Source organism: Oncorhynchus gorbuscha, linkage group LG12, assembly GCF_021184085.1.
Source record: "Oncorhynchus gorbuscha isolate QuinsamMale2020 ecotype Even-year linkage group LG12, OgorEven_v1.0, whole genome shotgun sequence".
Classification (NCBI taxonomy): Eukaryota; Metazoa; Chordata; class Actinopteri; order Salmoniformes; family Salmonidae; genus Oncorhynchus; species Oncorhynchus gorbuscha.
In genome coordinates this window covers 41080370-41141317 of record NC_060184.1, presented here as the reverse complement: position 1 = coordinate 41141317, position 60948 = coordinate 41080370, and the positions used below count along the sequence as shown (strand labels likewise).

General features: G+C 42.6%; 3 protein-coding genes across 8 annotated transcripts in view; 2 read left to right on the top strand and 1 right to left on the bottom strand.

Moving 5' to 3' along the window:
• The first annotated feature begins 737 nt into the window (after positions 1–737).
• LOC123991018 (Golgi resident protein GCP60-like) lies at positions 738–27162 on the top strand. Of its 4 annotated transcripts, none has more exons than XM_046292128.1 (8): positions 738–1040; positions 20588–20729; positions 21029–21169; positions 21294–21452; positions 21593–21767; positions 23796–23994; positions 24501–24785; positions 25090–27162. In XM_046292128.1, exons 1-8 carry the CDS (start codon positions 791–793, stop codon positions 25302–25304), a joined length of 1566 nt encoding a protein of 521 aa, XP_046148084.1. In that variant the 5' UTR covers positions 738–790; the 3' UTR covers positions 25305–27162. The 4 variants fall into 4 exon arrangements, with proteins under 4 accessions (XP_046148084.1, XP_046148083.1, XP_046148081.1 ...); XM_046292127.1 differs by having other exon boundaries at positions 24498–24785; XM_046292125.1 differs by having other exon boundaries at positions 739–1040; positions 23796–24015.
• Positions 27163–44118: 16956 nt separating this feature from the next.
• LOC123991015 (pre-mRNA-splicing regulator WTAP-like) lies at positions 44119–52068 on the bottom strand. Of its 3 annotated transcripts, none has more exons than XM_046292122.1 (8): positions 51945–52068; positions 50514–50551; positions 50358–50413; positions 50200–50258; positions 49814–49941; positions 48484–48662; positions 45675–45829; positions 44119–45302 (listed from the first exon to the last, which is right to left on the bottom strand). In XM_046292122.1, exons 2-8 carry the CDS (start codon positions 50541–50543, stop codon positions 44662–44664), a joined length of 1248 nt encoding a protein of 415 aa, XP_046148078.1. In that variant the 5' UTR covers positions 50544–50551; positions 51945–52068; the 3' UTR covers positions 44119–44661. The 3 variants fall into 3 exon arrangements, with proteins under 3 accessions (XP_046148078.1, XP_046148076.1, XP_046148077.1); XM_046292120.1 differs by lacking the exon at positions 51945–52068 and adding an exon at positions 51555–51757; XM_046292121.1 differs by lacking the exon at positions 51945–52068 and adding an exon at positions 51413–51750.
• A 311-nt stretch (positions 52069–52379) lies between these two features.
• Positions 52380–60948, top strand: part of sod2 (superoxide dismutase 2, mitochondrial) — a 10631-nt gene continuing 2062 nt past the window's right edge. The window contains exons 1-4 of the mRNA XM_046292123.1: positions 52380–52484; positions 53212–53414; positions 53605–53721; positions 54395–54574. Coding sequence (XP_046148079.1) covers positions 52450–52484; positions 53212–53414; positions 53605–53721; positions 54395–54574 — 535 coding nt within the window. The 5' untranslated portion in view covers positions 52380–52449. The remainder of the gene's footprint in view (positions 52485–53211; positions 53415–53604; positions 53722–54394; positions 54575–60948) is intronic.

Here is a 60948-nt window from a genome sequence, read left to right as displayed (position 1 = left end):
TCGAACACAATTTTTTCCAAAACTTTACTACGGGTTGGTAACAGGGTGATTAGTTGGCTGTTAGAAACCGTAAAGGGGGCCTTACTATTCTTAGGAAGTGGAATAACTTGTTCTTCGTTCCAATCCTGAGAGCACACACTTTCTAGTAGGCTTAAATTGAAGAGATGGCAAATAGGAGTGGCAATATCATCCCCTATTATCCTCAGTAAATTTCCATCCAAGTTATTAGACCCCGGTGGCGTGTCATTGTTGATAGACAACAATAATTTTTACACTGAGCAGCTACATGTCCCATTCTTTGGCATTTAAAAATCTGCAGTGCAAATGTGACAAATTCTCTAACATTGAAACTAAGGAATCCTATCTGTACTTTTACCTGCAAGACTTTCTCAAACCTCAGCATCATCTTCACCTGACTCACTAGCAGTTTCGAACACAACCTCAGTTTCTGCTTTCTTCTTCACCTGACTCAGAGAAACTGGCCAATGTTCTCCCAACCCCATGTGCCCTGTTGCTTATGGTGCTTTCATGTCAATTGGGAAGTAAAAAAAAAAAAACAGGTCAAATCACGACATCAGTGATCTTCAGGTCGGATTTTTTTTTCGGGTTCCAAGTTGTTTGGAATGTTCTGTAGTTTGAGATTTCTCAGTTCCGATTTCCCAGTTGTTGTGAACGCAGCATTAGGTCCTGTCTTGGTACGTCATTATTTACATCTTGTAACAGTATCTACCGGAACTTCCGCTAAAAACGGAAGTAGGTACGTGGCCGCTTCAGGCAGCTGACATTCTGCATGATGGCGACAGAGGTTCAGAGCGCCGACCTCAACAATGGCAGTTCTAGCCGGCTCGAAGTCTCCATCGACGGCCTCACCCTCAGCCCCGACCCCGAGGGCGAGCAAGTCGCAGAACCTGATCATAATACCGGGGACCAGAGCGCCACCGACGATACGGAAGAAGGCGAGTCTTCCAAAACCACGATAGAGAGGAAATGGGGCTTTGGTTTGCTGGAGCTATACAGACTAGCCTTGAAATTCTTCAAAGGTATTTTATATTCGTATTTGATAAAATGTATAATAGCCTTTTCACGATTTGACTAGGTAACGTTAGACAGCTTTTCATCCCTGTGTTCGTTGTTTTCTTGCGGTGCACTAGCTAACATTTAGCTCAACGTTAGCTAGCTAGCCACTTGCTAATGATGCTTGGCTAACTGACAACATGAAGCAAATTGAAGCTTTTTCATCCACCAGAATCTCTGAATTCCAAATGTACCTGCATGATTGCTGGATTGTGTCTCTTGTTGTTCAGACAACGCAAGAATAAAAGGCTAACTGTAATGTTTAGAGTCCAGATTAAAGATGAGGCGACAGTTAACTTGACATGTAAATGTGTCTATGGTCATGTGGATCCTCCACGTAGCTAACTATCTGTCAGTCTCTAGAGTCTAGTGAATGAGAATCCAGTTATGTGACAGGCACACACCCTCCACTAACCCATGATCATGTCTCGGTTCCATTACACATTGGACGAAGGGTGTTCTGTATGGGGGAGTTTTGTTACGAGCCCCACTGCCGTATATCCATGTTACTGCCCGTGTTTACAGTCGACTACCTGTGCTAATTAGCGATCTGCATCTCATAACACTTGTGGATAAACGGAAGATGGACGCCACAAACGTGTTACTGAAAAATAAGGTTCGCTGCAACTGTGTTAAAATTGTACAGTGTGTATTTTGCATATATGAAACTAGATGTATTTATGTTTCTAGAACAATACCGCAATTGACAACCGATACATTTTAGATGGAGTATTTGGCCGTTTTGGCGTCCAGAGCCAATTCACCATCCATAGCCTCTACGAATCCGAGATTGGAAGACTCCTCTCTCTTATCTAACCTGAAGGCTCACTTTCACTTTCAGTGTACAGTCCCATTACAAGTCAGAATGTTGAATTAGCTTCATTTGAACATACTATTCCTGTTGTCTGCAGTTTTTGTCCTTTATGTAGGAGGTAATCTGAGACAAAGTATCCACAAAGTAGTGTTAGTAACCAGACTTTCAGTACAATGGTCTCTATCGGTTTTCTATTTCTGGTTTGTGTTTTCAATACCGATGCAATTCGCTTGCGACTTGCACGATATATCAATAATGGCTGAGATTGATTTACATTTTATTAGGAGTTATTTTAGTCCAGGGGCTAGTCTTCCAAGACTCCTTAAGAAATGCAAAAAAACAGACTGAACATTATCCCACACAGTCGGCTGGCAAATTTAACAAGCACTAGCAGCTTATTGCGAGGTAACTTCCTTCGGTTGACAATGTTTGGTTACATTCGGCTGTTTTCATATTGTACATCTCATGAAATGTGTTACGAGATACAAGCGATAGAATATACTGTCACCTCAAGAAGTCGAATAAACATTACTTTACTGTGGACATTTGATCTCTACCTTCCGGCAAAAGGACCAACAGCACGGGCAACCAATAAAGTAAACTCAAATATTATTTTATTCAACATTCTGGCTTGTAGAGCCTGTGGTCTTTTTTATGGTGACTTCTTTCAGACTGACAAACCATGTGAACACCTGCTCGTCGAACATCTAATTTCATGGGCATAAAATCATGGGCATTAATATGGAGTTGGTCGCCCTTTGCTGCTATTACAGCTTCCAATCGTACAGGAAGGCTTTCCACTAGATGTCGGAACATTGCTGCTGGGACTTTCTTTCCATTCAGCCACAAGAGCAATAGTGAGGTCCAGCACTGATGTTGGGCAATTTGGTCTGGCTCGCAGTCAGCGTTACAATTCATCCCAAAGGTGTTCAATGTGGTGGTCAGGACTCTGTGCAGGTCAGTCAATTTCTTCCACACCGATCTCGACAAACCATTTTTACGGTGAATTTCGCTTTGTGCACGGGGGCATTGTCATGCTGAAACAGGAAAGGGACTTTCCAAAAATTTTGAAGCACAAAATCGTCAAGTGTCATTGAATGCTGTTGCATTAAGATTTCCCTTCATTGGAACTAAGGGGCCACCTAGCATGAACCATGAAAAACAGACCCAGACCATTATTCCTCCTCCACTAAACTTTACAGTTGGCACTATGCATTGGGGCAAGTAGCGTTGTCCTGCCATCCGCCAAACTCAGATTCGTTCGTCAGACTGCCAGAAGGTGAAGCGTGATTCATTGCACAGGAGAGCATGTTTCCAATGATCCAGAGTACGGTGGTGAGCTTTAATCATTCCAGCCTACACTTGGCATTGTGCATGGTGATCTTAGGATTGTATGCTGCTGCTCGGCCATGGAAACACATTTCACAAAGCTCCCTTTGAACAGTTCTTGTGCTGACGCTGCTTCCAGAGGCAATTTGGAATACGGTAGTGAGTATTGCAACTGACGATAGCCCTTAAAAATTGTCTAAGCGCTTCAGCACCACTTCCCAGCTGAGCTGTTGCGCTTAGACGTTTCCACATCACAATAATAGCACTTACATTTGACCCGGGGCAGCTCTAGCAGGGCAAAAATTTGACGAACTGACTTGTACAGTCGTGGCCAAAAGTTGAGAATGACACTCATTTTCACAAAGTCTGCGGCCTCAGTTTGTATGATGGTAATTTGCATATACTCCACAATGTTATGAAGAGTGATCAGATGAATTGCAATTAATTGCAAAGTCCCTCTTTGCCATGCAAATGAATTGAATCCCACCCAAAACATTTCCACTGCATTTCAGCCCTGCCACAAAAGGATGAGCTGACATGTCAGTGATTCTCTCGTTAACACAGGTGCGAGTGTTGACTAGGACAGCATCACTCTGTCATGCTGATTGAGTTCAAATAACAGACTGGAAGCTTCAAAATGAGGGGGGTGGTGCTTGTAATCATTGTACTTCCTCTGTCAAACATAGTTACCTGCAAGGAAACACGTGCTGTCATCATTGCTTTGCACAAAAAGGGCTTCACAGGCAAGGATATTGCTGCCAGTAAGATTGCACCTAAATCAACCATTTCTCAGGTCATCAAGAACTTCAAGGAGAGCGGCACAATTGTTGTGAAGAAGGCTTCAGTGCGCCCAAGAAAGTCCAGCAAGCGCCAGGACCGTCTCCTAAAGTTGATTCAGCTGCGGGATCGGGGCACCACCAGTACAGAGCTTACTCAGGAATGGCAGCAGGCAGGTGTGAGTGCATCTGCATGCACAGTGAGGCGAAGACTTTGAGGATGGCCTGGTGTCAAGAAGGGCAGCAAAGAAGCCGCTTCTCTCCAGGAACATGTCAGGGACAGACTGATATTCTGCAAAAGGTCTGGGTAAAATCCTTTTCTCTGATGAATCCCCTTTCCGATTGTTTGGGGCATCCGGAAAAAAGCTTGTCCGGAGAAGACAAGGTGAGCGCTACCATCAGTCCTGTGTCATGCTAACAGTAAAGCATCCTGAGACAATTCATGTGTGGGGTTGCTTCTCAGCCAAGAGAGTGGGCTCACTCACAATTTTGCCTAAAACACAGCCATGAATAAAGAATGGTACATTTACATTTAAGTCATTTAGCAGACGCTCTTATCCAGAGCGACTTACAAATTGGTACCAACATATCCTCCGAGAGCAACTTCTCCCAACCATCCAGGAACAGTTTGGTGACGAACAATGCCTTTTCCAGCATGATGGAGCACCTTGCCACAAGGCAAAAGTGATAACTAAGTGGCTTGGGGAACAAAACATATTTTGGGTCCATGGCCAGGACAATTCCCAGAACTTAATCCCATTGAGAACGTTTTGGCACCTTTTTTGCAAGCTTTTAAATGATATCAAGCTAAACCTTTAATCTAACTGCACTGTCTGATTTACAGTAGCTATTACATCAAACATGCCATGCGATTGTTTGAGGACGGTGCCCCACAAAATATCTTTTCACCGGCACAGGTTTCATAAATTCTCAATTGGCGTTTTAAATATTCACTTTTTGAGTCTTCCTCAGATGTCATCTAAAGGGTCCCAGCTATAATATGTAGTGTCGTTTTGTTAGATAAAAAAAAAAATTATATCCCAAAACGTCAGTAGCTGTTGCCATCGATTTGAGTAATCCACTCTTTCAACATGCAGAGAAAGGAATCCAAAAATCTACCCCTAAACTTTGTTTCAACAAGTCAAAATAAGTTTCTATTTACTCCTCAGATACCCTAAAATGTAATCAAACTATAATATTTCTTATCGAAATAAGTATGTTCAATAGGAAACCGATTTTAGCAGGTGAGTCCTGTCTTCATGGCACGTGCAAACATGAATTTCCAAGACTCTCCCTGTACAAAACCGGATATTTCTTATTCGTTTTTGAAGTTACAAGCCTGAAACCTTGAACCTATACTGCTGACACCCTGTGGAAGCCATAGGAATTGCATCCAGGGAGATATTTTCAGTGTGCCCTTAGACTGGACATTTTAAGAGGATGGTCTCTCAAAAAAGAAATTCTGGTTGGTTTTTCTTTGGATTTTCTCCTACCATATCTATTATTTTCCTACATTATTTTAACATTTCTACAAACTTCAGTGTTTTCTTTCCAATGGTACCAATTATATGCATATCCTGGCTTCAGGGCCTGAGCAACAGGCAGTTTACTTTGGGCACGTCATTCAGGCGGAAATTTAGAAAAAAAGGGGCCAAGCCCTTTAACCTTTTCCAGTGATAACTTGGATGTCTAATCCAGGGTAGGCCGTCATTGTAAATAAGATTTTTTTCTTCACTGACTTGCCTAGTTAAATTAAAAAATATATATATATGATATGAGTGTGGTGGTAATTTACCAGCATTGTGACCAGAAATACAACTTTCCCGAGTTCGATCCTTTATTCTTACCCCCCAGGGCAATTGAACTTATCCCAGACGCTGCTCCAAGATGCCACAGATGGGGGGGGGGGGGGGGTATATTTTTATGCAAAAACTCTCTACCGTTGTTACTCTCCCTCCCGGGATGGCTACAAGGCCCTCCCCCCGTCCTGCCTTTGGCAAATCAGATCACGACTCCATTCTGCAGAAACTCAAAACTCAAAGTGCCCATGCTAAGGTCGATTCAATGCTGGTCTGACCAGTCAGAATCCATGCTTCAAGATTGTTTTGATCACGTGTACTGGGATATTTTTCCGGGTTTTCTCTGAGAATAACATTGACACATACACGGACACGGTGACATACTTCATCAGGAAGTGTATAGGAGATGTATGCACTGTGACTGTTAACCTACCCAAACCAAAAATCGTGGATTCGATTGATTGCGGATTTTGCATAAAACTGAAAGCGCCAACCACTACATTTAACTTCTTGCGTCGAGCCATCCGGGATCGTGACTACAGCCTCAAGCCCATTACCATAACGCAACGTTAACTATTCATGAAAATCGCAAATTAAATTAAATCAATATGCTAGCTCTCAAGCTTAGCCTTTTGTTAACAACACTGTCATCTCAGATTTTCAAAATATGCTTTTGAACCATAGCTAAACAAGCATTTGTGTAACAGTATTGATAGCCTAGCATATGTTGCCTGGCATTCAGCATGCAACATTTTCACAACCAGAAAAGCATTCAAATAAAATAATTTAACTTTGAAGAACTTAAGATGGTTTCAATGAGGAGACTCTGTTAGATAGCAAATGTTCAGTTTTTACAAAAATATTATTTGTGTTGACAAATCGCTCAGTTTTCTTAATCACGTTTGGGTAAGAAAAAAAACTAAAATTAAGTCATTAAAACGCAAACTTTTTTCCAAATTAACTCCATAATATCGACAAACATGGCAAACGATGTTTAGAATCAATCCTCAAGGTGTTTTTCACATATCTATCGATGATGAATCCTTCGTGGCAGTTGACTTTCTCTTCTGAAGAAATGGAACGCGCATGGACCTAGAGATTACGCAATAATTTCGACACAGGACACCGGGCGGACACCTGGTAGATGTAGTCTCTTATGGTCAATCTTCTAATAATATGCCTACAAATACGTCACAATGCTGCAGACACCTTGGAGAAACGACAGAAAGGGCAGGCTCATTCCTGGTGCATTCACAGCCATATAAGGAGACATTGGAACACAGCGCCTTCAGAATCTGGGGCATTTCCTGTATGAAACTTCATCTTGGTTTCGCCTGTAGCATTAGTTCTGGGGCACTCACAGAATATTTTTGCAGTTTTGGAAACGTCAGAGTTTTTTAAACGGGAACGTTTTTTATCCAAAAATTAAAAGAGCGCCCCCTATCTCGAAGAAGTTAACCACGGCAAGGTGACTGGGAATATGGTGTATACAAACTGACCTGCTCGATTCGGTCTTATGTAGCAACATTTGAAATTGTGTTTTTTTACATAGGATAAAAGTAGACTCAGAGCTAGAAAATTATCATACACTACAGTTAAGTAACAATGACAAAGTAATTCTGCTTTGATGTTTGATAAACTTTTAACCACACTTTGAAGAAAATGGCCCTTGAATGTTTTGGTACACCTACTGAAGAGCTTTTCTTTGTCTACACCATTCAGCATTGTTCTCACCCTCTTAAACTTAAGCCCCACCCAGCTCTTTAAGGTTTGTGAGGCCATGTAATAAACAACCAAAGATTTCAAGAATAATTGCTGGTTTATACTACAGGTGTGTTTGTAAATTCAATCTGGAGTGCCAAAGTGAGCTTTGGGCTGTCGTAAACTGAGCGTTGTCAGATTGTCCGTTTGTAAATTCAGAGCTATTCCCTCGGAGCGCTCTGGCCGAGGAGTAGGGTTGACCCGAGCATTCTGACCTAACAGCAGTCAAGTACCTAAGCAAACTTGCTGACGTTGGCTAGCTTGCTCGCTTCTTCTAGACAGAAATGAGGGGATAGCTCATTCTGACCATTTTACTTGTCCTCGCAGAGCTGGTTAGGCTGTTTTTATGTCATCCAGATCGTTGGTGAGGGCAACTGTGCTGTTGGCAACAATTTTAATTACACTTTTTGGCCAATGTTTACTGACACCGGCCATATTCAATGGGTATTGAGCATTCCTAAATTTGTAGTTATAGATGAGTGATCTGAAATCGAAGTAGATAGCCAGAGTAGAGTGAATTTACCAGCTACGTCTATCGACAGGTGTTGCAGTGACGTCATTAACATTGTAATGAAATGGTTACTTGCATAGTGGTTAGACATGTAGTTAGCTAAACAATGAACCATAATCCCAACTCATAACATTACCACCCTGCATGAATCTGCAGGTAGCTAACCAACCAGGTTCAATGTTAGCTAGCTGGCGAACATTAGGCTATAACTAGCAATGCGAATGGCTCTGAGATATGAATAAAATTACTACACAAATCATACACCTGGTGGAGAGAGGCTGTATGACACAGAATGAATTGCGTTATGGGTGCTGTACGTTACGACATGACACGACACAATTTAACGTACACCGTCAGAGGGGTCTGTGTTTAAAATTTTTACTTTTCTCCAATACTATCGGGCCATTACCATGTCAATCAACTCTTGAAAAGAAATGTAGTTCACACTCCAGATTGATGCAGTTAGGTTCTAAATTAATCTCATAAAATGTAATGGACAATTTAGTAAAGCTTAAACCAAGTTTATTTACCCATTGGGTCACACAGCTGCATAAGACACAGGCAGGCATATTTCCACCAGTGGTAGTGTGTGTATAATTAATCGCTCTCGTGCTCTCTCTCTCTCATACATATATAAAAATGACATCTTTGTTACAAGGCAGGAAGTTAAGTGGTACGGCTACAAGCTGTTCTTTCATAAGATGACCTGACCTCTACCCCTTTCCTCACTACTCCACAGCTCTCCATCCTTATCAGTGCCTGCCACATGATTATGTTTCCTTCACTCTGTACATTCCAAGCTTAATTGTGTCCACCATGTACATTCCTGCTACAGATAACCATTAACTTTTGGTGTAAACCCTAGACTATGGCACCCCTCATGTCTCTAGTGTAACTGATGATTAACAATATTTAATGCCAACAGTCCCATTACTTTTTATTTACATTTACATTTAAGTCATTTAGCAGATGCTCTTATCCAGAGCGACTTACAATTCATTGCAGCCTCGTTTGAATGCCACGGTTGTGCGAATTTGTACGAAATGGGGTTAGCCAACAGTAGACTCTTGCCCGTATATGTGGATGAAGGCTTCTCCCTCTGTCATGGTTGCCTTCGTTAGATTTAATCTGGAGACGGTGTTTTATACAACAGCCTTCTGTGTGTTCCCTTTATGACTCCGTCTGCATATTTGCAATAGAATACCAGAGTTCTCTCCATCTCCTTAGCTATCATACTCTAATTCCACCGTGCATTCCACTGATTTTCAAAACTCGGTCCTCCAGAAAGTGGAGAGCAACACTTCTGCAGTTCTACTACGTGATATCTTTCAAAAAAAGATGTTAGTAAGTGTAACCTACACATACTGAACAGCTCACGCTATAGACAGAAGCATGCTACATGGCAGACCAATCTGAACTCATCCCTCGCCATGTCCAGCCCACCCATTCTGAGGCAATCATTGCCTCAATTAGAGGTCCACCGATTATTATTTTTCAACACCGATAACGATTATTGGAGGACCAGAAATGCCGATACCTATTTAATTGGCCGATTTTTATCTATTTGTAGTCATAAACATTGAAGTCATAAACAGCGCAATGCTTGACGCACAACGAAGAGCTGCTGGCAAAACGCACGAAAGAGCTGTTTGAATGAATGTTTACGCTTCTGCCTACCACTGCTCAGTCAGATACTTAGATACTTGTATGCTTGTATGCTCAGTCAGATTATATGCAACGCAGGACACGCTAGATAATATCTAGTAATATCATCAACTGTGTAGTTAACTAGTTATTATGATTGTTTTTTTACAAGATAAGTTTAATGCGAGCTAGCAACTTACCTTGGCTTACTGCATTCGCATAACAGGCAGTCTCCTTGTGGAGTGCAACGAGAGGCAGGTCGTTATTGCGTTGGACTAGTTAACTGTAAGGTTGCAAGATTGGATCCCCTGAGCTGACAAGATGAAAATCTGTCGTTCTGCCCCCGAATGAGATCGTTAACCCACCGTTCCTAGGCCGTGAGCACCTGCCTTACAACAGGCCTACAAGACCTCAGTCCAGCCTCTGTCCGCAATAGGCTGGCAGTTGTTTCCATCCTGTACTTGTCCCGCAGGTGTGATGTTCGAATGTACTGATCCTGTGCAGGTGTTGTTACACGTGGTCTGCCACTGCGAGGATGGTCAGCTGTCTGTCCTGTCTCCCTGTAGCGTTGTCTTAGGTGTCTTACAGGACGGAAATGACCATTTATTGCCCTGGCCACATCTGCAGTCCTCATGCCTCCTTGCAGCATGCCTAAGGCGTGTTCAGGCAGAAGAGCAGGGACCCTGGGCATCTTTCTTTTGGTGTTTTTCAGAGTCAGTAGAAAGGCCTTTTTAGTGTCCCAAGTCTTCATAACTGTGACCTTAATTGCCTACTGTCTGTAAGCTGTTAGTGTCTTAACAACCTTTCCACGGGTGCATGTTCATTAATTGTTTATTGTTGATTGAACAAGCATGGGAAATAGTGTTTAATCCCTTTATAATGAAGATAAGTGACGTTTTTGGGATTTTTACGAATGATCTTTGAAAGACAGGGTCCTAAAAAGGGATGTTTCTTTCTTACAACTTTTACATTATCCACATCACCACCAGACCATTATAGTATTCTCAGTGAACATATCCTGAAATAAATTCTCACTCTGACAAATTTTAATAGGAAGTTAGCAAAAATAGGTAAGATCTTGCTTCCATGAAAAGGCAAATACCTGTTTGTATACCTATTTGCTTATGGTCTTGCCTACACCTAGAAAATGTGTTTTAGATGATATGATAAATAAATATTCTATTTGATTTGGAACAGCAAGCCAGACAATGTTAAACAGGCCTTTTGTATATGATGAATTTGGAGGGCAAAAATGATTAAATATTAAAGCATTAGACTAAAGGCTTCAGTCATACAAAAGTTAAACTTAAATCCAAATTGGTTCTCTAGCAAATTAGTAAGAATGTCTCACCCTATGTTCAAGAAAGACCTTTTTCGCTTTTCAGATTACACCCTCTAAGTTATTTGAAAAGGAAATCATCTGCTTACTATTGCTATTTTTAAAACAAGCCATGAAGTTGTTTGCAATTTCAATTTAATCCACCAGAAAATACAGAACAAATAATACAACAAATATTGTGGTTGAACTCAATTATACTAATTGATCCAAAAAACAACATATTTGTAAAATAATATATATATATATATATATATATATAAATTATATCCTAAATATGACTGGTGGAGGTATGCCACTCAGACAGTGCTCATCCTTTATATTTATATATTTATTCCTTTCTTTTACTTTTTAGATTCATGTGTATTGTTGTGAATTGTTACTACTGCACTTTTGGAGCTAGGAACAGAAGCATTTCGCTACACCCACGATAACATCTGCTAAATATGTGTATGTGACCAATAACATTTCACTAAGTTCTCAAATGTTCCATACGCACAAACATTTTGTGCACAAAATTGTTTACATCCCTGTTAGTGAGCATTTTATCCTTTTGTCAAGGTAATCCTGCCACCTGACAGGTGTGGCATATCAAGAAGCAAACAATGCCACAGAGCATGCAATTGGCATGCTGACTGCACGAATGTCCACCAGAGTTGTTGCCACAGAATTGAATGTTAATTTCTCTACCATAAACCGCCAACCTCTTTTTAGACAATTTGGCAATATGTCCAACCAGTCTCACAACCGCAGACCACGTATAACCATGCCAGCCCAGAACCTCCATCTGGCTTCTTCACCTGCAGGATGGTCGGAGGGGTGGTGCGGAGTTGTATTTCTGTCTGTAATAAAGCCCTTTTGTGGGGAAAAACTCATTCTGATTGGCTGGGCCTGGCTCCCAAGTGGGTTGGCCTCGCTCCCAAGTCTGTGGGTCTATGCCAACCCATGGCTGCGCACCTGCCCAGTCATGGGAAATCCGTAGATTAGAGCCAAATGAATTTATTTCAATTGACTGATTTCTTAATATGAGCTGTAACTCAGCAAAATATTTTAAATTGTTGCATTTCACAAATTAAAAAAGTAATACATGGAAAGTTTCGTTCAAATCAAAAAGGGGTGCGGTCAAAAAGTGATATCAAATAGAACAACCTTTTAAATAAGTCAGATTCGAGACACGGACAGTTTTTCAGCCCATCGACAAGCAGTGTGTAGTTTCCAGAGGTCAGCCTTTGGAGATCCTTCTGTGCCTTAGTGACTTTTACTGCTTAATTGTAGGCGGACTGCCTTCCAATCTTCATAATTAAATGCACTTGGCTTCACATCAAAAGAAAGTCCCTGTTTCCTTTGAAGGGCCATTGAATGTAGACCACATACACATTTCATAGCCAATGGATAAGCATGGAAATACATTTGAGCCAATGCCATTACCATCGCTTCCGATATACACCTTTTTAAAGCAGAAATCTGCAGGTTGTGGGTGACCCTGTTCCACCCCACTTCTTGTTGTGTTTTCAGCCTCCTTTCAGCCTCCTTGAGCCTCCTTGGGCTGGCCTTCTGGGCTAGATGTGTCTTTGCGCTAATCCTGCCTACTCAAATGACCCTGCTCCCCCAGAGCTGGAGAGGAAATGAAAGTCACTAGCAACCTAACGCTTCAGCCGCCAGAAACAAAAAGAGCAGAGGTCAACAAGCATCATTCTCTGTTCAACTTGATCCCAAAGGGGAAAAAGAAGCGAGAGACTGCTCATGACCAATCCATAAACTGGATAAACATTGGAATTAATTTTAACAAGTGGAAGAGTGACTGACATGGCCCCCGTTCTCATGGACTAGTAACATTAGGTAAGTGTTGGGTTGCGTGTTTAGCCTGCTAGTTATGTTAGCTGCTAACCTCAGTGTGTTCAATGTTCATGCTAGCTGAGATAGCTAAGCTAGCTAACATATTTGGTATTCCGACTGTTTTGTACTCAAAGGAATCTAACAATAGCATCATGTAGCTACACTGCATAAACCCCAAAAGATGCTCAATGCCTTTATTTCAACTAGCTAACGTTAGGTAGCTGAAGCTAGGTGTGCCGATTGTTGACATGATAGTGTTTCGTGTGTAGATGATCATGCAAGCTAGGTGGTCGACAGCATTTCCAGCACCGGACCAATCCCCAAAAAAGTATCTAGCTTTAAAATTTGGTACAGTAACATCACACGAACATGTATTTCCCAGGGAGATACTGGTGAACACGGTCTGATTTCGAGGGAACCTGAGACAAGTTGTGGTTGTGAAAACTCCAACACTGAAAGAGGTAAGAAATGTATGCAATTTCTGTTATGCTTTGTAACTCAATAATTATTTTGTTGGTTATTGACCAAAATAGTTTGTTTGCCTGTTCAGCACATTCCCTGCCTATATACAGCATTGATTCTTACCCAGAGTAACCCAACTGAATGAATATCCATCATGGCCAGTAAAGTATACAATGACTCATCTGCATGACATATTGGTGGCATTATGGGTTAATGAAATCTTAGGATTGTACATTAGGATGGTACATTAGCATGACACATCTTACATGGTTATACACATCGCCACATTCTATGTACAGTGTATTCCGACCCCTTTACTTTTTCCACATTTGGTTATGTTACAGCCTTATTCTAAAATGGATTCAATTGTTGTTGTTTTTATCACTACCCCATAATTTATTCAGAATTTAAAAAAAGATGCCTTATTTACTTAAGTATTCAAAAATGCAAAAATTACTACAAACCTATTTTCGCTTTGTCGTTATGGGGTATTGTGTGTAGATTGAGGATTTGTATTTATTTAATCCGTTTTAGAATAAGGCTGTAACGTAATGATGTGGAGAAAGTCCAGGGGTCTTAATACTTTTCATATGAACTGTATGTCCTGCCTTGTCTGTGTGTGTTTAAGTTCTACAAGTGTTCAGTTGTCATGTAATTGTCCCAATTTTGGGTGGAAGAGTCACTTTTACTTGTAATGTTTAATTGTGAATTACAGTTGAAGTCTGAAGTTTACATTCACTTAGGTTTCACTCATTATAACTCGTTTTTCAACCACTCCACAAATTTCTTGTAAACAAACTATAGTTTTGGCAAGTCTGTTAGGAAATCAACTTTGTGCATGACACAAGTCATTTTTCTAACAATTGTTTACAGACAGATTATTTCACTTACAATTATCTGTATCACAATTCCAGTGGGTCAGAAGTTTACATGCACTAAGTTGACTGTGCCTTTAAACAGCTTGGAAAATTCCAGAAAATTAGGTCATGGCTTAGGAAGCTTCTGAGGCTAATTGACATCAGTTGAAATAATTGGAGTTGTTCCTGTGGATGTATTTCAAAGCCTACATTCAAACTCTGTGCCTCTTTGCCTGACATCATGGGAAAATCTAAAGAAATCAGCCAAGACCCCAGAAGAAAAAATGGTGGACCTCCACAATTCTGGTTCATCCTTGGGAGCAATTTACAAACGCCGGAAGGTACCACGTTCATCTGTACAAACAATAGTACGCAAGTATAAACAACCATGGGACCATGCAGCCGTTATACTGATCAGGGAGGAGGCGCGTTCTGTCTCCTAGAGATGAACATACCTTGGTGTGAAAAGTGCAAATCAATCCCAGAACAACAGTAAAGGCCCTTGTTAAGATGCTGGAGGAAATGGGTACAAAAGTAAAACAAGTCCTATATCGACAACCTGAAAGGCCGCTCAGCAAGGAAGAAGCCACTGCTCCAAAACTGCCATAAAAAAGCCAGACTACTGTTTGCAACTGCACATGGGGACAAAGATTGTAATTCTGGGAGGAATGACCTCTGGTCTGATGAAACAAAAATAGAACCGTTTGGCCATAATGACCATTGTTATGTTTGGAGGAAAAAGGGGGATGCTTGCAAACCAAAGAATACCATCCCAACTGTGATGCACGGGGGTGGCAGCATCATGAGGCACTAAACAAAATAATGGCACCATGAGGAAGGAAAATGATGTGGCTATGTTGAAGCAACATCTCAAAATCAGTGAGGAAGTTATTAAAGCTTGGTCGCAAATGGGTCTTCCAAATGGACAATGACCCCAAGCATACTTCCAGAGTTGTGACAAAATGGCTTAAGAACAACAAAGTCAAGGTATTGGAGTGGTCATCACAAAGCCCTGACCTCAATCCTATAGAAAATGTGTGAGCAGAACGGAAAAGGCATGTGGGAGCAAAGAGGCCTACAAACCTGAAACTTACTCCAGCTCTGTCAGGAGGAATGGGCCAAAATGCACCCAACTTATTGGGAAAGCTTGTGGAAGGCTACCCAAAACATTTTACCCAAGTTAAACCATTTAAATGCAATGCTACCAAATACTAGTTGAGTGTATGTAAACTTCTGACCCACAGGGAATGTGATAAATAAATCATTCTCTCTACTATTTTTCAGATGTTTCACTTTCTTAAAATAAAGTGGTGATCCTAACTGACAGGGAATTTTAACTAGGATTGAATTGTGAAACTGAGTTTAAATGTATTTGGTTAAGGTGTATGTAAAGTTCCGACTTTAATTGTATGTGGATTTTTACATGAGTCAAGTCTTTTGTCATGCATTAAGTAGTCCCATTCATCCGTGGATCTGTTACTACAGCAGTGTTAATGCTGATGCGAGAGAGAAATCACATCACTGAAATTATTTGCGCAAGTGTCAAAGGCCTTTCCAAGTTTTCATAGTATTGATTCTAATGTAATTGTAAAAGGTTAAATAGTTGTAACGAGCTTAATGGCTGCCATTCTGTATCAACAAGTTTCCTACCAAGCCCCTTGCACTGATGTTCTTGCCTGGTTGTTAATGGTACAGAATGACAGACACTGTATACACACCACTGTATCCTATGCATATGCTAAAAAATAAACATTGATTTTGATAACATAATATTTATGGAATATTAGTAAATTATAATGTGAACATACGCACAGATTTGAGAGAATTAATACATTTCTTAACTATACTCAAAGTACTTGTAAGAACAAAAAATTCCTACCATCATATTCCCTTTATACACCCCCACTGTATCCTGTGCATATGCCAAATAAACATTGATTTTGATAACAGATAGTAAACTCAGCAAAAAATAAAATAAACGTCCCTTTTTCAGGACCCTGTCTTTCAAAGATAATTCGTATAAATCCAAATAACGTTTCAGATCTTTATTATAAAGGGTTTAAACACTGTTTCCCGTGCTTGGTCAATGAATCATAAACAATGAATGAACATGCACCTGTGGAACGGTCGTCAAGACACCAACTTACATATGGTAGGCAATTAAGGTCACAGTTATGAAAACTTGGGACACTAAAGAGGCCTTTCTACTTACTCTGGAAAAACAAAGATGCCTAGTGTCCCTGCTCATCTGTGTGAACGTGCCTTAGGCATGCTGCAAGGAGTCATGAGGCATGTTGCAAGGAGTCATGAGGACTGCAGATGTGGCCAGGGCAATAAATTACAATGTCCGTCCTGTGAGACACCTAACAGCACTACAGGGAGACAGGACGGACAGCTGATCGTCCTCGCGGTGGGAGACCACTTGTAACAACACCTGCACAGAATCTGTACATCCGAACATCACACCTGCAGGACAGGTACAGGATGGCAACTGCCTGAGTTAACCCAGGAACGCACAATCCATCAGTGCTCAGACCGTCTGAAATACGCTGAGAGAGGCTGGACTGAGGGCTTGTAAGGCCTGTTTTTAGGCAGGTCCTCACCAGACATCACTGGCAACAATGTCGTCTATGGGCACAAACCCACTGTCGCTGGATCAGACAGGACTGGCAAAAAGTGCTCTTCATTGATGAGTCGCAGTTTTGTCTCACCAGGGGTGATGGTCGGATTTGCGTTTATCGTTGAAGGAATGAGCGTTGCAACGAGGCCTGTACTCTGGCACAGGATTGAGGTGGAGTGTCCGTTATGGTCTGGGATGGTGTGTCACAGGATCATTGGACTGAGCTTGTTGTCATTGCAGGCGATCTCAATGCCATGCGTTACAGGTTAGACATCCTCCTCCCTCATGTGGTACCCTTCCTGCAGGCTCATCCTGATATAACCCTCCAGCATGACAATGCCACCAGCCATACTGCTCGTTCTGTGCGTGAGTTACTGCAAGACAGGAATGTCAGTGTTCTGCCATAGCCAGCTAAGAGCCCGGATCTCAATCTGGGACCTGTTGGATCGGAGGGTGAGGGCTAACACATCTTATGTTCATACAAATATTTACACATGATAAGTTGAAAATAAACACAGTTGACAGAGGACTTTTTTTTCTTTTTTTTTATATGTAGTGTTTGGTTCTTACCAGTGTAAGAAGCTAATGTACCATCCTATGACTTCATGGCCCATGGTCCACCAATATGTCATGCAGATGAGCCATTGTTTACTATACTGACTACGCTGGATATTTATTTTAAGTCCGTTACAAACAAATTCTTAATTACAATGACCGCCTAACCCGGACAACGCTGGGCCAATTGTGCGCCACCCTATGGGACTCCCAATCACGGCCGGTTCTGGTGGGTAGTTCACACTAGGTAGGAATCAATGCTGTTCATATACAGGCGATGTGCTGAACAGGCAAACATGGCTAACGATTTTGGTATTTTACCAACAAAATAATTATTGAATCCCAAAGCATAACAGAAAATGCAAATACAGTATTTCTTACCTTGGTCAATTACCAACAAAATAATTATTGATTCAGAAAGTAAAACAGAAGATGTATACAGCATTTCTTAATTCTTCAGTGTTGGTGTTTGCACAACCACAACATGCACAGTCTTAGGTTAACTTGAAATCAGACTGTCTCCACCAGTATTTCCCTGAGAAATGTTGTATTTTGGGTTTATTAATCATCCCCATCTAGCTGCTGACACGGCAGCAGCTACTCTTCCTGGGGTCCAGCTACATTAATACAGTTACATACAGTTAACAATATGACATTACATTTCATAACACTTTACCCAATACATTTAGTGTGTTCCCTCAGGCCACTTCTCCACTATCACATATTTACAATACAACATCCATGTGTACGTGTGTGTCTGCACAGTCCCCAGTCCCCCTGTTCAATATGGTATAATTGTATCGTTTAAAAAAAATCCTATTCTACTGCTTGCTACTGCTTCTACTGCTGTAGGATCTGCCTTATTGATACTGTTGTTAAGGCAGAGCTTTATTTTGGAAAGACTCCTCCCCATCTTAGCTACTGTTGTATCAACATGTTTTGACCATGACCGTTTACAATCCAGGGTTACTCCAAGCAGTTTAGTCACCTCAACTTGCCCAATTTACACATTTATTTATTACAAGATTCAGTTGCTGTTTAGGTTTTAGTGAATCATTTGTCCCAACTACAATGATTTTAGTTTTTGAAATGTTTAGGAATTTATTCCTTGCCACCATTCTGAAACTGCAGCTCTTTAATTGCTGCAGTGATTTCACTCGCTGTAGTAGCTGACGTGTATAGTGTTGCGTCATCCTCATACATAGGCACACTGGCTTTACTCAAGGCCAGTGAAATTTCATAAGTAAAATTGATAAAAGTAAGGGCCTAGACAGCTGCCCTGGGGGATTCCTGATTCTAACTGGATTATGTTGGAAAGTCTTCCATTAAAGAACACCCTTCTGTTAGACAGGTAATGCTTTATCCACAACATAGCAGGGGGTCTAAAGCCATGACACACACATTTTTCCATCAACAGACTGTGATCAATAATGTCAAAAGCCGCAAAGAAAAAAACAACACAGCTCTCACAATCTTTGTATCATGAATTTCTCAGCCAATCATCAGTCATTTGTGTAATTGCTGTGCTTGTTGAATGTCCTTCCCTACAATCATGCTGAAAGTCTGCTGTCAATTTGTATACTGTAAAATAGCATTGTATCTGGTCATGTTTTTCCCCCAAAGTTTAGTAGGGATTGGTAATTGGTTGATTGTTCGGCTATTTGAGCCAGTAAAGGAGGCTTTACTATTCTTGGGTAGCGGAATTACTTTTGTTTCCCTCCAGGCCTGAGGGCACACACTTTCTAGTAGGCTTAGATTGAAGATATGGCAAATAGGAGTGGCAATATCAGCACTGTTATCCTCAGTAATTTTGCATCCAAGTTAAACACTAGTGGCTTGTCATTGTTGATAAATAACAATGGGTTTTTATTATTATTATTTTTTTTTACATCTTCCACACCCTATGGAATTCAAAATTACAATGCTTGTCTTTAATAATTTAATCAGTTATACTTGGAATTGTTGTGTCAGCGTTTGTTGCTGGCATGTCGTACCTACATTTGCTTATCTTGCCAATTAAAAAATAAAGTAATTGGCAATGTACAGAAACATATCTGACCAAATGGTATAGCTAGAAGCATTTTTGGGGGGGTGGTCCTGGACAGAAACTGCTGTCTTACCACCTAGCTAGTTAGCATTATCATCTACAAACGAGAGACACTACCATGTAAACAATCTGCATATCTAGCTTCAGCTAGCTGACTGTACCTAGTTGAAATAAAGGCATTGAGCAACTTGTTGGGGTTTATGCAGTGTCGCTACATGATGGTATCGTTAGATTCCTTCGAGTACAAAACAGTCCAAATTCAGATGTTAGGTAGCCTTGTTAGCTGCTAGCTTGAACATTGAACACATTAAGGTTAGTAGCTAATGTAGCTAGCAGGCTAAAAACGCAACCCAACACTTACCTAACGTTACCAGTCCATGGGAACGGTGGCCATGTCAGTCACTCTTCCATTGGTTAAAATTAATCCAGTGTATCATGTTTATGGATTGGTCATTAGCAGTCTTTCTCGCTGCTTTTTATATTTTGGGGTTGAGTTGATTCAGATCCAAGAACAGAGAATGATGCTCGTTGGCTCAGTCTGCTCTTTGTTTCTGGCGGCTGAAGTATTAGGTTTCAAGTGACTTTCACTTCCTCTCCAGCTCTGGGGCAGTAGGGTCATTCGAGTATGCGGATTAGCACAGAGACACACCTAGCATAAAAGTCCAACCCAAGGTGGCTCAGGGCTCAACTGCCTTGTTTTCGTTCAAAGTGAAAACACTACACAAGAAGTGGGGAGGCATAGGTTCACCCACAATCTGTGGATTTCTGCTTTAATATAGTCACAACATTGTGTAAACAGGTTCTAAAGCTGCACTTCTCCTATTCTTCAGTGAAGCTGTGCATTGCAGTCATTGTTAATTTCTCCCAAAGGGCATTGGCAATATAAGGAGTGCACATTTAGAGAGCATGTCTTTCTCTCATCATTCGATCTGGTCTAAATTGAGGCTTTTCTACGACAAAGGTCCGACATGGCTAACTTTTTCGCTGACTGTATACACTGTAAAAGGGACATGTCAGTCATCATTCGCTAGCAACACGCTTAGCAACAAGATGTTCTGTGTGCCATTTCCAATATAGGCCTGTCTAGCAATGACTGATCAACATATTATTTGCCTTGATAGTGTGTTGCAGAGTCTAGCCCATTAGCTGGTTTGTCTTGTCCTCAGATAAGGATGGCAAGGCCTTCCACCCCACCTATGAAGAGAAGCTTCGTCTGGTGGCCCTCCACAAGCAGGTGTTACTGGGGCCATACAACCTCGACGCCTCTCCAGAGGTGGGCTTCTTTGACGTCCTGGGAAATGACCGCAGGTAAACCACCCCCATCCCACCCCAGTGTGTGTGACTTTTTAACTCCAGCTGATGCTCCAGCACTAGTGCTGCTGCTGTGTTTCAGGAAACGTGAGGAAACCGTTTGGAATCCAGGTTTTTCACAGCTCAGTGTGAAAAAGTTGTCCCCCATCTCTATCTCCCACTCTAATTTAAATTCAAAGGGGCTTTATTGCCATGGGAACATATGTTTATATTGCCAAAGAAAGTAAAATAAACAAAAGTGAGAAATTGAACATATACAGTACAAAAGAACTATACTATCCCTCTTTCCCCTTTAGGAAAGAGTGGGCTGCTCTGGGTAACATGGAGAAGGAGGAGGCTATGGTGGAGTTTGTCAAGCTGTTGAACAAATGCTGTAATTTATTTGCACCCTATGTCACCTCCCACCAAATAGAGAAGGATGAGCAGGAGAGGAAACGGTAAGTTGTCCAGGAGGACAGACATTTCTGCCCATGACAGCAACATGGTGGAAGCTACCCTAGGACTTAGGGAGTTTACACAATTTTGTCATGTTTTTGTCTCTTTCCTTCCATCTTACCTCAGGAGGGAGGAGGAGGAACGACAGCGCCGCGAGGATGAAGAGAGGGAGCGACAGAGGCAGGAGGAGGAGAGACAGATGATTGAAGAGGAGGAGAGGCTGAAGAGGGAGGAGGAGGAGAGGAGGCAGTTGGAGGAGGAGAGGCTACGGGTGGAGCAGCAGAAGTGAGTACTATGTCTGTGTGTGTATGATAGATTATCAGTTTCTTTAGCTTCAGCTTTACCTCTCTACAGTAGTCCGGTGTTTGTTGAAAGAAGGGTGCTGAGTTGACTCTCTCCTCCATCCTCCCCCTCCCTGTGTGCAGACAGCAGATCATGGCAGCACTGAATGCCCAGACGGCGGTGCAGTTCCAGCAGTATGCTGCCCAGCAGTACCCAGAGAGCCCTGAGCAGCAGCTGGGTCTCATACACCAGCTACAGGAACAACACTACCAACAGTACATGCAGCAGCTCTACCAGGTCCAGCTGGCACAACAACAGGTACACACAACAACATTCTATCACTCCACATCTTCCTCAAGCAAGTGGGTAGGACAATGACATCACATCCGACCAACTCCTTGAATGCAATACTTCTTGAAGTTTGCTGTTGTCAAAAAAGCAAAACTATTTTATTTTATTTTTTATCCTTAAGTGTGTGCACATTACTATAGGGGAGAGTGGGGTAAGTTGGGAAAAAAATATATATATATTTTTACATTCAGCATCACTCCAAGGACAATTATAGTATTCTTTGTAACAAAGATATCTAGATATATTTCAGGATGATGTTTATCCCCAGAAATAATCAGAATTCATGTAAAAATGTGTTTTGAAAACCATAGCTTGTCCAAAAACAGTGGTCACTTGGCACAACTTACCACGGTCATGGGGTCTGTTGAGCTGCAGGACAGGCTAAGTTAAAGGACCGTTCTACCCCAAAACTATCTTTTGGTATTTGTTTCATTAGTCCTTTGTTGATATAGTCACAAAATGTTTTGCATGTCAGCAATCAAGTTGCTGACATGCACAACATGCAAAACATGTTGGGACTATATCAACAATGGACTAATGAAACAAATACCAAAATATTGTTTTTTAGTGGAGTTTTCTTTTAAGCCACCTACAAATTTCTGTACTGAATAAAATATTACCACTACCAATTTAAAGCCAAACACAATTTAACACCATCACAATCGCTTTTGTCATTTTAAACACCCACACCAGTAGGAATCCACTTTTCTGAGCTGAAAGACGATGACCAGAGCTTACCCATGTCAATAAGTCCATAGTTTTAGTCAAAGTATGACATATGTTAGGTGTTCCAGTGGCATGCATTGAAATGCGTGGCTTTTCTTTTGCAAAATCACTGAATTAACGGACATATTTTCAAATAATTGTCAACCTACAGTGCCTTCAGGAAGTGTTCATACCCCTCGACTTATTCCACATTTTGTTTTACAGCCTGAATTCAAGTGTTTAAATATTATGTATTTTTTCACCCATCTAAACACAATACCCCACAATGATGACATGAAAACATGTTTTTATAAATGTTTGCAAATATCTAATTTTACATAAGTATTCACACCCCCTGAGTCAATACTTTGTAGAAACACTTTTGCCAGCGATTGCAGCTATGCGTCTTTTTGGGTAAGCCTTTAAGAGCTTTCCACACCTGGATTGTGAAACATTTGCCTTTTATTAAAAAAAAATTAATTCTTCAAGATCTGTAAAATTGGCTGTTGAATGGCACACACACACAATCCATCACTCAATTGTCTCGAGGCTTGAAAATCCTTCTTTAGCATGTCTCATCCCCTTCATCTCCACTGATTTGAAGTGGATTTAACAAGTGACATGAGTAAGGGATCATAGCTCACCAGACTGTCATGGAAAGAGCCGGTGTTCTTAATGTTTTGTACACTCAGGGAATTAGCCCACACAGCTACAAGGATGCACTTTCATGCTATGTTTAGGACCTCATATTGAACCTAATAGAGACCCCAACTGATGTATAGAACCTTAGAATCTTTAAAGTATCTACTTTGGTTTAGATACAAGCATCATGAAACCTCTAACACAAGTTAACTTGACTTAGTCCAGAAAAACGATTTTCACCAACTTGCTTACCACTTTTCCCATGTAGTTTCTTCCTTCAGTGTCCATGAAAATGATGACCTCTTCCTAAATATTTGGTGATTGATTAATTTTGTGTATGGTTTCCTAGAAACAAGGGTGGCACAATTTTCCCCTTTAGCTCAACTTACCACACTCTCCCCTATTTATACTTGGGATATCGCTTTTCAACAGGAAAAGTTCAGAAATGGCTGGAGGACGTCTTTAAAACACTGATACTAAAACATTTCCCTAATTAGAGTTTTTATCAACTTCTGTTGTCTTTCATTTTTTATGAAGAGATTTTTTTTGTGATCATTAAGGGGAAAAGTTTGAGATTGTACAGAAATGTCTTAATTCTGCTGCCCTCTCAGTCATTGACCCTCCGTTCCCCCTCCCTCACCCTTCCAGGCAGCCTTACAGAAGCAGCAGGAGGATGCGGTGGTGAAGGCCACCCTGGAGGCCACTAGTGAGCCTGTAGCTGCAGCGCTCCCGGCTAGAGAGAAGGTCCCTTTGCTCAATGGCCAGTCAGACTCTCACTCTGAGGGAACGGACAGAGAGCCAGAGCGCTTAGAGCCTGCTGAGGAGGCCACTGAGAATGGGCCAATAGGTACACGCACGCAAAGGCCAGGTACAAACATGCATGCACGCACACACACCGGCATCCACAAGCGTGCACACATTCCAAATTGTAATGTGATGCCTTACTCTCTACACTTGGTGATGCGACTTTGGGAATCAGAAATGGATGAATAGGTGTAAGGGATATGTGAATGACTCCTCCCTAACCCTTTGATTGGCTAAGAAGTTGCTGGCCAGGACAGAGGGTGCCAATTCCTGGATCAAACCATGGAATTCATTCATCGGTTACAGCAGAGTATCTCTGCCTACTTTGTTATCCTGCATAGAACAAGGAGACGGTGTGCCTGTATAGCCCTAAAGCCAGTACTGCCTCATCTAGTGAAAATGAAAGTCACTTTTACTACTCAAAAGCATACATTTGTTTGTATCCTGTATTTTTCTGAAATGTTGTACCAGAGAAATGGATGTACATTGTGCACAATCTGCCACTGTTATATTTACACGCCCCTCTCATTCTGTCCTCTCCCCCAGCAGACTCTCCCCCGGTCATAGCAGCCCCTTCCATGTGGACGCGACCCCAGATCAAGGACTTCAAGGAGAAGATTCGGCAGGACGTGGACAGTGTGATCACGGTGGGGCGTGGCGAGGTAGTGACAGTGCGAGTGCCCACCCACGAGGAGGGCTCCTACCTCTTCTGGGAGTTTGCCACGGACCACTACGATATCGGCTTCGGAGTCTTCTTTGAGTGGACAGATGCCGCCAATGCCTCGGTCAGTGTGCACGTCAGCGAGTCCAGCGACGAAGACGAGGATGAGGAAGGTGAGGAGAGGAGAGGAAGATGAGATGCCTGCTGGATTTCTAATGGGATGTTATGGGGTTCTTTCGTGAGACCCGGGATACAGCTCTATTGAGAGGGCCTATACCTGCTTGTTTGTCATAGTTAATATTTTTTCATGTCTTTAACATAGCCCCTTATTGTTAATGTGTATGGTCCTTTCATCCTGCTAGAAAAACACTAGGCGGCTATTCACTGAAAGCCACCTCAGACCAGGTGAAAATAATCTTGTAGTGTGATCCAGTAGTTACCAGCCCCCCTGATGGTCTGCGTTCCCTCTATTTCCAGGTGAGCCCCCTAGTGAGGAGGAGAAGGCTAAGAAAGAGGCAGGGAAGCCGCAGGTGGATGAGATAGTGCCGGTGTATCGGCGGGACTGTCACGAGGAGGTCTATGCCGGCAGTCACCAATACCCTGGCCGTGGGGTCTACCTTCTCAAGTTCGACAACTCTTACTCTCTTTGGAGGTCAAAAAGTGTCTACTACAGAGTCTACTACACCAGATAAGCCTGGAGGGACTACAGGCGACGGGGAGTGTGTGTTTGAAGAGAGGAAGGGGGGGATGAGATTATCTGTTCTGGACTAGATCTCCAGAGGGCGATGGAGTTGTGTCGGACTCCCGTTGGAGATGGGACTCCTGTCTCTGTGTGTATGTGTGTGTATGTGTATGTGTATATATGTGTGTGTGTGTGTGCTTACACCTCATTGGAGCCTGTGGAGTCCCTGAGGTAGTTAACCCTGTAGTGTGTTCACCACCTGTCGTCTTCTCGCTCTTAGAGAACAACTCTAGGACTTTCTTGTATTTAATTGCCATCTTTCCTGCCCAAACATCATCTAACCCTAGTCTGCCCTGTCATGTAATTGTTATGGCTGTGCTTCTCTCTGAGTGAGACGCTCCTTAACCGGAGTTCAAATTTAACACAACTGAAGTCCATACAGGGTTGGGGTTTTGTCCAATGAGAGAAGTCATTGGTCAAACGGAGTCCAAACATAGTGACACACTACACTACAGCACCATGCCTTTGTACTCCAGAAGGAGTCCCTCATAGACCACCACGGAGTAACACTAAAACACACTCATCTGAACACAATCAGTTACTCAAGTGGCAACGCTTCTATTGCAAGAGCTACGCCCAAATCCACATCAACCCCTAGCTCCTACCAGCTACATACTTCTGGAGGTCTGAGAGGGTTGGATTTAAGACATAAGCAATATTGCAGAATTTCTAGTATAGCCTGTCCTAGGCCATGGTGGAGCTATTATGATATTGATATTCTCTATGCAGTCCTTTCAGATCGCCACAAGTGCAAACGGGGGAGGGGCTAGGGATTCATTTGGGATTGTACACTGTTCTACTGAGCGAAGGATGATGAAGAGCAATGGGTTAGAAGGGGTTTAGAGTTGGAAGAGGGATATGACATGTACATGGAAAAGTTCGGTATCTCCAAATGGAATGCTGAAAAAAGCGAGATTGTGTCTAAAAGCATTTAATTAATATTTATTATTCACCCTTTCTTGTAGTGTAGGATCATTTTTGTGTCTGTATAATATTTGGGTGTATTTCATCTCCAAACAGTGGCCTCCCTGCTTCAGGAGACAGGTCTCTTTAGTCTTTTATAGATGCTTCCTTTCCTTCATGGCCACTGATCTCAAAGGACATGAGGTGAAAAATGATAAGGATGGAAACTTACCCATCTTTCCCTATTAGTGGCTATGAAGGACAGGGGACAAGGAAGGGAATCCAGTAAGGCGTATTGGGACACCCCCATGTCTGTTCTGAAGGAGACTGGGCATTGTCATCTATTGATCACTCCTGTGTGTGTTGAGTTTGTCCATGGACTGGAGATGCTAATCCTATTTCATACATACGAACTGCCGGCTAATAAAATAGTGGGAATCATCAGTTGAAACAATAATAAATTGAAATCCCCACCCGTTTCAGTAAAAAGCTGAGGGATAGGGCTGCAGAAAGGTAACCACTCTCAAATTCATTGACAGAGCTATGGATGCAAGGACTGACCATCCATGATTACAATTATAGTTTTAACCATATATAGTACTTGTTTACCAACATTGGAGTGAAACAAGCTTATATTTGAAGTTCTGATGGGTTATGACAGTTGAACTGAAGTCATGAAGAATTTAACTTGGAAATGTCTCAAGAATCAATGGGAATAATTCATTCATTCAGAAGTCCGAAAAGGAATGATTCAACTGCACATTCCCCTTTAAGATGAGTTTTACTGTGACCTCTCTCTCGAGCATTTGATATTTCTGTCCTAATTGATGGATTGATTACGTTTTTTCTTTTCTCCTCAAATAGGACTGTCTGCTATCGCTAATAAACTGAGATGATCACGTCTAGCTCTCTAGTCATCCATGTCTCTTTGTTGAGAGTAATCAGTTACTAACTGAACTCAGACTGAGCTCTGAAGGTGTGTTTTTCTTTAACTCTTACTGTATGATCTCTTAGTTGTTTATCTTGTTGCCATTATTTGGTATTGTCCAGTCAGATGTTCCTCCACATTGCATCTGCATGCTTTGTGTTTCACTTGAAGTCAAAGTCAGCCACCAGGGTTTGTTTATTTAAAGAAAAACAAATATTTATTTAACTAGGCAAGTCAGTTACGGCCGAACCGTAACCCGGACACCGCCAATTGTGCGCCGCCCTATGGGACTCCCAATCAGGGCCGGTTGTGATACAGGCTGGAATCAAACTCGGGAGCTGATCGTTCTGTGTGAATTGTTCTTCTTTTGAATTACTTTTTCAATGAATCATACCATTGTCTCATACCATTGTTTCTGATGGGTTTTCAAGTCTCCTTTCCATTCAAAGATGCCTGACATTACCTTAACACTTAATAACGTCCACTGTGCCGAGATTGGTTGCACATCAACAGGGGTCAGAAAGAGATTGAAATAGAATAAGGCCTACCGGTAAGTCAATCACCAACTCCGTCTCCTAGTTGTAGTTTGTACTGGTTGACTTGTGGCAATGGTTTTGACCCAGAAATTGAGAAATACATCATGCAAGGCACTATTGATGGTAAAGCTAGTTAGGAGCCACAAAGTTCAAGAAAGTCCCCATTATTGAGCTCTTTCATTGTGTTCTGTTCATTTGTCTGAAGTACTTTTGCTCACCAACTTTAAGCCTAATGATACAGATTGTTCTAGCCTTGTAAGTAGATTATATAAATGGGTTTAAGTGTGGGTTCTAGAGATGGGGGCCGGGGGGGTTGAGAGTTGATGCACTGCAAAGTATGGAGAAGTGGATATTATGTACATTGTTCCCAAATAAGTCACTCTAAAGTGTAAACTGAAAGACTGGATGAAATATGGGGGGAAAAAAGCTCATTCATTTTTGTATTGCTTTGACTTTTTTTGATCTGTATGCGTTTAAAGAAGAATCGGGCATATTTAATATTGATTAAACTTATGTTCATCTCTTACCTGAATGTCATTTTATTCTCACATTTCAAAAATGTAAATGTAAAACATCTACAATTACAGTTTGTGTTCAACTCTATTGCAGCCAAGGGGTTACGCCAAGGTTTTATTTAAGTTACTCCTGTCTCACTATGGTAATGGCTGAGGGTGGAGACCATCTAGGAAGATACAATCACACATCTAGACAGGAGAAACTGCCACTTCACTTCCCATATAAGGGGCTGCAGTCCGCTCCTTTCTTTTTATTTTACCCTCACATGCCCTAAGGATGCCCCCAGACTTCTTCAGGAGGGTTTTTATATGGACAATTTACACGACAGAATCGAGAGCCCACACTCCTGTACATTTTAAAGTGTTTTAAATGTCAGCATTTTAACCAAACCGTACAGAAGACACCTGGTGTGGAGGGGGACACTACCACAAAACCTGCACTGAGGAGAAACATGACGCACAGTGTGCCAACTGTGGAGTGATCTAGAGTGCCCACATAGAGCTCCAGGAGGAGGGAAGCGCCTGAACCACCTGAGGGTACTTTGCAGAAGAAAAGGTGGAGCCACGACAGCAATCAGAGCTACATCTGGCCGCTCTGAGTATGAACTTGGGGAGGTATGTCAGAACTTCAGACCATTTTAAAACCTTGCAATCAAGATAGCATATAGACACCCCAAGTACACAAATGCACTACATTAACTTTCAGGACTGAGAACAGTAGAGGAGAGGATGGCTGTTCTGGGGTGCAGGTTTACCCTCTGAAACCCATGATTCGGGAGGAACAAGCTGACCCACCTAGATTTTTATTCAGCACTCCCCTCTGTGCTTACCTATTGGGCATATTTATCACTTTTAAGACCATCTTAGAGTGGATATCTGATGCATTTTATTGTGATATTATCCACTCTTACTCCCTCTGATAGGCAGGCACCACAGTAGAAGCTGACATTTTAACAACCTAAATGGCAGTTTTACTTCAATGTAAGTAGATTTTTTTTTTCACACAGTGAAAACAACTTAAGCAATAACTGCGACCATTCGTCACACATTCAAAAATCACTAACCACTGCTTCCCTCCCAGTATCCAAACAAGTTTCCATCACCGACTTTCTATTTTTAATCAAGTTATTTACCTCTTTCCTCAAACCAAGTCCCTTTACAAACCCGGTTTAGGGTATCCTATCCCCAACCCTTTAAACCAAAACCAGGTTTGTATCCTCTACCCAACAACTCCACTGTTTTCATTATTTTATGTTTAAAAATATATATTTTACATTTCAAATCAATTTGAGGAAGAAACAAGGAGAACTTCACCACCCCTTGTACCTTGCTAAACCAGACCTTAAACTAGACCGATACATGAAGAGCCCTGAGATGTGCCTACCAGTAGCAAAGTTCGTCATTGTCCCATCTTGATCTTTTGACACAAAGCTGTCATGGAGAACAAAAGAGCGACATCTAAAGAGCAGCCCTTCAAGGGTATTTCCACTTCTCTGTGGCTGATGGCGTCTCCTACTGCCGAGCCCCAATGATGACTGCTGTCTCATCACAGAAACAGAGGACCTGGCTGGCTTCCTCCAACACTTCACAGGTGGACACCCACACGGAGGATTGTGACAGACCACAGATCTGATCACAGTGGGAACACCCAATCCGCAAGTACACTACCGTTCAAAAGTTTGGGGTCACTTAGAAATGTCCTTGTTTTCCATGAAATGAGTAGCAAAATGAATAGGAAATAGAGACGAGATGTTGACAAGGTTAGAAATAATGATTGTGTCCTTCAAACTTTGCTTTCGTCAAAAAATCCTTCATTTGCAGCAATTACAGCCTTGCAGACCTTTTGGCATTCTAGTTGTCAATTTGTTGAGGTAATCTGAAGAGATTTCACCCCATGCTTCCTGACGCACCTCCCACAAATTGGATTGGCTTGATAGGCACTTCTTTACGTACCATATGGTCAAGATGCTCCTTCAACAGCTCAATAAGGTTAAGATCCGGTGACTGTGCTGGCCACTCCATTATAGACAGAATAGCAGCTGACTTCTTCTTCCCTAAATAGTTATTGCATAGTTTGGATATAATATAAATAATAGCAGTACAATCTTATACATGCATGCTCATATTTGAAAGACCTAGCAAGGCTATAAGCATGTCAGCCCAGCCTGCCCAGTTCAACAATAAAAAAAAATAAAAAATTAAACTTCTATGCTCGGAGCCCTTTGAAAGTGGGATACAGGGCATGACGTCTCTCCACTATTTCGTGAGGAAATTGTTCATTAATAGAGAATGGGGTGTTCTTCAAATCCCTACCTGGTTGTAAAAACAAACCAATTTTCATTTTGTAGTGGGTTAGCATAGCTATGATCAGACGGTGCCTTCCCTCTACTCTGCCACCAAAACGGTGAGCTCTTTGAAAATCAATTGTTTCCACCTGTTCGTCTTGTCATTTTGAGATTACGTTTCATGAACACCTCAACTTGTTCCTCCATGGACTGAAAGTTTTCGTTTTCATCCTCCGTTATTCCCATTATTACAATATTGTTTCTCATACTTCTGCACTTTAGATCAACTAATTCGGCTTTCATTGTTTTATTATCATACCGTAGCCTCTGTAGTGTCTTTTAGGGAGTCCACGGTAGTTTTCAATAACTTATTTGCCACTCGTATTTCTTCCATCATTTTATTACTGTAATCCATTACTGTTAAGGCCTCAGCCTCCCCCAGAAGCCCAGGCAATAGATAAAGAAATGTAACTGCTCGCTCATGCTTGTAAGCAATGCTCTGTCTGCTGGAGACGTAGTTATAAAAACGTCCCCTCTAATGTTAAATTTGGAATTTTAGACGGGGGCTTTCCTCCCGTTTCGCTAGCAGAACTCGAGGAAAGTTCTTCTCTTGTTCGCTTCGATGTATCCGTTTTTTTCCGAGCATATCAAAATGCTGATCAATAAATAGTTCCAGTTTCTCCATATTATCCAGAATGTTTGTTTCATAGTTATCAGCGAATCCTCAATTTTTGTGATTAATTCATGGGACAAGCTGTGTTTACCACGCTGCCACCTGCCACGTCATCATCTCCGTTTCAGTCCAAGTAGACTTTGGGGCGTCAAGCACTCCTCCAGCATCATTTCATATTTTCTGCATCTCACGAATGTTCTTCTTTGTGATCCGAACACCTCAAACTTAGATTTGTCTGTCCATAACACCTTTTTCCTGTCTAGTGTCTGTGTTCTTTGGGACATCTTAATCTTTTATTTTTATTGGATAGTCTGCGATATGGCTTTTTCTTTGCAACTCTGCCTAGAAAGCCATCATCCCAGAGTCACCTCTTCACTGTTGACATTGAGACTGGTGTTTTGCGGGTGCTATTTAATGAGGCTGCCATTTGAGGACTTGTGATGCGTCTGTTTCTCAAACTAGACACTCTCTAATGAACTTGTCCTCTTACTCAGTTGTGCACCGGGGCCTCCCACTCCTCTCTATTTTGGTTAGTGCCCATTTGTGCTGTCCTGTGAAGGGAGGAGTACACAACGCTGTACATGATCTTCAGTTTCTTCGCAATTTCTCGCATTTCCCAGAACAAGAATAGACTGACGAGTTTCAGAAGAAAGGTCTTTGTTGCTGGCCATCTTGAGGCTGTAATCGAACCCAAAAATGCAGATGCTCCAAGTACTCAACTTGTCAAAAGAAGGCCAGTTTTATTGCTTCTTTAATTAGGACAACCGTTTTCAGCTGTGCAAACGTAATTGCAAAAGGGTTTTCTAATGATCAAATATTGTTAATGTTTTAAAATGGAATATCTACATAGGCGTACAGAGCCCCATTATCAGCAACCATCACTCCCGTGTTCCAATGTCACGTTGTGTTAGCTAATCCAAGGTTATCATTTTAAAAGGCGATCTTTTATGTTTTTACTTTTTACACTTTGTTTGTAAACCGTCTGTCAACGATAGCTTTACAGTGGTAGGTTGTTGGATTGATCTTGTTGATCGTGTTCATACCCGGTACACACAGACTAAGTGGAAAACGGGACCAGTGGTGTAAATCGATCATGGTGAGAGAGAGACTTTGTACCCCCAACATTGAACCGGTTTCTGTGTCACTGCAACCCTACTACCAGCCCTGTAAATTCCCCCAACTGTTTGTTGGTAACTGTTGGTAACTGTTTGTTACCGTTGTGTACATTCAACCAAAAGCTAATATATTTATAATCTGTCACAGAAACTGGAATCCATCTCACCCGACAACCAAATGTATTTTGGGAGATTTTAACAACTGCACTTTGCTCAAAGTCCTGCTCACGCACCACCGGTATGTGAAATGCAATACTGGGAAAAATAAGACTTGATTTGTGCTTTGGGACAATGCCTAATGCTTTCTCTGACAGACCTTCCTGGGGACATCAGACCACAATGTGGTCTACCTCAGGCCAACCTACTGTCGGCTCCTAGAGAGGGAGTAACCCACAGATAAAACGACCTCAGGCCAACCTACTGTCGGCTCCTGGAGTGGGAGAAACCCACAGTTAAAACTGTCCAGATCTGGAACAGTATCACTTGTCTCCAAGGGTGTTTTGACTACTATGTTGGAGGTATTTGGTCTCCAGGGGTGTTTTGACTGTACTATGTGGGAGGTATTTGGTCTCCAGGGGTGTTTTGACTGTACTATGTGGGAGGTATTTGGTCTCCAGGGGTGTTTTGACTACTATGTGGGAGGTATTTGGTCTCCAGGGGTGTTTTGACTACTATGTGGGAGGTATTTGGTCTCCAGGGGTGTTTTGACTACTATGTGGGAGGTATTTGGTCTCCAGGGGTGTTTTGACTGTACTATATGGGAGGTATTTGGTCTCCAGGAGTGTTTTGACTGTAATATGTGGGAGGTATTTGGTCTCCAGGGTGTTTTGACTGTACTATGTGGGAGGCATATGGTCTCCAGGGGTGTTTTGACTGTACTATGTGGGAGGTATTTGGTCTCCAGGGGTGTTTTGACTGTACTATGTGGGAGGTATTTGGTCTCCAGGGGTGTTTTGACTACTATGTGGGGGGTATTTGGTCTCCAGGGGTGTTTTGACTGTACTATGTGGGAGGTATTTGGTCTCCAGGGGTGTTTTGACTGTACTATGTGGGAGGTATTTGGTCTCCAGGGGTGTTTTGACTACTATGTGGGGGGTATTTGGTCTCCAGGGGTGTTTTGACTGTACTATATGGGAGGTATTTGGTCTCCAGGAGTGTTTTGACTGTACTATGTGGGAGGCATATTTACAGCTGTAAGTCGCTTGGGGTATGTCTCTATGAGTTTTGCACATTGAGAGACTGAATTTTTTTCCCATTCCTCCTTACAAAACAGCTCGAGCTCAATGAGGTTGGATGGAGAGCATTTGTGAACAGCAGTTTTCAGTTCTTTCCACAGATTCTCGATTGGATTCAGGTCTGGACTTTGACTTGGCCATTCTAACACCTGGATATGTTTATTTTTGAACCATTCCATTGTAGATTTTGCTTTATGTTTTGGATCATTGTCTTGTTGGAAGACAAATCTCCGTCCCAGTCTCAGGTCTTTTGCAGACTCCATCAGGTTTTCTTCCAGAATGGTCCTGTATTTGGCTCCATCCATCTTCCCATCAATTTTAACCATCTTCCCTGTCCCTGCTGAAGAAAAGCAGGCCCAAACCATGATGCTGCCACCACCATATTTGACAGTGGGGATGGTGTGTTCAGGGTGATGAGCTTGTGTTGCTTTTATGCCAAACATAACGTTTTGCATTGTTGCCAAAAAGTTCAATTTTGGTTTCATCTGACCAGAGTACCTTCTTCCACATGTTTGGTGTTTCTCCCAGGTGGCTTGTTGCAAACTTTAAACGACACTTTTTATGGATATCTTTAAGAAATGGCTTTCTTCTTGCCACTTTCCATAAAGGCCAGATTTGTGCAATATACGACTGATTGTTGTCCTATGGACAGAGTCTCCCACCTCAGCTGTAGATCTCTGCAGTTCATCCAGAGTGATCATGGGCCTCTTGGCTGCATCTCTGATCAGTCTTCTCCTTGTATGAGCTGAAAGTTTAGAGGGACGGCCAGGTCTTGGTAGATTTGCAGTGGTCTGATACTCCTTCCATTTCAATATTATCGCTTGCACAGTGCTCCTTGGGATGTTTAAAGCTTGGGAAATCTTTTTGTATCCAAATCCGGCTTTAAACTTCTTCACAACAGTATCTCGGACCTGCCTGGTGTGTTCCTTGTTCTTCATGATGCTCTTTGCGCTTTTAACGGACCTCTGAGACTATCACAGTGCAGGTGCATTTATACGGAGACTTGATTACACACAGGTGGATTGTATTTATTATCATTAGTCATTTAGGTCAACATTGGATCATTCAGAGATCCTCACTGAACTTCTGGAGAGAGTTTGTTGCACTGAAAGTAAAGGGGCTGAATAATTTTGCACGCCCAATTTTTCAGTTTTTGATTTGTTAAAAAAGTTTGAAATATCCAATAAATGTCGTTCCACTTCATGATTGTGTCCCACTTGTTGTTGATTCTTCACAAAAAATACAGTTTTATATCTTTATGTTTAAAGCCTGAAATGTAGCAAAAGGTAACAAAGTTCAAGGGGGCCGAATACTTTCACAAGGCACTGTAAGTAGTAATCTGGGGCACCACGGGAAAAGTTATTTAACGAGCTACTATCTCCCTTCTAAACTCTAAGATATACATATCTCTTATATCAGTCACAGGTCAAATCATTCATTCTCATTACCTCATCAGTCTCATTCTGAATGTTGCAAAGCTCTTGAATATCTGCACGAACCCTAGCATAAATGATGAATCAGCGATCTACAAATTGGCTTCGTTAATTATTTACTAACTAACTAGTCACACAGAATTACTTAAGCTAAGCTTTATTTTGATGTATTACACATTTATTTTCATGAATGTTAAATATTTATATTTCTGTAGTTTGAATTTCGCTCTCTGCAATTTCACTGGATGTTGTTGAGGTGAGTCGCTAGTGAATTTCCATCTCCCATCGTCTCCTCCATCCTTCTCAATCTTGCGCTAGAAAGGATAAACTAGCCACGGTTGGTTGAATGAGCCCTGGTTGGATAAAACAGACACGGCTGGATGAATTTCCATCTCCCATCGTCTCCTCCTGCTCCATCCTTCTCAATCTTGCTCCTGCAGAGCTCTTGCATCGTAGGAAAGGATCTTGTCACAAAGTTCACCTTTTCAACCGTGCTCATGTAGTGCAGCAAACCTCTCATAGTGGTGAAGTGTATACCGGTCTCAAGCTCAAACCCAGACTTATCAAACGTTAACTTGTATGTCTTTCCTTTTGCGGTTACAATTTCTAAGGCAGTTAAGAACATATTCTTATTTTCAATGACGGCCTGGGAACAGTGGGTTAACTGCCTGTTCAGGGGCAGAACGACAGATTTGTACCTTGTCAGCTCGGGGGTTTGAACTCACAACCTTCCGGTTACTAGTCCAACGCTCTAACCACTAGGCTACGCTGCCGCCCCTTTGACACACCATCTCCCGTTTTATCACCATCTTCATCAAACTTAGATTCAACCTCTGCTTTTCTCATTCTCTACAACCTCTTCTTCCTCTTATTCCTCCTCCGAAATCCGCATTTCCTTGACCCTGTCTCAATATTCCTCCTCCCTTGGCTTCGCTAGCGGCTCTGTGTCATTCCAACATAACTCCATCTCATCATCCAACTTTCAAGATTCCAGCCTGAGATTCCCAAGTCTAAGCATGTTGATCGATTTGAATGACTAAAGAGATCATTTTTTTGGGCAACGAGCAAGAAGAGCCTTGGCAGTAGCAGTGAGACAGATATTTGTAGACAGCACCACCGAATGACTAGGATGACTTCAGACACTTGGCAGCAAACAAGGCCGTAACTTCACTGTCTGTAGCTTAGTCTGTACATTCAAACTTTAGACATATGGAAATGTATAATTAATTTGTTTAATGACCATACATTATCTATAAAATTAAATATCCAACAGAGAGACACTGGATGGAGTGAGGGGATTCAATGCTCCTGGACTGTTTTGAGAATACTGATAGGAATATGTTCAAGGATTTATTTACCCACTATTCATCCACTACACATCAGTCACAAGTATTAAAAAAAATGGATGATGTTATACCCACAGAAATAATCTGGATATACCCAAACCAACAAATCTTGGTGAACAGAGAAATCTGTGCCATGTTGACAGCCCGTACTGCAGCATTCAATGTCAGCAAAGCAAACTCTGATGACACGATGCATACAAGGCGAGCAGGTACAAGCTCCGGGAATCCATTAGGGATTCAAAAAGACAACACAGACTCAAACTGGAATCACAATACGACAGCTTAGACACACAACACCTGGCAAGGACTACATGCTATTACGGACAACAAAGGCAAATCCAGCTGTGTGATGTCTGCCCATCCCAGACAAGTTTACAAAACATTCTATGCTCGCTTTGAGGCCACCAACATCAAGCAACCCTGGAAGACTCTTGCTGGTTCGGAAGACCAGTTGCTTCTGATCTCTGAGGCTGACATGAGGAAAACTCTCAAGAGACTGAATACTCACAAAGCCGCCGGCCCAGATGGCGTCCCTGGCCGCGTCCTCAGAGTGTACACCGACCAGCTGGCAGGCGTATTCTGGGACAGGCTGTAGTCCCCACATGCTTCAAGACCACACCCATCGTTCCAGTGCCCAAGAACACCACAGTGGCATGCCTAATTGACTATTGCCCCGTTGCCGTCTCCCCCGTCATCATGAAGTGGTGCGAGAGGCTGGTCATGGAACACATCAAAGCCAGCATGCCAGACACAATGAACCCATTCCAATTTACCTACCTTTCCAACAGATCTATGGAAGCTTCCATCTTCATTGCTATCCACATGGCCCTATCACACCTATGTAAGAATGCTGTTTATTGACTAAAGTTCAGCATTTAACACCATTGTTCCCTCCAAGCTTGTCACTGAGTCTCGAAAACCACCCTCTGCAACTGGATCCTGGACTTCCTGATGGGCTTACCACAGGCTGTGAGGATTGGCACCCCCACTCTGACTCAACACTGGGCCCCCCCAGGGATGTTTCCTCAGCCCACTGCTGTACTCTGTTCACCCATGACTGCGTGGTGAAGCATGACACCAACTCCATCAAATCAAATTGATTTATATAGCCCTTCATACATCAGCTGATATCTCAAAGTGCTGTACAGAAACCCGAGAGAGAGAAAGAAAGAGAGAAAGAGAGAATTAGAGAGAGCATACTTAAATTCACACAGGACACCGGATAGGACAGGATAAGTACTCCAGATATAACAAACTGACCCTAGCCCCCCAACACATAAACTACTGCAGCATAGATACTAGAGGCTGAGACAGGAGGGGTCAGGAGACACTGTGGCCCCATCCGATGACACCCCCAGTCAGGGCCAAACAGGAAGGATATATCCCCACCCACTTTGCCAAAGCACAGCCCCCATACCACTAGAGGGATATCTTCAACCACCAACTTAGCATCCTGAGACAAGGCCGAGTATAGCCCACAAAGATCTCCGCTACGGCACAACCCAAGGGGGGGCGCCAATCCAGACAGGAAGATCACATCAGTGACTCAACCCACTCAAGTGACGCACCCCTCCTAGGGACGGTATGAAAGAGCCCTAGTAAGCCAGTGACTCAGCCCCTGTAATAGGGTTAGAGGCAGAGAATCCCAGTGGAAAGAGGGGAACCGGCCAGGCAGAGACAGCAAGGGCGGTTCTTTGCTCCAGAGACTTTCCGTTCACCTTCACACTCCTGGGCCAGACTTCACTCAATCATATGACCCACTGAAGAGATGAGTCTTCAGTAAAGACTTAAAGGTTGAGACCGAGTCTGCGTTTCTCACATGGGTAGGCAGACCATTCCATAAAAATGGAGCTATATAGGAGAAAGCCCTGCCTCCAGCTGTTTGCTTAGAAATTTTAGGGACAATTAGGAGGCCTGCGTCTTGTGACCATAGCGTACGTGTAGGTATGTACGGCAGGACCAAATCAGAGAGATAGGTAGGAGCAAGCCCATGTAATGCTTTGTAGGTTAGCAGTAAAACCTTGAAATCAGCTCTTGCCTTGACAGGAAGCCAGTGTAGGGAGGCGAGCACTGCTGAAGTGAAAGCCATCCTCTCTTGGGGAATGCTGCTTTTTGGTTAGCTTTGCGACAGTATAAAAAATGAATTTCGGATTCTTCTTATTTTAATCAATTAAGTTGGAAAAATAGGATGATCGAGCAGCAGTGATGGCTCTTCGATACTGCACGGTACTGTCTTTCAGCTCGTTGGAAGACTTCCAGTTTGGTGTGGCGCCATTTCTGGTCCAATTCTCTGGAAGCTTGCTTCAGAGCTCGGGTATTTTCTGTATACCAGGGAGCTAGTTTCTTATGAGAAATGTTTTTAGTTTTTAGGGGTGCAACTGCATCTAGGGTATTGCGCAAGGTTAAATTGAGTTCCTCAGTTAGGTGGTTAACTGATTTTTGTCCTCTGGCATCCTTGGGTAGACAGAGGGAGTCTGGAAGGACATCAAGGAATCTTTGTGTTGTCTGTGAATTTATAGCACGACTTTTGATGTTCCTTGGTTGGGGTCTGAGCAGATTATTTGTTGTAATTGCAAATGTAATAAAATGGTGGTCCGATAGTCCAGGATTATGAGGAAAAATCTTAAGATCCACAACATTTATTCCATGGGACAAAACTAGGTCAAGAGTATGACTGTGACAGTGAGTACGTCCAGAGACATTTTGGACAAAACCCACTGAGTCGATGATGGCTCCGAAAGACTTTTGGAGTGGGTCTGTGGACTTTTCCATGTGAATATTAAAGTCACCAAAGATTAGAATATTATCTGCTATGACTACAAGGTCCTATAGGAATTCAGGGAACTCAATGAGGAACGCTGTATATGGCCCAGGAGGCCTGTAAACAGTAGCTATAAAAAGTGATTGAGTAGGCTGCATAGATTTCATGACTAGAAGCTCAAAAGACGAAAGCGTCATTTTTTTTTGTAAATTGAAATTTGCTATCGTAAATGTTAGCAACACCTCCGCCTTTGCGGGATGCACGGGGGATATGGTCACTAGTGTAGCCAGGATGTGAGGCCTCATTTAACACAGTAAATTCATCAGGCTTAAGCCATGTTTCAGTCAGGCCAATCACATCAAGATTATGATCAGTGATTAGTTCATTGACTATAATTGCCTTTGAAGTAAGGGATCTACCATAGCCCTATTTTGAGATGTGAGGTATCATGATATCTTTCAATAATGACAGGAATGGAGGAGGTCTTTATCCTAGTGAGATTGCTAAGGCGAACACCGCCATGTTTAGTTTTGCCCAACCTAAGTCGAGGCAGAGACACGGTCTCAATGGGGATAGCTGAGCTGACTACACTGACTGTGCTAGTGGCAGACTCCACTGTGCTGGCAGGCTGGCTAACAGCCTGCTGCCTGGCCTGCACCCTATTTCATTGTGGAGCGAGAGGAGTTAGAGCCCTGTCTATGTTGGTAGATAAGATGAGAGCACCCCTCCAGCTAGGATGGAGTCCGTCACTCCTCAGCAGGTCAGGCTTGGTCCTGTTTGTGGGTAAGTCCCAGAAAGAGGGCCAATTATCTACTAATTCTATCTTTTGGGAGGGGCAGAAAACAGTTTTCAACCAGCGATTGAGTTGTGAAACTCTGCTGTAGAGCTCATCACTCCCCCTAACTGGGAGAGGGCCAGAGACAATTATTCGATGCCGACACATCTTTCTAGCTGATTTACACGCTGAAGCTATGTTATGTTTCATCCTAACATCGTTGGTGCCGACGTGGATAACAATATCTCTATACTCTCTACACTCTGCAGTTTTAGCTTTAGCCAGCACCATCTTCAGATTAGCCTTAACGTCGGTAGCCCTGCCCCCTGGTAAACAGTGTATGATCGCTGGATGATTCGTTTTAAGTCTAATACTGCGGGGAATGGAGTCGCCAATGACTAGAGTTTTCAATTTGTCAGAGCTAATGGTGGGAAGCTTCGGCGTCTCAGACAAGACCAGATCAGACCAGACATCAAGATGCTGACGACAGTACACTACTGTTGTAGGCCTGATAACTGACAACGAAGAGTCAGCCTACAGGGAGGAGGTCAGAGATCTGGCAGTGTTGTGGCAAGACAACAACCCTTCCCTCAACATCAGCAAAACAAAGGAATTGATTGTCGACTTCAGGAAGCAGTGAGGAGGACACGCCCTAATCCACATCAACGAGAGTACAGTGGAAAGAGTCAGCAGCTTCAGGTTCCTCAGCGAGAACCTCACATAGACAGAAAACACCACTGGCCTGGTCAAGAAGGCACAACGGCACCCCACTTTCTCAGGCGGCTGAATACATTTGGCATGCCTCCCTGGGTCCTCTTCAAATTCTACTGCAGCACCATTGAGAGCGCCCCGACCAGTTGCATCACAGCCTAGTACGGTAACTGCTCCTTCCATCTGACAGACGGTACCGGAGCATCAGGTCCCAGACATCCAGGCTCAGAGACATCGAGGCATACCCACAAGCCACCAGACCACTGAACTCTTGAACTGGTACAGGTCTCTTGCACAGACCATTGAACTCTTGAACTGGGACAGGTCTCTTGCACACGCCACTGAACTCTTGAACCAGGACTGACCGCCGGCACAAGTCTCTTGCGCTGGCTCCCTGCACCTTGCCACACATGTACACAAACACTCACATGCTACACACACTCCATGACTGATGCTACTGGACTTTATATAATTGCACAATGCCTATTTCTTATTGCACAATCTATCGCACAATTCAACAGCATGTGTAAATATCCCACTTTAATTCATTCGAGTGCTTTCTTGTATTAAATGTTTTGCAAAAATGAATTCAGCTTTTATTTTTTAGTACCCTTTTATTCATTTTTCTATTGTTGTTGCATTGTTGAGTGGTGAACCTGCAAGTAAGCGTTTTGTTGCACTGTGTACTCCACACATATATTACATGTTCAGTGTCTTCGGAATGTCTGACTTTTTCCACATTTTGTTTGGATACAGCCGTATTCTAAAATGTATTCAAATGTTTTTTCCCCCTCATCAATCTACACACAATACCCTGTAATGATAAAGCAAAAATGTTTTTAGAAATGTTTGCTAACTTGAATAAAATATCAAACCGAAATATCACATTTACATAAGCATTCAGACCCTTCACTCAGTACTTTGTTGAAGCACCTTAGGCAGCGATTACAGCCTCGAGTCTTCTTGGGTATGACGCTACAAGCTTGGCACACCAGTATTTGGGGAGTTTCTCCCATTCTTCTCTGCAGATCCTCTCAAGGTATGTCAGGTTGGCTGGGGAGTATTGCTGCACGGATATTTTCATGTCTCTCCAGAGATGTTCAAGTCCGGACATGCAGAGACTTGTCCCGGAGCCTCTCCAACGTTGTCTTGGCTGTGTGCTTAGGGCCGTTGTCCTGTTGGAAAGTGAACCTTCACCCCAGTCTGAGGTCCTGAGCGCTCTGGAGCAGGTTTTCATCAAGGATCTCTCTGTACTTTGCACAGTTCATCTTTGCCTCGATCCTGACTAGTCTCCCAGTATTGCAGCGGAAAAACATCCCCACAGCATGATGCTGCCTCCACCATACTTCACCGTAGGGATGGTGCCATGTTTCCTCCAGGCGTGACGCTTGGCATTCAGGCCAAAGAGTTCAATCTTGGTTTCACCAGAACAGAGAATCTTGTTTCTTATGGTCTGAGAGCAGTGGCGGTCAGTGCCGTTTAACGACTTAGGTGCACATTAGTAAAATAACGTCATCGTCAGCATAGCTAATAAAACTAACGCTACAATCCTGCAGTAACATTACAGTGTACAGTCAGTAAGCTGTTACACCGGGGGGGGCCCCGGTGGCAATAAATGAGTAAAACCAAAAGCTTACCTAGACTTGGAAGAGTTCCAGTGTTGTGTTGGAAAGTCATAGCCAGCTAGCTAACATAACACACCTCTGTTTGAGCAGGGTGCTTCAGTAGGCTAAACTAGCTAGCTGCATTTGCTAGCTAACTGAAACTGAAAAACAATGACTCTCTCTATTTCTCTCTTGCTTCTCCTTTTTTTTGGAAGAAATGAATTTGTTAAACTGCTCAACTACTGTCTTTCTCTCTCTTTGAGTCAACTGCTGACCACGTGCTATGCACTGCAGTGCTAGCTAGCTGTAGCTTATGCTTTCAGTGCTAGATACATTATCTGATACTTTGATTGAGTGGACAACATGCCAGTTCATGCTGCAAGAGCTCTGATAGGTTGGAGGACGTCCTCAGGAAGTTGTCATAATTACTGTCTAAGTCTATGGAAGGGGGTGTGAACAATGAGCCTCCTAGGTTGTGTATTGAAGTCAATGTACCCAGAAGAGGATGGAAGCTAGCTGTCCTCTGGCTACACCATAGTGCTACCCTGCAGAGTGCTGTTGAGGCTACTGTAGACCTTTGCAAAATATGTATATTTGTTCTTTGTGATATCCAATTAGTCTTTTCCCATTGCTACAACTCCTGTACATACTCAGGAGAGGCGAAGGTCAAGATCCTTGCGTCCTCCGAAACACAACCCTGCCAAGCCACACTGGTTCTTGACACACTGCTCGCTTAACCCGGAAGCCAGTTGCACCAATGTGTTGGAGGAAACACCATACTGGCAACCTTGTCAGTGCGCATGCGCCCAGCCCTTCACACGAGTCGCTAGCGCGTTATGGGAGTAGGACATTCCGACCGGCCAAACCCTCACAACGCTGGTCCAATTGTACAGCTGCCTGATGGGACTCCCTGTGTCAAACTTGGGTTTGTAGTAACACCTCAAGCACTGGGATGCAGTGCCTTAGACCACTGCTCCACTCTGGAGGACCCACAAAATAGTGTTTTAATCAATTAGTTGGTGATGTGACTATATTTAGTATAGTTTTCTCTAAAAATGATCACTTTTTTAATGTTTTACCATTTTTTATGAAATTCACTGAGGGATGGTCCTCCCCTTCCTCCTCTGAGGAGACTCCACTGTCTGAGTCTTTATGTGCCTTTTGGCAAACACCAAGTGGGCTGTCATGTGCCTTTTACTGAGGAGTGGCTTCCATCTCGACACTCTAACAAAAACGCCTCATTGGTGGAGTGCTGCAGAGATGGTTGTCCTTCTGGAAGGTTCTCCCATCTCCACAGAGGAACTCTAGAACTCTGTCAGAGTTTCCATCGGGTTCTTGGTCACCTCCCTTGGTAGTCCCAAATGTATTCCATTTAAGAATGATGGAGACCACTGTGTTATTGGGGACCTTCAATGCTGCAAAAATACACAATCCTGTCTCAAAGCTCTACGGACAATTACTTTGACCTCATGGCTTGGTTTTTGCACTGACGTGCACTGTCAACTGTGGGACCTTATAGACGGGGTGTGCGCTTGTCCAATCAATTGAATTTACCACAGGTGGACTCCAAACAAGTTGAAGAAACATCTCAAGAATGATCAAACGAAACAGGATGCACCTGCGCTCAACTTGGTCTCATGGCAAACGGTGTGAATATGTAAATAAGGTACCAGATTTTATTTATACATTTGCAAAAATTTCAACCAACTTGTTTCCACTTTGTCATTAAGGGGTATTGTGTGGATTATTTAAATGTTTTATTTCATCCATTTTAAAATAAGGCTGTAATGTAACAAAATGTGGAGAAAGTTAACGGGTCGGAATACTTGCCGAAGGCACTGTACTTGATAACCATCTGCTTCACTAGAATATAGGAAATATATTTCAATTTAATTCAAGAAAGGTTTTACATATGTTCAGAGGGAGAAGAAAAATCCATTTCAATACCATATTAAAAGTCTTTATTGATATTTGGTCAGTACATGAGAAGGATGGAAGTCAGAATAATGAATTCAAGGTACATCGCGTAGAAACTACACACATTGTCAAACAGAAATGCATTTGCCAAGGATTAAAAAAAATAAAAGTCAACATCTAAAAGATACATCATTTAACATTGCAAAGCTACTAAAGTGAACTGTGGTTTGACTTTTATTGAGCATGACTACAACACCAGATGCTTGATCATTTGAGTTTGTCAAGAGTTCAAACAAGAACGTTAAGCAACATGTTCAAATAACCAAGAGACCAAAGAAAAAAAGACCTAGCTTGAATCATACAAAACTCAAGTCATATGCACATACATTAATTCATTTCACGTAATGTTCCTGTTTAGCAATGCAATTATTTTCTTTAAATTGTGGAAGAGGTATCACGATAGGCAAAGGAGAGGAGAAAAAGTTCTGGACAGCAGTTCTGTTTTACCAACTATGCGTTTGTGTCTCGTATAAAAAGAAAAAGACAAATGACGTGTTATTATAAAGTACATTACAAAACTGTGCCACTGCTCGCGCTCAGGCCGTTCTGAGCCTGCCGCGACCCCGCAGTCCTGTTCCCCTTGACGACCATGGCAGACTTGTCTTCGTGGGGGTCGGTGTTGGAGTCTGTGTCGTTCGAGTGCTGCGTCAGGGACGTTTCGCTGCCCGTCGGGGAGTCCACGCTCTCATACCCTGTGCTCAGCTGGCTCCCGAATCCCCCTGCTGCTGTACCCCCTGCACTGCCACCAGTCTGGCCCCCCGCTGCCTCCTCTGAGTGGTTGGAGAGTTTCGTTTCGCCCTCACCGGGGCTGGAGACCATGGGGGACGGGGGAAAGTCTTCCTCTGTGCTGCTGACCTCGCGGTACAGGCTGGGGGTGGTTGCCGCACCCCTCTGGGAGGACGAGCTGCCGTTGCTTGGGCCGTTGGAGACCCTTCCGCAGTCTTTCCCGGCTTGGGTGGAGGGCTGCTCGGGCTGGCTGGGGGGCTCGGCGGAGGGTGAAGTCCTGCTGGGGCCTGCCCCGGCAGAGGCAGCCTGAGCTGGGTTCTGGGAGAGCTGCTGACGGGTCTCCCTGAGCTGCTGCTGGAGGACCAGGATGGTGCTCTGCATGCCCTCTACTTCCTCATCCAGCTGGATGATGAAATCGTTCAATTCTTGGAGGGATGAAAACAGACAAAGACACAAGTCAGAATATAGGGAGATTGGACGCAGTCAGGTTCAAGAAAGAAAGACTGCCTTCATTTACCTGGGGCTAACATTTTACTTTTTACACTGAAAATACACTGAATATTAGAAACATATCTAACAAATGCCTTAACAAAAGCTCCTGCACGCAGAGGAGCATATAGCTCCTCCAATGCAGAGGTTAAAGACCACACTTTACTGTAGCACAGATTAATAACCTGGGGAGCTACAAAGCACACATGGGCCTTCACTGTGCTGAAAGTTAACATTTAAAGCTTACATTTATGGATACTATTTGAACCCAGGTTTGAGTAGATGGAGGTGGGCTGTTGTGTTCTCACCGTCTTGGCTGCTCTTGAGCTCCTCGCTGTACTTCTTCTGCAGGGCCAGCTCTGCCTCCAACTGGGCGATACGTCCCTGGGACAGCTGCCTCCCCAGCTCCTGGTTCTCTTGGATCAGCATCCGGCACTTGGCCATTAGCTTCTTCCCCGTCTGGCTGCAAGGGAGACAGGCCTCACATCACACAATGACCCAGGGCACAGCCAAATGCCACCCTCAGGCAAGGACAGCCCAATCAGTCCAGTGACCTAACTAGGTGGTCACTATGGTGGTGTTCCAGGTTATAATTTATGCAGTCAAGTTCTGTAGATTATCAGATCACCTCACATTGCTTGAAGAGGTGTTTAACATTGCAGGTACCACATTGAGATCTTCTGATGTGCAGAACGACTGAAAAAAATAAATAATAATAGGACATGGAACACCAACGTACCCACCCATCCACTAACACTATGAATCTTGCCTATCCATACAGCAAGTTTCCATTTTCCAAAGTAGTACAGTTACAGATACCGGAGACCGTTTGGACTTGGCAAAGGATACCAGCAACGATAGCAGATGCACATTCCGATAAAACAACATTCTTATGCAGCAGCTGTACCTTTACCATTTGAGTACCCCATGCACATTTTACTACTACAGGTGGGCGCCTACAGTCAGCAGGATGAGAACCAAGTTAAAGTACCCAATTACAGCAACCGTACATTTGGTTTCTACACACCCAAATTGTACTTTCAACAGCAAATTAGACCCAAAGAAATCCTAGTCTGTCACAACCGACCAGCTTCTAATGGTGTGAGTATTACTCAGTCAGCAACTTGGACAAGATCACCTGGGGTAATAATGCACTAACCACTGCAAAGCATCCTCTGCTGACTCTTTTAAACAAGGAAAACACATGCTTAAATTGCATTGACATTTCAGAGGAACCATGGCAGCCAGAGAAATCAACTTCAGAAGTCACCACGTCACTTAAAACCTAGGAACACTGCATGTCGCAACAGACCATAGATACTTCCTAAAAACACAGCAGCATGGACACTGGTTCCAGAAGCATGTGTGAAAATCATACTATTGAAAATGAACTGTGAGAGGCAACCGATGAGATTTGAGATTACTTTTCGTAATACTTGACAATGCATTGTCTGACAAGGATGTTGCATTCAGCTGTACCACTTCGAACAAGTATTTTTGACCATCAATAGAATGACGTTAGCCAGGTATTGGAAAAATAAAAACCAGACATTCTTAGGAGAAACTGGATGAGCAGCTGATAGTGGATTTGAAGTCTAAACGATTAGAAAACACACAATCGTGTTACTCTGGATGCTACCTGAAAAGGTCAAGGGGTATCAATTCTTCTTGCTTGCCATCAAAAACGTAAAATGTTGCTTCTTTTAAGAAAACTACTTCCAATGGATCATACCCATCATTGTTGGAGTCTTGTGGTGAATACAGCATAATAGTAATTTTACGGGTTGTTCCCACCACGAGTGTTGTAACTATATTGATGGCCAGATATCCAAGGCTGTTTATTGTTCTGTTTGGAATTGAAAAACCAATCAATGAATTGCATATTGCCGATAAATTACAATTTTTCCAATTAATGACATCCGTGAAATGTCAACTGGAATTGAACCCCCCCCTGAACCAAAAAAAGGTTTACGGTTGCTAGGGGGGAGGTAGTGTGAAGTCAACAACATAAATACATAAAGAACAATATCATATTGGACTGAATAAATACATTCTCATGAAGTGGTAACATTACTTGTTTCACACATTTGAAATCATTATGAGAAAATATCACTCAAGCACCAACTGCAGTGTGTACATTTTACAATGAACAATTTGGAAACATCAAGCGTCAAAATAATGTAGCTTACTGAATGTTCTTTTTTTTCAAGGTCACCAAATCAAACAGAGCAAATGTCTGACACACTGCAGTGCAAGAGGAAAGTAAATGAAACAGAAACATAAGAGGCAACTCACAAAATAAAACATGTAAATACACTCTACCCATATGTGGGCCCATGCTCAAAGACACAGGCAATCAGACCCTCGCTCACGCACGCCTCAACCATAGTCAATTCTGGACTGAGGGTCTGGCTCCTCCCCCAGAGTCTTAAACATTCTACTGGCTCCTCCCTAGAAAGTCTTACAGTTTATCCTAGAACCTTTCCCACAGTATTTTCATTGTATTCTACAATCTGTCCAAGAGTCTTAGAGTCTCAGGAGCACTAGTGGGTATGGGAGTGGCGTTTTCCACTTAAATGTCTTTAGCTAGCGGGGCATTGTCTTTAAATGTTCAATTGGTTATTTAGGCTATGGGTGCTCTCCCTGCTCCGGCAGTTTGCCCAAGACTGCCTCAATCTCCACCATAACAACCCCCCCCCACCCTCATTTAATAAGGCAACTGTCTGGCTTGGGCTGAGAGAGGGGCGGAGGGAGGCATATCCGTGTCGGACGTGACCACCTCTTCAGGAACAGTCCCGACTCCTTCAGGGCCCCTGGACGGTGAGGTGGGGTGAGAGAGCTGAAACACAAGTGTCACCTGACCATACTGTTTTTTTCATTCAGTTTAGATTATGTGATATGTGGCTGGGGGACAGTAAAAGAGTACACAAAACATGGATGGCAGTTTGTTTTTTGTGTATTTGGTAAAGTCTGAGTCTTGTGGTGAGTACAGCATTTCTCAGCCATCCCCCCCACCATGATTCCTGCATGCCTGCAGAGGGGGTGGGGGGTGTGAGGAGGTCTTGACTTTTTTGTGGGGGTGGGAGGAGGAGGGGGAGTTATTTTGATTGTCTTTACCTATCTGGTGTAAATTTCCAGGCACTCAGTTCATTTTGGGCCTGCTCCAGTTTGTCTTTAGTCTGTTCCAGTTCTCCCTTCATTTTGAGGAAAAATAAGTTGATGGCCGGGTCTACCATTGATGAGCGCAGTTGGGCGGCACTGGGTTGCTGGACTTGCTTGAGGTACTGGATCTGGGTCTGCAGGTTGAAAGAGATAAGTGTCAATAAAGGCACAAGCAGAAACTCAATTTAGAAAATCCCTCCTTAAGCTTCTGAAAGTTAAAAATACATTGACTTAATTTACACAAGAGGCAATGATGTGGCTAATAATTGAGCTATAAAGTCATGCTTACACACTATTTATTCAACTTTGTAAATCATTATTGAAAATAGGTTGCATTCAAAAGACACCTTCCCGTTAAACTACAGTGTGAAAGACAGCTTTGGGATGATTAGCCTAAGTGTGGGACTGGACTCATCTTGTACACTATAACTCTGCGTAACATCTTATGCACCAAACTGGCCAAGTCAGTTTGATTGAACTCAGTTGCCCGACAGAAGGAATGGCATTTTCTGTTAAGTGAGCCGCTATGCAGTCATTCAGAGAGTGAGAGGTCTGACAAGCAAGACATCAGGAGCCTTAGTGATATGGGGAGGGGGGGAAATCGATACAGTTACATATTAGGGATATCATTTAAAAAAAAACATTATTTATACATTGTATCATTTTGACAATATCGTAATATTATTTTGCGCACCTTGGCTGTAAACGGACCTAAAAGTAGTTACTTCAAAGCTTGTTCTCCCATCATCTTTTTAAATAGGGAGTCAAAATGTTCTCAGCAATTATTTCCATGACTGATCAAAACTAGTTTAAGACTCGTCCCTCTGCAGCAGACATATGGTAAGCAATATGTTGTGAATATCGAAGCGCAATAAAACATTTTTTATAGAATCACAATACAAATTGTATCCGCACACAAGTATCGCAATAATATTGTATCGTGAGGTCCCTGGTAATTCCCAGCCCTAGTGGCCAGTGTTTTATGTTAATGTAAGCGCTAGTGTTATTTTGTTTCCATCAGGAGTATGACACTAAAGACTTGGGGTGAGCAGGGAGGAGTAAACTATTGACAAACCATTGATAAGGTGGAAACTCTGCTATACTGCACCCCCGATTCCCAGCACAGCTTGGGAATAGGACTTACGACTAAGGTCAATACCTATACTTATATCCAAAAGGTTGAGGTCTACTGCGTGACAAACATTTTGTTACTAAAATAGGCCTACATATCCCCTAGTCCCCTCAATTAGAAAAACAGCAGGAAGTATTGCAGTGGGATACTTACTGTACACTCTTGCATTTCCTGCTCCTTGGTTGCGAGCCGCATGACTAGGATGTTCTCCCTGCGTGACGCCTCCTGCTGCTGCTGCTTCAGCTTCTCCTCAGACTCCTTCAGTCCAGTCACATCGTTCGCTGAGACGGTGAGTGGAGAGAAACAACGCACAGTTAACCTGTGTCAACTGAAAAGGAGCCATCAACACCTAAACAAAAACAAACTTTAAAAAGGTGTTAAGTGTGGGTATGTGTTCTTCTAAAATGCTAAACTGATACCCAAAGCCTACCACTAAAAACATAGGATAATCCTTTCCTATCAACAGCTGACACTCTTATTGTATTGAATGATGACTTGGTAAAATGTTGGAGTAGGCCTACATTGTTTGGGGCACTTACAATTCAGATCAGCATATTTTGCCTCCAGGATCTGGACGTAGGCTTCATGTTGGTTCCACCTAAAGGACCAATAGTAAACATGAACACACTTGTTATCACATCCAAACAGAAACAATCATCCCACCCTCCCCCATCTAACAATAGTGTTATCTATTTACCTCACACACAGTTCCTCTCTGGTCAGGGTCTTCATGTCAGATTCACTGAGGCGAACCTGAATGAAGATGGGAAAGAGCCAGCAAGTTATTGGCTTTAGCTGCATATAACTTGTCAATACTGGAATCTTGGTTAACATATAGGAGGCACCCTCTCACCTTCTTTGGAAGAGGTTCCTCATTTGTCATTCTGAGTTCTGAAAGGGAAGTAAAAGTACCAATTAATTGAGTTGAAGTTTCAAGAGCAAGCCATTCAAAAATTATACATGAGCTGCTACAGCAGATCAAGCAAATATTCTGGAAGTTACTTTTCGTAACAAGCTATGGGCATTAAGGTATAAAATAATGGGTTAGAGACCATTTTCGCTAACCATGATATTAAGCTAGTTATTCTAAACTACTGCAAAAAAGTCACGTCCGGTCGGTGCTGTATAAAAAGTGGCATGTTTATAGGTTCTCTAAAAGGATTATGTTAACTAGCTAGCGAAATTGCTATTGTTACCATAATAAACCAACTAGCTGCAGTTGATAGTAAGCTTGAAGTATTCAAATATTTGAATGTGCTTGTGTCAGTCTCATCCATTCTCTTTGTTTGCTGTAGTTCTAACGTTAGCTAGCTAGTCCTCATGCATCTCCCACGTTAACAGTGCAAATCCACAACACGTAACATTAGCTAGTTTGCTACTGTTCTAGCTTAACTGGCTAACGTTACGTTTAGACACCTAACGTTAGCTAGTTAAAACCGGATTTTTATTACAACTCTGATTATTTTATAATCGATAAACGTGATAGCAATTCCATTCATATGTGTTTGTTTTATTTAAAAACATTTATTAGCAGGATAATACGCAATGGCCAGCCAACTGTTACATTAGCATGTCTCGACAAGAAAACAAAATAACTAACACCTCACATTTGGCCCACGTCAGACTTACGAGCTACCTTGGAATTCAGTCTAACGATATGTTACCTACTTTTAAGGATGATCTCAAGTAAATGTATAAAATGTGCATCGCCTTAAACTATTTAACCAAAAATGTTCAGCTAACGTTAGCTACCTGTCGGTTATCGTGTTCTGCTTCTTGTTGTCACAAAATGGCGGAGAAAGCAGAGACGCCAGACTCTCTCCCTGCAAAATTAGCGTTCCTCTTTCTTTCGCGGACTCGTGTTCGCAAAACCCTGCCTCAATTGAACACTTACCGGACCCGTTTCCTTCAATATTCGAAACCAGTATGTGTTGACCGCCTTAGCACTAATATGCAACGTTACAATCCGATTTAAATAGGTTTCTAACTTAATTATTGTTATTCGAATTCGCCACGGTAGGGATTCGGTGTCGCCGCCATCATCCGAGAGACGATGGCAACCACAGCAGCGCATCAAAGCTCTCTAGTTGCTAGTGCTGAAGGGGCGGGCTGAGTTAACATGATGCTATCAGACATGTTAGGCTAGCTAACTTTGTCACTACAGAATAACATCAATTTCAATTACTATCCATCCAAACCGTTTAGATTAAACATGTTTTGAATTTGCCAGATAAATAGCTTTTCAACATCTTCAGAAAATGCAAAATAAAAAAATGGGACTCACAACATGCATTGCTGTAGGTTCCAGTCATTAGTTGGCTAGCTGGAAAGTTAATGTGTTGAAGTGTAATTAGTTGAATTCTGTTTTAATGTGACATTCAACAATATTGTTTTAAAATGTAAACCAGTCATTAATACAATAGTTCACCTGTCAAGTTTGCTAAACGTGAGAAATGCAGCTTGGGTAAAAAAAAATGTAAAAAGTCAAGGCCATCCGGAAGCAAAATGGGATGGGTGGAACTATGATATGAAATGGCGTTCTAACGCTCAAAATGTTTTAATTCTGCACAATGTAGCTAATCCCTTTTGCACTAAACGTTATCGTAAGTATACAGTACAAAAATGTTTGATTGTATACGGGTTTCTAGTAAAATGTGTGTGTATAAATAAATACGTATCCGATGCCACCCCCACGTACTGACATGGTATCTTCTAACAGTGATGTTGAATTTCAAGGGCAGTTCTACTTCTATTCTGAACGGTGAACAGCGCATACGGTGTGAAGAAACATGAGCATGTTAAGCAGAGTGGGTCAAGTCCGCAGGTAAAACTACAAAATGCAATGAAGTTATCCATTCGGTAACAAGCCATGATTAAAACACGATGAAGGGCGATAACAAACGAACGTTGCTATTGTTACGTTGTTTGCTTTACGTGATGATTGTTAGTTATAGCTGTCTAGCTAGCTTGTATTAGTAGTCACCTTTTAATAGTTACTAGTAGCTAACTAGTGAGGTAACGTTAGCTACCCCCATATAACGATAAGCATTACCCATCTCTTCGTTTATCAAACCGTTTCAACAAGTTGGTAAGCAGAAATGTTCTTATATGTGCATGTGGTCGGCCAACAAGTATGCGTAAAAGTTGTCAATATTAGCTATATACCCCGGCATTATTTTGACACTTGTGTTTATTGCCTTGTTTGTAATAGACAGCATCATGAGTCGGGCCTTGCCCCCCTTGACTTGACAACAACACCTTGCTCAGGCCGCAACAGGCAACTTCATTATATACTATAGCTAACTTTTTTTCTGCCAGGATTTGAGCAAGTTGCTATCTATTCAACACAAGTAGCTTGTTAATCGTAGACAAATGTAATCTAACCTCTTCCCAGGCTGTCGGCTGGGGCCACGAGCTGCTTCTAAATGGAAGTTTGCTTGCAGCAACCATTACTGGTTGAGCTGAAAACAGTTTTACTGCTTATGCTTGATTACATTTCCCACGGATGGGAATGACATGACATTGACATCTCTATTTCCTGGTGGTTTTAGGTGTGCTGCCACCGTGACCCCAGTCCTGGGCACGGTGGCAGCCAGATGGAAGCACTCGCTCCCTGATCTGACCTACGACTATGGAGCCCTGGAGCCCCACATCAACGCAGAGATCATGCAGCTCCACCACAGCAAGCACCACGCCACCTATGTTAACAACCTCAACGTCACAGAGGAGAAGTACCAGGAGGCACTGGCCAAAGGTGAGAGGAAAGCCTGCTGCTTAAGACATTAGTGATTTAGAAAAAGTGGTGTTATTAGGGATTTTGTAGTTCCTGGATGAGGTTCCTTTTTGAACATTTAATTGAGCCATGAATGCATACCTGTCCTTTATTTACACTTGTAGTGTGTAGCCAATCCGTTACCTGCATGTGTACATGTGATGTATTTCAGGTGATGTGACAGCACAGGTTTCTCTCCAGCCTGCTCTGAGGTTTAATGGAGGAGGCCACATCAACCACACCATCTTCTGGACAAACCTCTCTCCAAATGGCGGTGGAGAACCACAGGGTGAGTAGCCTCGGAACATCAGGCTTCTCTCATGTTGTTCAAAGCCTGGGGTAGTTTTTGGTAGGAAGAAGCTAAATAGGGGTGGAGTCTAGATGGAAACTAGTGACTCGTTGCCACCAACCAATCCACTATTTTGTGTGGGTGGAGCTCCGAACAGAGGTGGTATTTAAGATTTTTTTTCTGACTTGCATCAAGCTAGCTAGCATAAGATCCCCAAAATAATGCAGCATAGGCTACAAAAAAAATCTGACCCGGTAAGAAGAGACTTGGACAAAACAAATAGGACATGCCTCTTCTGAGGGGAAACGTCAGATGTATGCAGAGCCAATCAAATCTAAGTGTTAACAGCCACTGCCCATTAAAACGTAACATCCAATACTCAAGTTCTCCAGACTTCCAGATTTAGAAGGCCTCTCAAGACTACATGTTGAGCAGCACTATTGGGAGTTTGAAGCAGCAGTTTGAGAAACTTCTTCTTCTTCACAAGTTGTTATATATTATAATTTGCAACTATCACGGTTTATACAATTTGTGGGAAAGTAGCAACAATGTTCCTCTTGCATTTTCAATTCAGACTCTTTCCTGAATTTGCTAAATTGTTATGGGAAACCCATTGGAAACTTGTATGTAATTCATCAGTCTGATCATTCTTTGTTTGTTCATCCTGTCACAGGTGAGCTGGCAGCGGCCATCAAGCGTGACTTTGGCTCCATCCAGGCATTGAAGGACAAGATGTCTGCCGCCACTGTGGCGGTCCAGGGCTCAGGCTGGGGATGGCTGGGCTTCGACAAGGAGAGCGGGAAGCTCCGTATCACAGCCTGCCCTAATCAAGACCCACTGCAGGGAACCACAGGTCAGTGGCTATTGGCCAGGTCCCAGTACTGTTATGTTATCTTGTTCATGTCTGTCTGGGGCTCAAACAAGGGTATAGAGCCAGTGAATGACATACAGTAGTGATGCACCTATTACATTTTTGGCCAATACCGATATCCAATATTTTCCCTGCCAAAAAACCTGATACCGATATTTAACTGTTTTTGCCTCCTTTTAAGCATTCGAGTATAGTTAACACACACATGGACACAGCGGTCTAATGCACTGCATCTCATTGCAAGAGGTGTCACTACAGTCCCTGGTTCGAATCCGGGCTGTAGCACATCTGGCCCTGATTGGAAGTCCCAATTGGCCCAGCGTTGTCCGGGCCGACATTGTAAATAAAAATTTGTTCTTAACTGACGTGGCTAGTTAAATAAAGGTCACACACACCACACTGACCAAAAAGTTATTTTGTAGGCATTTACATATGTTCCCATTACCAGTAAAAAATAATGAAAACCTATTTCTTTCACTTACTTGCTGTGCTGTTTTGTTGTTCAGTCATTTCATTCTCAACCAGGATTTCTATGGAACGCCATTTGGATCTTTGCGTGTCAAAAAAGATACATGTAAAATAACACTTTGTCGTGTCAAATAACACTATTTGACCAATCAAGACCTGAATATGACTGCACGTCACAATTTAACGTGTTCATACATTTGTTACGTAGTTATTACACTATCACTCGTATTTCATATGTCACATCGTTACGTGTGCTATGATGCTGGTGAAGTTGTCTCGCGCATTCAAAACACATTTTTGAATGCCAAAACTAAAAATATGTCAAGCATATGCGTTCATTTGTTAGATTGCAATTAATTTCCTAACTAGACTGATGTTATTGTGGAACAGATGGTCATAAAGATAGCTAGCTCATGGATGCAAACAATGTTCTTCCCCAAAAACAACAATCTAGGTCATCTAAATTTGTAAGTCGCTCTGGATAAGAGCGTCTGCTAAATGACTTAAATGTAAATGTAAATAACCCTATTTATAAAAGTTCTTATTTGATTAATGCTGGTCGGACCCATCTATGTGAAGCTAGCCACAATAAGAATTAGCCACAATAGTGGACTTTGTGGTAAGCCTTCAAAATAAAAGTATGGTATAATTCTACTATTCGTATTAATTTGCATCACTGTCAATGACATTTATTTTAAAGGCAAACTGCAAATTCCACTTATTCCTAATCCTTATTGTGGCTAGCTTCACAACACATAACCCAGTCCGGTCGAGCCTCATTAGCCAGATGAAGCAAGCTGGCTGCCAATAACATTATCTTTGGGCAACAGTGTTAAGGGGCTGGCTCGCTATTTATTTTCATGAACTGAAGTTCAATTTCAATAGGAGAACAACAAGTGGCAACCGAGCTAATACTTACTCACAAGGATTCCTAAATCATTGCTAAGAATAATAAAAATGACTGCACTTTCTACTGGTCATTGTTTTCAGGCTGGATGTATTGGTGCTACCCCAGAAGTTGCGGTCGAACAAATGATGCTTTCTTACCAACGCGGTATTGTAAACACATCGTTCGTGGCCGGTGTTTGTTTGTTTGCAGACTTTTTGTACAGCTTTGAGTGCTAATGTGTCTTTTTTTGACACGCAAAGAACCAAATGGCATTCCATAGTATGTATGTTGTGAAGCTAATAGCGAGTTACTGTGTACCTCGGGTTGGGCAACATCTGAAAAATAGCATACTTGGTAGTGTGTACCGGTGCCTGACCAGTCGGCGAAAGCCAACAGTGCCCACGACAGAGTGTTTGATTGTCAAGGGCAATGAATTCTATTGTCTTGGATTTAATGCTTTTCACCTTTTGAGTTGTCTCGCTGAAATGTTCTTACTCTTTGAAATGACTGCTCGACTTGTTGACTGCTCGATCCACACAGCAGACATTGTGGGCTAGGTTAGGAATGCTGTGTTGCAGGTGTACTGCAAAATGTTACGTGGCGTCATTACGTCATGTACTTACGTTATATAGGTATGCACGGTAGCTTTGACATCGGTTGTTAACATTGGTGTTAAACTAGACATCGGGCCGATACCGATGTTGACATTTTTAGCTAATATCGTCCGACTCTATGTTCACCGATATCGTGCATCCCTAACATACAGTGCCTTCAGAAAGTATTAACACCCCTTGACTTTTTCTACATTTTGTTGTGTTAATCCATTTTAAATTCAGACCTTAAATTGAGATGTTTTTGACACTGGTCTACACACAATGCTCCATACTGTCAAAGTGGCATTATGTTTTGAGAAATGTTGACAAATTAAATAAACATTAAAAGCTGAAATGTCATGAGTCAGTAAGTTTTCAGCCTAAATAAGTTCAGGACTAAAAATGTACTTAACAAGTCACATAAGTAGCTTGGACTCACTGTGAGCAGTAATAGTGTTTAACATGATTTTGGAATGACTACCTTCTCTGTGCCTCACACATACAGTTGAAGTCGGAGGTTTGCATACACCTTAGCCAAATACATTTAAATTGTTTAACTTGGGTCAAACTTCCACAAGCTTCCCACAAGTTGGGTGAATTTTGGCCCATTCCTCCTGGCGGAGCTGGTGTAAATGAGTCAGGTTTGTAGGCTTCCGTGATCGCACATGCTTTTTCAGTTCTGCCTACACATTTTCTATAGGATTGAGGTCAGGGCATTGTGATGGCCACTCCAATACCTTGACTTTGTTGTCCTTAAGCCATTTTGCCACAACTTTGGAAGTATGCTTGGGGTCATTGTCCATTTGCGACCAAGCTTTAACTTCCTGACTGATGTCTTGAGATGTTGTTTCAATATGTCCACATAATATTTCTCCTTATGATTCCATCTATTTTGAAGTGCACCAGTCCCTCCTGCAGCAAAGCACCCCCACAACATGATGCTGCCACCCCCGTGCATCACGGACGGGATGGTGTTCTTCAGCTTGCAAGCATCCCCCTTTTTCCTCCAAACATAACAATGATCATTATGGCCAAACAGTTCTATTTTTGTTTCATCAGACCAGAGGACATTTCTCCAACAAGTACAGTCTTCGTCCCCATGTGCAGTTGCAAACCGTAGTCTCGCTTTTTTATGGTGGTTTTGGAGCAGTGGCTTCTTCCTTGCTGAGTGGCCTTTCAAGTTATGTCGATACAGGACTCGTTTTACTGTGGGTATAGATACTTTTGTACCTGTTTCCTCCAGCATCTTCAAATCAAATCAAACTTTGTTTGTCACATACACATGGTTAGCAGATGTTAATGCGAGCGTAGCGAAATGCTTGTTCTTCTAGTTCCGACAATGCAGTGATAACCAACAAGTAATCTAACTAACAATTCCAAAACTACTGTCTTATACACAGTGTAAGGGGATAAAGAATATGTACATAAGGATATATGAATGAGTGATGGTACAGAGCAGCATACAGTAGATGGTATCGAGTACAGTATATACATATGAGATGAGTATGTAGACAAAGTAAACAAAGTGGCATAGTTAAAGTGGCTAGTGATACATGTATTACATAAGGATGGAGTCGATGATGTAGAGTACAGTATATACGTATGCATATGAGATGAATAATGTAGGGTAAGTAACATTATATAAGCTAGCATTGTTTAAAGTGGCTAGTGATATATTTACATAATTTCCCATCAATTCCCATTATTAAAGTGGCTGGAGTTGGGTCAGTGTCAATGACAGTGTGTTGGCAGCAGCCACTCAATGTTAGTGGTGGCTGTTTAACAGTCTGATGGCCTTGAGATAGAAGCTGTTTTTCAGTCTCTCGGTTCGAGCTTTGATGCACCTTTACTGACCTCGCCTTCTGGATGATAGCGGGGTGAACAGGCAGTGGTTCGGGTGGTTGATGTCCTTGATGATCTTTATGGCCTTCCTGTAACATCGGGTGGTGTAGGTGTCCTGGAGGGCAGGTAGTGTTTGCTCCTGGTGATGCGTTGTGCAGACCTCACTACCCTCTGGAGAGGCTTACGGTTGAGGGCGGAGCAGTTGCCGTACCAGGCGGTGATACAGCCCGCCAGGATGCTCTCGATTGTGCATCTGTAGAAGTTTGTGTGCTTTTGGTGACAAGCCGAATTTCTTCAGCCTCCTGAGGTTGAAGAGGCGCTGCTGCGCCTTCTTCACGACGCTGTCAGTGTGAGTGGACCAATTCAGTTTGTCTGTGATGTGTATGCCGAGGAACTTAAAACTTGCTACCCTCTCCACTACTGGTCCATCGATGTGGATAGGGGGGTGTACCCTCTGCTGTTTCCTGAAGTCCACAATCATCTCCTTAGTTTTGTTGACGTTGAGTGTGAGGTTATTTTCCTGACACCACACTCCGAGGGCCCTCACCTCCTCCCTGTAGGCAGTCTCGTCGTTGTTGGTAATCAAGCCTACCACTGTTGTGTCGTCCGCAAACTTGATGATTGAGTTGGAGGCGTGCGTGGCCACGCAGTCGTGGGTGAACAGGGAGTACAGGAGAGGGCTCAGAACGCACCCTTGTGGGGCCCCCGTGTTGAGGATCAGCGGGGAGGAGATGTTGTTGCCTACCCTCACCACCTGGGGGTGGCCCGTCAGGAAGTCCAGTACCCAGTTGCACAGGGCGGGGTCGAGACCCAGGGTCTCGAGCTTGATGACGAGCTTGGAGGGTACTATGGTGTTGAATGCCGAGCTGTAGTCGATGAACAGCATTCTCACATAGGTATTCCTCTTGTCCAGCTGGGTTAGGGCAGTGTGCAGTGTGGTTGATTGCATCGTCTGTGGACCTATTTGGGCGGTAAGCAAATTGGAGTGGGTCTAGGGTGTCAGGTAGGGTGGAGGTGATATGGTCCTTGACTAGTCTCTCAAAGCACTTCATGATGACGGAAGTGAGTGCTACAAGGGCGGTAGTCGTTTAGCTCAGTTACCTTAGCTTTCTTGGGAACAGGAACAATGGTGGCCCTCTTGAAGCATGTGGGTACAGCAGACTGGTATAGGGATTGATTGAATATGTCCGTAAACACACCGGCCAGCTGGTCTGCGCGTGCTTTGAGGGCGCGGCTGGGGATGCCATCTGGGCCTGCAGCCTTGCGAGGGTTAACACGTTTAAATGTCTTACTACTCACCTCTGCTGCAGTGAAGGAGAGACCGTATGTTTTCGTTGCAGGCCGTGTCAGTGGCACTGTATTGTCCTCAAAGCGGGCAAAAAAGTTATTTAGTCTGCCTGGGAGCAAGACATCCTGGTCCGTGACTGGGCTGGGTTTCTTCTTGTAGTCCGTGATTGACTGTAGACCCTGCCACATACCTCTTGTGTCTGAGCCGTTGAATTGAGATTCTACTTTGTCTCTGTACTGACGCTTAGCTTGTTTAATAGCCTTTCGGAGGGAATAGCTGCACTGTTTGTATTCGGTCATGTTGCCAGACACCTTGCCCTGATTAAAAGCAGTGGTTCGCGCTTTCAGTTTCACGCGAATGCTGCCATCAATCCACGGTTTCTGGTTAGGGAATGTTTTTATCATTGCTATGGGAACGACATCTTCAATGTCTTTTTGGTAAGCAACCCCAGTGTAGATTTGGCCTTGTGTTTTAGGTTATATTCCTGCTGAAAGGTTAATTAATTTCCCAGTGTCTAGTGGGAAGCAGACAACCAGGATTTCCTCTATAATATTTACTGTGCTTTGGACAGTTGAAAAACAAATGATAGTTGGACTAAGCGCAAACCATCAAACCTCCTCTGTGCTTCAGGGTGGAAACCGCACATGCATTCACCTACTCAGCGTCTCACAAAGACATGGCAGTTGGAACCAAAAATCTGAAATTTGGAAATCTGTCCTTTTGGTCTCTCCAACAGTAATGTCCATTGCTCGTGTTTCTTGACCCAAGCCATATTTTTTCTTTATATCCTGAAAAAGTCCCCAGTCCTTAACAATTACAAGCATACCCATAACATTATGCAGCCGCCACTATGCTTAGAAATATGGAGAGTGGTACTCAGTAATGCGTTGGATTTGCCCAAAACATAACACTTTGTATTCAGGACAAAAAACAACAACTTTAGTGCATTGTTAATTTGTGGAATTTCTTTCCTTAATTCTTTTATGCCAATCAGTTGTTGTGACAAGGTAGGGGTGGTATACAGAAGATAGCCCTATTTGTTAAAATACCAAGTCCATATTATGGCAAGAACAGCTCAAATAAGCAAAGAGAAACGACAGTCCATTACTTTAAGACATGAATGTCAGTCAATCCGGAAAATGTTAAGAACTTTGAAAGTTTCATGAAGTGCAGTCGCAAAAACCATCAAGCACTATAATACTGTCTCTCATGAGGACCGTCCCAGACAAGGACGACGCAGTTACCTCTGCGGTGGAGGATACGTTCATTAGAGTTA

Excerpts from the sequence above, each read along its gene's own strand:
- LOC123991018 (XM_046292124.1), top strand. The coding sequence starts at position 791 with ATGATGGCGACAGAGGTTCAGAGCGCCGACCTCAACAATGGCAGTTCT. Across the intron at positions 20,730-21,028 it reads GTCCTGGGAAATGACCGCAG|GAAAGAGTGGGCTGCTCTGG; the intron begins GTAAACCACCCC and ends TTTCCCCTTTAG. Across the intron at positions 21,768-23,795 it reads TCCAGCTGGCACAACAACAG|GCAGCCTTACAGAAGCAGCA; the intron begins GTACACACAACA and ends TCACCCTTCCAG.
- LOC123991015 (XM_046292122.1), bottom strand. The coding sequence starts at position 50,543 with ATGACAAATGAGGAACCTCTTCCAAAGAAG. Across the intron at positions 48,663-49,813 it reads AGGAAATGCAAGAGTGTACA|ACCCAGATCCAGTACCTCAA; the intron begins GTAAGTATCCCA and ends TTCAACCTGCAG. Across the intron at positions 45,830-48,483 it reads TGGAAATTTACACCAGATAG|CCAGACGGGGAAGAAGCTAA; the intron begins GTAAAGACAATC and ends TCTCCCTTGCAG.